This window comes from Cetorhinus maximus, chromosome 1 (assembly GCF_964194155.1).
Source record: "Cetorhinus maximus chromosome 1, sCetMax3.hap1.1, whole genome shotgun sequence".
Classification (NCBI taxonomy): Eukaryota; Metazoa; Chordata; class Chondrichthyes; order Lamniformes; family Cetorhinidae; genus Cetorhinus; species Cetorhinus maximus.
The window spans coordinates 97382171-97439259 of record NC_135879.1 but is presented as its reverse complement, the minus strand read 5'-3'; the positions used below and the strand labels follow the sequence as shown (position 1 = coordinate 97439259).

The 57089-nt window shown below is 45.1% G+C and overlaps 2 protein-coding genes across 2 annotated transcripts in view; both read left to right on the top strand.

Annotated features, from left to right (window-relative positions):
- LOC144681922 (uncharacterized) overlaps positions 1-8959 on the top strand; it is a 23172-nt gene extending 14213 nt beyond the window's left edge. The window contains exon 5 of the mRNA XM_078544088.1: positions 8066-8959. Within this exon, the coding sequence (XP_078400214.1) occupies positions 8066-8223 (158 nt within the window). The 3' untranslated portion in view covers positions 8224-8959. The remainder of the gene's footprint in view (positions 1-8065) is intronic.
- A 9069-nt stretch (positions 8960-18028) lies between these two features.
- On the top strand, positions 18029-56512 carry LOC144684767 (uncharacterized). Its single transcript, XM_078549410.1, has 6 exons — positions 18029-18146; positions 25992-26211; positions 43717-43852; positions 44035-44236; positions 50877-51044; positions 55882-56512. Exons 1-6 carry the CDS (start codon positions 18029-18031, stop codon positions 56037-56039), a joined length of 1002 nt encoding a protein of 333 aa, XP_078405536.1. The 3' UTR covers positions 56040-56512.
- Positions 56513-57089: the final 577 nt, after the last annotated feature.

Sequence of the window (57089 nt, the reverse complement as noted above, 5' to 3'; positions counted from 1 at the left end):
TTCACTTCCTCTCTCCTCACCGTCCAAGGGCCCAAACACTCCTTTCAAGTGAAGCAGCATTTCACTTGCATTTCCCCTAACTTAGTCTACTGCATTCGTTGCTCCCAATGCGGTCTCCTCTACATCGGAGAGACCAAACGCAAACTGGGCGACCGTTTTGCGGAACACCTGCGGTCTGTCCGCAAGAAAGACCCAAACCTCCCTGTCGCTTGCCATTTTAACACACCACCCTGTTCTCTTGCCCACATGTCTGTCCTTGGCTTGCTGCATTGTTCCAGTGAAGCCCAACGCAAACTGGAGGAACAGCACCTCATCTTCCGACTAGGCACTTTACAGCCTTCCGGGCTGAATATTGAATTCAACAACTTTAGATCTTAAACTGCCCCCATCCCCACCCCGTTTCTCCGCCACCCCCCCCCCTTTTTTTTTCTTTATATAGATTCTTCTTTCCCCACCTATTTCCATTATTTTTAAATCTAAAACTAAAACCTTGTTAGTTTGTCCACCCCACCCCCACTAGAGCTGTACTTTGAATATCCTGTCTTCCATTCTTAATTAGCACTTTTCTTAGTCAAATATCACCACCTTCAACACCTCTTTGACCCTTTTGTCTGTGACATCTTTTGATTCTCCACAATCACCACACCCTCAACGTCTCTCTCCCCCCCCTCACCGCGCGCGCGCGCGCGCCCCCCCCCCCCCCACCTTAAACCAGTTTATATTTCTCCCTTCTCCTAACTATGCTTCAGTTCTGCCGAAGGGCCATGAAGGCTCGAAACGTTAACTGATTTCTTCTCCGCCGATGCTGCCAGACCTGCTGAGTTTTTCCAGGTAATTCTGTTTTTGTTTTGGATTTCCAGCATCCGTAGTAGCTTTTAGCTTTTTGTTTGTATCAGTTTATAAGTTGAATCACTCGCCTATAGTTGGCAGAACCTGTTTTTTCACTGAGTTTTTTCTGTGAATTGCAAAACCTTTTAAAATATTCTTATTATTTAGCCTTGAAATTAATTTGAAGGCTGCTTCCAGAGCCAGTGGGATGGGGGGAGGGGTGGTGAGGCGGGGAGGGAGTGCTGGGGAGGTGGGGTAGTGGAAGGATGTAGGTGTGGAATTGCATTGGCGAGTACTGTGTACAGTTTTGGTCTCCTTAAGAAAAGATATAATTGCATTAGAAGTAGTTCACTGAAGGTTCACTTAACTGATTCCTGGGATGAAGGGCATGTAAATGTAGAAGCAGTTCAGAGAAGGTTTACTCGGCTAATACTAGGAATGGGCAGGTTGTCTTATGAGGAAAGGTTGGACAGTTAGGCTTGTATCCACTGGAATCTAGAAGAGTAAGAGGTGACTTGATCGAAACCTTTAAGATCCTGAGGGGTCTTGACGGGGTGGATGTGGAGAGAGTGTTTCTTCTTGCGGGAGTATCTAGAACTAGGGGTCACGGTTTAAAAATAAGGGGTGGCTCAACACAGAGATGAGGAGAATTCTTTTCTCTCAGAGGGTCGTGAGTCTTTGGAACTCTTTTCCTCAAAAGGCGGTGGAAGCAGTGTCTTTGAATATTCTTAAGGCAGAGCTAGATAGATTCTTGATTAACAAGGGGGTGAAAGGTTATCAGGGGTATACGGGAGGTTACAATCAGATCAGCGTGATTTTATTGAATGGCGGAGTAGGTTTGAAGGGCCGAGTGGCCTACTCCCGCTCCGAGTTCTTATGTCAGCTGTATTTAAGGAGTCAGTATACAGCCTTAGGAAATTGGAAGTGTTCATTATGGATGGTATTCATAGAGCAAGGTCAGTAGCCAGATTCAATGATGTATCACCGGTATGCTGCTGGGTGCATGTCAGTGCTGGAGAAATTCCACCAGCAATGTCTTCACTGCACCCTCCAGATTCAATGGGAGGACTGTTGAACAAATACTAGTGTCCTTCTTGAAGCTAGCCCCACAAGCATTCAGGCAAAACTCCTGCAAAATCAGCTTCACTTATTTGGACACTGTCCAGATGGCTGAAAACCGTCTCCCCTACAAGGTCTTGTTTTCTCAACTCTCAAATGGCCAGCACTCCAAGGGAGGACAAAAAAAAAAGATGCTTCAAAGACACTCTGAAACTCTCCTTGAAGCACACCAGCATTGACCTTAATGGCTGGGAGGAGCTTGCTACCAATCGTTCAAAATGGCAACAACGTGTCCATCGAGTTGCACCATGCTTATCATTTTAATGATAAGGCAGAGGGACAGCAGAGAAGGAAAGAAAAGGAAGAAAATCCCGCAACCCAGGTCCCACCACCTCATAGGCCGTCCTGCCCCATGTGCCGAAAGATCTGCAGATCAAGAATCAGCCTGCTCAATCACATGAAAACCCATGGCAGAAACTCGCAACCCTGAGTAGATGTTATCCGCGAATCGAGTGTCTGGAGCAGGAGGGACATAATTTTCCCCAGCAATGGAAAGAAGAGACCTTTGTCTCTCACCAAGAAAGCATGGTTGGTAGTGGCTGAGGAGATGAGCAACAGAAGCTTTGTGCCCAGATGATGACCTAACCTGGGAATGAAAAATGATTGCATTCTCTGATTCACCGGCATCCTGCGGTTAAAGCACCCCTTTCATTCTTGTCAAGCGTACTCCATGCATAAGCCAATATGTCAGTGAATGCCTGTTATCTTGGCTGCAGCAATAATGTCGTCACTCTGAGGCAGTCTGCTATTCATATCGTCTTTGGGTCATCAGACATGTACAGAGCACGGACATAGATGGCTGCTCCTCTCTACATGTCTCATGATCCCCTCCCCATCCGTCACCTGTGCACATGAGGACAGCAGGCCCACAATGAAACTCGTGGAGACACCAGAAACCTGACAGAGCAGATCATCGATGTTCCCAAGCAGTGGTTCTACTACTGGACCACTCAGAGGGAGCTCGACAGTACTTGGCAGAACTTGGCCCCAAGTTCCTGGGTCTGCTGTATCCTTGATAATCTCGGCATCATGAGGGCACAGCCACTGCCGTGGTCCCTTTGTTCTAGATGGGCTGTGCAAGAGCTTGCTCAGACATCCTTTCACCACCATGGGTTCACCAGTTCCCACTTTAGCAACCACATGGGACAGCCGATCTCAGCATCTCCTTGGCCAAGACCCTGCAATAAACAACAACCTTTCCATAGAATCTTTATCCAAAAACACATCATCTTATACAATCAGAAATTAACTATTCAACCTTGTGTATCCTCTTAGTGCCTGTTGTCCATTTCTCTCTGCCTGGTCTAATGTTCCAGCACAGTGCCACCCCAATGGCTGCAGCACGGCTGGTGGAAGGCTGCTGACTTTCATTGAGGGAGACTGCAGATGGCCTTGCAAGGATGCCCTTGAGCAGCTCTGGGCCTAGAAGGACTGATTTGGACATCGCCCTCTCAGCAAGGGCAGAAGCAGTCTGTGCTGATTGACTGACAGGCAACATAAAATGCACTGGTGAAGTGGCAGTGGTGGGAGTACGAATGCTGTCAACCTGAGAGAGGGTAACAGGTTCGTACACCATGGTGCCACTGTCATTCTCTGGGTTGATGCCTTGTCAGTCCTCATAATCTGCTGGAGCACAGGACCGCTGTGAGTGACCTCAAGCGCCTTTAAATACTGAGTTCTGTTTCCATATGGCAGCAGTCTGAGCCTGCATGGCAACAAGCATGGATCTCATTATCTCTGTCTCACCTTCCACTGCAGCATGAATGGCTCCTGTCTGCTTCACAGCTGTGCCTACAAGTGTTCTTTTGGGCTAGCCACTTCTTGCACCCTGGACAGAAGGGACTCTCAGCCCTGCACCTTGGACAGAAGGGACCTCAGCCCTGCACCCTGGACAGAAGGGACACTCAGCCCTGCACCCTGGACAGAAGGGACCTCAACCCTGCACCCTGGACAGAAGGGACTCTCAGCCCTGCACCCTGGACAGAAGGGTCTCTCAGCCCTGCACTCTGGACAGAAGGGACGCTCAGCCCTGCACTCTGGACAGAAGAGACTCTCAGCCCTGCACACTGGACAGAAGGGACTCTCAGCCCTGCACTCTGGACAGAAGGGACTCTCAGCCCTGCACTCTGGACAGAAGGGACGCTCAGCCCTGCACTCTGGACAGAAGGGACGCTCAGCCCTGCACTCTGGGCAGAAGGGACTCTCAGCCCTGCACTCTGGACAGAAGGGACGCTCAGCCCTGCACTCTGGACAGAAGGGACGCTCAGCCCTGCACTCTGGACAGAAGGGACACTCAGCCCTGCACTCTGGACAGAAGGGACACTCAGCCCTGCACTCTGGACAGAAGGGACGTTCAGCCCTGCACTCTGGACAGAAGGGTCTTTCAGCCCTGCACTCTGGACAGAAGGGACTCTCAGCCCTGCACTCTGGACAGAAGGGACTTTCAGCCCTGCACTCTGGACAGAAGGGACTCTCAGCCCTGCACTCTGGACAGAAGGGACTCTCAGCCCTGCACCCTGGACAGAAGGGACTCTCAGCCCTGCACTCTGAACAGAAGGGACTTTCAGCCCTGCACTCTGGACAGAAGGGACTCTCAGCTCTGCACCCTGGACAGAAGGGACGCTCAGCCCTGCACTCTGGACAGAAGGGACTTTCAGCCCTGCACTCTGGACAGAAGGGACTTTCAGCCCTGCACTCTGGACAGAAGGGACGCTCAGCCCTGCACTCTGGACAGAAGGGACTCTCAGACCTGCACATTGTCCTCTGCCACATTGGAGTCAGTCTCCACAAGAGGCTGTCTGGAATGCCTACCAATGCACTAATGATCTCAGTGTGTATCCTTATCACCACTTTCCTGTGTGCCACCCCATCAATGTCCTCATCTGAGTCCCTATGTGCCACCTTCCCTTTCAGTGAGCTGTCCCATCCTCTTGGCCTTACTGCAGCCACTTCTGCCCAGTGGCTCAATGGTGCAAGTCCTGATTCTACACTAGCCTCCCAAGTTGGTGCAGTGCCAGTTTCCGATCTGGTGGCTGCGAGTGTCAGATAGAGTGATGTTGCTGCTTCATCATTTGTGTGGTAGTGTTCTGTCTCTGCCTCCTGAGACTGTGGCTGGACAGGTGGCAGTTCATGGATTTTTGAAATCAAAAAATAAGAGTGGGAGTGTTGGGGTGGGGAGAAAAGCAAAAGGTCCATGATTACACTATCTGCAGCTTGCACTTCATGCCAGGTAGCTGGATATGGGTGAGGTGGGAGTTGAGAAGGGGTATAGGGCAGGAACATATCATTATCCCCCTTGTTCTCAGTGACACTGGGGTGCACATGAGTTTTTTGCAGTCAGATCCACGATGCGGAGAACCATCTCCTCCGTAGGGCCTAGGAGATGCTGGTATGCCTGTTCCCCACCTCTTCTGCACTGCTCCCTCCTATTGCAAGTCACCATGTCCTGCAAGAGAGAAGAAAGAATGATTTGATGGTGTTTCACTGTGTATAGGTGATATATGCCTGACACATACAGCGAAATAACTGGAGGTATGTGGAGGCAGAGGTAGAGATGGATGTGAGGCTGAAATCAGTGGAATGTGTGTGAGGGTGTGGTGGAGTATGTGAATGTTAGGCCTGAATCCTTGACTGCTAGGGATTGCTGATGAGTGAGTGATGGGTGGATGTGGTGCACTGAGAAGTGTAAGAGATCAGTGCTGTGGTGGGTAGAGGTGTCATGTGAAGACACGTTCACCAACCTTGAACACTTGCATGAGGTCATTGAAATTTTTACTGGCAGCACTGCCAGCTCGGTGCTAGATTCCTTACATTGAACTCCCTGGCCAGTGCCCCAATTGCCTTTGGAGGGCATTCCTTGGATGACCTTCTGGCCTCCTCTGGAAACAGAGCCTCTCTCCTCAGGTCAACCTCTTTGACTAAGGCCTCCAGTGCCATATCGGTGAACCTGGACACCCTCTCTCTCTGCCAATTTCCAATTGCAACAAGTTGTGGTCTTGCAGTCATCAGCAGCTTCCTTCCAGTTAGTTCAGCTTCCCTTTAAGGGTGGGATGCTAGCTGGAGCAAGTACCAGCCTTGCAGGCTGTTAGGCCCCCTGTTGAACATGCAGCCAGCCAGCAGCGTGGTTCACACTTGGCTACACACTGCAGTGGAGTTTGCGTGCTACCTGTATCAACAGGACCGGGTACAGTCAATTCATGGACTGACATCCCTTTACCTACAAAATAGGCACAGACAGATTTTTAGCCCCATTGATCTATTTCCTTTCAGCTCTGGTTTATGTGTTACTTGCCAGTGACTTGCTTTAGGTACATTGTAGTCTTAGGATGTCTCTAGCTTTAACAATGATGCTCATTTTTTTGCTATCGTGATGTTAAGTGGAATTAACTCAATATATGTTATTAAAAACTTGGACCAGAACTTGTAAAAGGCTATCATATGAAACTACCTGATAATATTACAGACTATTTTGAGTAATATACTGTCTCGCTGACATGAATAAATGCCACAAGAAGTAGGAGTGTGAATGCACTCAAAGTGTAGCATAAAGTTTCAAGGAGAAAAGGATGATGTTCAGAGGGGGCACTGATGTGAGAACTCCACTAAAAATGCTCCCAATTCTCACCTGTTGCTCCCACCTTTCAGCCGGTACCTGACCTGCTGCCTCGCTTTACAATGGCCACGTCTGCCACTGCACGCATTCAGGTGGAAGAGTCTTTGGTGGGCTTTCAGAACCCAGAGGATATCAATCAAATGCATATCAGCAGTCAGAGCAGGGATCTGAGCAGCTGCCTCTGCCGAAATCCAGGTGCAATGCTGGAAGTAGGTGCATTGGAGATGAGATACAGTCACACTCAAAAACTTTTAAACACCCCCACCTACCCAAACCCACCCATTCTTATTTAAAATTCCTTTCTTAGTTTAATTTTTAAAAAAAAATTTCATGGATTGTGGACATTGCTGGCTGGGCCAGCATTTATTGCCCAACCCTAATTGCCCTTGAGAAGGTGGTGGTGAGCTGCCTCCTTGAACCGCTGGAGTCCATGTGGTGTAGGCACATCCACACTGCTGTTAGGAAGGGAGTTCCAGATTTTGACCCAGCGACAGTGAAGAAACGGTGATATATTTCCAAATCAGGGTGGTGAGTGACTTGGGAACTTGCAGGTGGTGGTGTTCCCATGCGGCTGCTGCCCTTGTCCTTCTGGATGGTAGAAGTCATTGCTTTGGAAGGTGCTGTCCAAGGTGACTCGGTGAGTTGCTGCAGTGCATCTAGTATATGGTACACTCTGCTGCCACTGTGTTAGTGGTAGAAAGAGTGAATGTTTAAGTTGGTGGATGGGGTGCCAATCAAGCGGGCTACTTTGCCCTGATTGGTGTGTCAAGCTTGACTGTTGTGGGAGCTGCAGTCATCCAGGCAAGTGGGGAGTATTCCATGACACTCCTGACTTGTGCCTCATAGATGGTGGCCAGGCTTTGGGGAGTCAGGGGGTGAGTTACTCACCTCAGAATTCCCAGCTTCTGATGTCGTTGTCTTTTTCTGGCTGGTCCAGTTCTGTTTTTGGTCAATGGTAACCTCCAGGATGTTGATAGTGAGGGATTCAGTGATGGTAATTCCATTGAATGTCAAGGGGAGATGGTCGCTTGTTGGAGATTGCCTGGTACTTGTGTGGCACGAATGTTATTTGACAGCCCAAGCCTGAATATTGTCTAGGTCTTGCTGCATATTGGCACAGACTGCTTCAGTATCTGAAATGGTATCACAAATGGTACTAAACTTTGTGAAATCATCAGCAAACCTCCCCACTTCTGCCTGTGTTTTGGAGGAAAAGTCTTATGTTATCTCCTGCAAATACTGACAAGAATTAACATTAAAATAGTACATAGTATGTAGGTGTTAATTATTACAGCTAATCAATGGGTTTTTCTGCTACCTTTAATTATGTAGAAGAGACAGAACTATTTTAGGAACTTGTGGTTTTATTGTCTCCTCCTGATTCCCCAAGGTTACACAAATTAATTACTTAGTTTCCATTCCAGTGACACAATAGCTTTGAGCAACTTAAGACCATACATATCATCAACAACATTTCTTAATTATTTCTTCTTTAATTTTTTATAGATAAAGAATTATTAACTCATGAAGGGTACTTTGTACCTGATCCAGATGGAATTCCCATTACAAATTCAGTGGCTCGAGGAGATGTTGCTCGCTTTATGCTTTCACTCCTTGAAGATGATCCATGGATTAAGAAGGCAGTGGCCATGGCAACAAAATGAAACATAAATTCCTGCATTGGAGGGAGACTCTTCATTTTCTTTATTCCCAATTTCCTAGCCAAATTCTGTAAGTGGGTTTATATAAACAGAATAAGTGAAACTACAGGAACAGAAAAGCAAAGAGGTAGAGTAAGGAAGTAAAAAGAAATCCATAAATAACATAACCTGTAATAATACGTTACCAAGCGAGTTGCTGACAGGAATCAAAGGATTAACCCAAGAGATCATAACTCTATTTCTTTCAGCTCTTGTTTATGTATGTAAAGCTTTAGTTGCAAATAAGTTGTAGGATATCTTTCGGGTTAACAATCTATTGGGATGGTGAATGGGATTAATCAATGTATGTTATTCATAAACTATACTAGAATTTGAAAAGGCTCTGATATAAAACTACCTGATAATATTATAGGGCAGGATTTCTCTCTCTTGCTGGAGGCAAGGTTCAGCAGAAGCCACACTCTAAAGGAAAATAGGACAGCCTTTCAGCCACTCTGCAGAACCGTGTCTCCAAACCAACTGCGAAACTGCCAAAATCAGCTCTACTGGAATCACCCTAATTAATGGCTGCAACTTACCGCCATCTATGCCTCACAGACAAGCCAAGGACTGATTTGTATTTTTTTTAACTTTTATTTGGACTCTTAACTTCTCATTTCTGATCTGTATGTACATGTGTTGCATTTTTATTATTTTTCTCATATTTTAGCAACTAATAAACTTATTCTTTCTTTGACTCAAGGAAGCCTGGTTAAATTGGCGCCTTATAAAAAATAAATACATTTGGACTGGGATAAGGTATCCACGGGGGAAGGGATCCCTCTTAAATTAACCTTGCTGCAACCAGCTGAGGGGTTTGAATAAAAAGGGGAGCGAGCTCATTCCCCCTCACCCAGGATAACAAAATTGGGGTCCTGTTTGGGAAGTTAACAAATTAGAGGACCTCACTCGGGGATCAGTCTTAACAAATGCATGTTTTTTCAGTAGTACCCAAGTTATGCACTATCAAATGACTATTAGAACCATTCTGGTCTCCATCTGGTCTCCATTCTCCAGCAAGAGAGAAACACCATCTACCCTTGACATTCAAGAGGATTTCCATTGTCAAATCCTCCACCACCAACATCCTGGAGGTTACCATTGACCAGAAACTTGAACTGGATCAACCACATAAATATGGAACATATCCCAGGCTGCTAAGGGAAGCAAGGGAAGAAATAAGACAGGCACTGACAATCATTTTCCAATCCTTTCTGTCTACAAGCATGGTCCTGGAGGGATCCTAACAGTGTACTGATGTTCAAAAAAGGAGGAGAGGATAGCCCAAGTAATTATAGGCCAGTCAGCTAACCACGGTGGTGTGATTGCATTAGAGAGGGTAACAAAGGGATTTACGAGGATGTTGCCAAGAATGGAGAATTTTAGCTGTGAGGGAAGATTTAGATAGGCTGCGATTGTTTTTATTTGGAACAGAGGAGGTTGAGGGGAGATTTAATTGAGGTGCACAAAATTACGCACAGCCTAGATGAAGTGGATAGGAAGGACCTATTCCTCTCAACTGAGATCAATAACTAGGAGGAGTAGATTTAAAGTAATTTGGTGGAAGGATTAGAGAGGAGTTGAGAATTTTTTTCACACAGAAGGTTGTGGGGATCTGGAACTCATTGGCTGAAAGGGCAGTAGAAGCAGAAATCCTCATCACATTCAAAAAATCGTTCAATATGCATTTGAGTTGCTGTAACCTACCGAGCTACAGATCAAGAGCTGGGAAGTGGGATTACATTAGCTGGCACAAACAGAATGGACCAAATGGCTTCCTTCTGTGCCATAAACATTCCACGTTTCTATGTATGTTGCATCAAATTGTAGCAATATATTAATCAGTGTTGCTTTGTGATGTATCATAAGCTTTCATTACAATTTGAGCACTCACTTATATTGGAAATTCTATCAGATACTAAAAAAAAGTAAACAGGATTTGCATATTGAAATTTAGCTGTGATTTACTTCACAAGGTTAACGTTGTTGAGAGTGCAAACTACTCAGCACTGACGCTAATATTGACATATGGACCAGCACCTCCTGGGAGTCTAACTCAACTTCCTTCCAGAGTCACGTCAGGATAATGAATTGCAACATCAGCACAAAGACAAACTGTTTCAAGCCCACATACTGGAAGAGTGTGAATGCACTGTAATGTAGCATAAAATTTTCAAATAGTATATTATGCAGAATCATACAATTTACCTGGGTCCAAGGATTAACTGTGAACTTATCTCATTAACTGCACTATTAAACTGATACTGGAATTTGTACAGTCAACGTAACCTCAATAAAACATTCTTCCCGATTAAGGTGCAGTATGCAGTCTGGTGATAAAATTAATGATGTATTAGTATAATAAATTAGTATAATGCCTCTGCAGATCCTATGGCTTCATCACTTAAAAACAAGCAATGACATCTAGTTTTAAAATTAGTACGGCAAAACATTTGACTTTTATTCCTTACCTCATTGTATGAATTCTCCTTTGGCCAGATGGAATGATTTGCAAATTAATCATTTAAATTCATTAGTGGGAGCATACAAGGTAATGAACAATTTTTGTGCTGATTAAATATGCAGACTGCAGGAGCTGCTGCCTGAAGATATTCTTTCTCATGAGACTTTAGACAGAGGCCATGTTTGTCCCTTGGATGGATATAAAAGATCCTGTGGTACTATTTTGAAGAAGAGCTGGCGGGTTCTCCCTGGTGCCCTGGCCAATATTTAACCTTCAACCAATATTAGGTCAGGAAGTGGTACAGATCTGGTTTGTGGTCAGGGACAGGACAGTGTGACTGGAAGTCAGACAGGTAAGGGCATTGCAGGTGCAGTGCTGGAGGAGCATCAATCTTTGCCTTTATCCACCAGGTACCAGGCCTTTGCTGCCTGTTTTCTGGAGAAGTTCTGAACGTTATGTTGCCTGCTCAGTGCCAAGTTTAAAGACATCTCCTTGCAACTGGAAAAGAACTTGGAGTGGCAGGAGGAGGATCCAGTTGTCATGGTCCACTTATAAACCAACGACATAGGAAGAATGAGGTCCTGCTGAGGGTGTTTGCGGAGTCAAGGTCCAAATTAAAAAGCAGAGCTTCAAAAGTGATAATCACATTGCTACCTGACTCACACACCAATTGATATCGGAATAAGAAGGAGAATGAAAGAGTGTTGTGGAAGCCAAGGGTTTTGTTTCAAGGGTCACTGGTGTTAGTATGAGGGAAAGAGGGAGATGTTCTGCTGAGACAAGCCCCACTTAAACTAGTATCCTGGTGAATTGTATAACTAGGGCAATAGACAGGGCTTTAAACTAAGACATTGGTGGGGATGGGTTGGTTGCGAGGGGCTGAAGGGCATGGGTGCGACTGGTTTAATTGAGGGGAATTTATAAATCTAAAGAGTCAAGGCCATACAGCAGAATCCTGGGTAAGATGAGCAGATGAGGAAGAGAAAAAAATCTAATAGTAATTGTACATCAGTGATTAAGGTCAAATCAGGGAACAATGGTAAAAAGGTCAAATTAAAGACATTTATCTGAATGCACAAAACATTTGTAACAAGGTAGACAAATTAATAGTTTAAAAAGAGATAAATAGGTTTGATCTAATAGCCATTACAAAGATGTGATTACATGATGACCAAGGATGGAAACTAAATATCCAAAAAGACAGACCAATGGAAAAGGGGAGGCGGGAGATAGCTCTGATAATAAAGGCTGACATAAGGACTGTAGTGAAGATGGATATTGGCTCAGAACAGCAGGGGGTCAAATCAGTATGGGTACAGATAAGAAATAACAAAGGCCAGGAATGTTAGTTTATAGTCCCACTGAACAGTAGCTATACTGTTAGAATATTAATCAAGAAAGAAAAGGAGCTTGTAACTAAGTCAAAACAATAATTATGAGACAAATGAAGTTCAGAGGATGAGTTCCTGGAAAGCATTCAAGACAGCTTCCTAGATCAGTACTTTATGGAACCGACCAGGGAAGAGGTTACTTTAGATGTTGTTTTGTGGAAAGCAACAGGGTTAATCTCATTGTAAAGTATACTCTGTGAAAGAGTGACCATACTATGAAAGGTAGAATTTCACAATGAATTTGAGCGTGATCTAAGTCCGACACTAGAGTATTGAACTTAACTCCAGCTGATTTATAGATACAAAAACAGAAATACCTGGAAAAACTCAGCAGGTCTGGCAGCATCGGCGGAGAACAAAGTTGACGTTTCGAGTCCTCATGACCCTTCAACAGAACTAAGTAGAAATAGGAAAGAGGTGAAATAAGAGGTGAACTAGTGTCCTATACAAGTTCTGCATAACCTCCTTGCTCTTGTACTCTATGCCCCTATTAATAAAGCCTAGGTTACTGTATGCTTTATTAACTGCTCTCTCCACCTGTCCTGCCACAGTTAATGACTTATGCACATATACACCCAGGTCCATCTGCTCCTGCACACCCTCTGGAGTTGTACCCCTTACTTTATATTGTCTCTCCATGTTCTCCTTGCCAAAATGAATCGCCTCACACTTCTCTGCATTGAACTTCATCAGCCACCCATGTGCCCACTCCACCAACTTATCTATGTCCTTTTGAAGTTCTACACTGTCTTCCTCACAGTTTACAATGTTTCCAAGTTTTGTATCATCCGCAAACTTTGAAATTGTCCCCTGCATACCAAGATCTAGATCATTACTATATATCAGGAAAAGCAAGGGTCCCAATACCAACCCCTGGGAAACTCCACTACAAACCTTCCTCCAGCCTGAAAAATATCCATTAACCATTACCCTCTATTTCTTATTACTCAGCCAGTTTTGTATCCACGTTGCTACTGTCCCTTTTATTCCATGAGCTATAACTTTTCTCACAAGTCTATTGTGTGGCACTGTATCGAGTGCCTTTTGGGAGTCCAAGTACACCACGTCAACAGCATTACCCTCATCAACCCTCTCTGTTACCTCTTCAAATAAACTCCAGCAAGTTAGTTGAACACAATCTTCCCGTAAGAAATCCATGCTTGCTCTTCCTAATTATCACATATTTTTCCATATGACTATTAATTCTATCCCTATTAATTGTTTCTAGAAGCTTCCCCATCACTGAAGTTAAACTAACTGGCCTGTAATTGCTGGGATTATCCTTACAACCCTTTTTGAACAAGGGTGTAATGTTTGCAATTCTCCAGTCCTCTGGTACCTCCCCTGAGTCTAGGAAAGACTGAAAGATTATTGCCAGTGCCCCTGCAATTTCCACTGTCACTTCCTTCAATATCCTTGGATGCATCTCATCCAGTCCCAGTGCCATGTCATCTTTAAGTACCAACAGTTTATTCAATACCTCCTTCTTATCAATTTTGAACCCTTCTAGTGACAGATTTTCCATTGCCTGGGTAGCATCTGCCTCCTTGGTGAAGACAGATGCAAACTAATCACTTAACTCCTCAGTCATGTCCCCCGCCACCATGTGTAACTCCCATTTTTGACCCCTAATTGGCCCTTCTCCTCCTTTTACCACCCTTTTACTATTTATGTGCCGATAGAAGACTTTGAGGTTCTCCTTTATGTTGGCTGCCAGTCTTTTCTCATGATCCCTCTTCACTTCTCTTATTTGCTTCTTCACATCTGAACCTTCTGTATTCAGCTTGGTTCTCAACTGTATTTCCTACCTGACACTGTTATAAGCACACTTCTCCTTTATCTTAATTTGTATCGCCTTTGTCATCCAGGGAGCTCTGGATTTGTTTGCCCTACCTTAGTTTTTTGAGGGAACATACCTTGACTGTGCCCGAACCATATCTTCTTTGAAGGTAGTCCAACTACAGTTTTTTCCACCAACATTTGGTTCCAGTCTATCCGGCCCAGCTTCGTTCTTGCCCCATTGAAATTGGCTCTCCACCAGTTAATTATTCTTACTGCGGAGTGCACTTTGCCCTTTTCTACTGTTATCCTAAACCTCATGATACAATGATCACTGTCTCCTAAATGTTCCCCTACTGATACTTGATGTACTTGGCTCACCTCATTTCCACGAACCAGGTCTAGCAGTGCCTCCTTTCTTGTGGGACTGGACATGCACTGCTGTAGAAAATTCTCCTGAACACGCTCTAGAAACTCCTGTCCATCTCTGCCCTTTACACTGCCACTATCCCAGGCTATATTCAGGTAACTAAAGTCCCCCATTATACCTACTCTATAATGTCTGCACCTCTCTGTAATTTCCCTACAGATTTGTTCCTCTACATCCTTTCCATTAGTTGGTGGCCTATAGACTACACCGAGCAATGTAATGAAACCCTTCCTCAGCTCTAGCCAAATTGATTCTGTCCTTGAACGCTCTGGAACATCCTCTTTCTCTATCAGTGCAATGCTCTCCTTAACCAATACAACCACTCCTCCTCCTTTTCTTCCTGCCCTATATTTTCTGAACACCTTGTACCCAGGAATGTTTAACACCCAGTCCTGCCCTTCCTTGTGCCAGGTCTCTGTTATCATAACAACATCATAATTCCACATGGCAATTTGCACCTATAACTCACCAATCTTAATTAATATACTCCGAGCATTCACATACATGCAGTATAACCCTCATTTAGACTTGATTACTTTCTCCCTTACTCCGACTCCACCTATTAACTTACAATTCTCTAGTCTAGTGCTATCTGTCTCTTCCAGTATTTTGTGCGCCTTGGTATTACTCTCTAATATTCACCCCTGGTTCCCACACCCCTGCCAAGTTAGTTTAAAGCCCCTCCAAATGTGGCCTCTGTATGCCTGGTGGCGATGGCTGCAACACCACAATAGTGAGGTTGTGAAGGATGCAGCAGAATACCATGAACTTGAAGACACGCTCCAGTGTGTGTTGAAGGGTACTACCCCAAGCAGTTCAGGCAGTGAAACTGTTGTTTGAGAACACCGATGGTTTGCTCCATGACATTCCTGCTGGCAGCATAGCTCTCATGGAATGTCCATTGTCCTCATGTGATCACATGGCAGAGGGGAGTCATCAGCCATATGTAGGAATCCATCACAGTATCAGTAAGAGAGATCGCCACAGTCCTTGTGGAGACGAAGTCCCGCTTTTACATTGAGGATACTCTCCATCATGTTGTATGGCACTAGCACCGTGCTAAATGGGATAGATTTCAAACAGATCTAGCAACTGAAGATTGGGCATACATGAGGCACTGTGGGCCATCAGCAGCAGCAGAATTGTACTCAAGCACAATCTGTAACCTCATGGCTCGGCATATCCCCCACTCTACCATTACCATCAAGCCAGGGGATCAACCCTGGTTCAATGAAAAGTGCAGGAGGGCATGCCAGGAGCAGCACCAGGCATACCTAAAGATGAGCCAATCTGGTGAAGCTATAAAACAGGATTACTTGTGTGTTAAACAGTGTAAGCAGCAAGAGATAGACAGAGCTAAGCAATCCCACAACCAACAGATCAGATCTAAGCTCTACAGTCTTGCCACATCTAGCCGTGAATGGTGGTGCACAATTAAACAACTGACTGGAGGAGGAGGTGCCACAAATATCCCCATCCTCAATGATGGAGGAGCCAAGCACATTAGTGCAAAAAATAAGGCTGAAGCAGTTGCAACAATCTTCAGCTAAGAGTGCCCAGTAGATGATCCATCTCGGCCTCCTCCGGAGGTCCCCAGCATCACAGGTGCCAGTCCTCAGCCAATTCAATTCACTCCACGTGATATCAAGAAACGGCTGAAGGCACTGGATACTGCAAAGGCTATAGGCTCTGACAATATTCCGGCAATAGTACTGAAGACTTGTTCTCCAGAACTTGCCACACCCCTAGCCAAGCTATAACACTGGCATCTACATGGCAATGTGGAAATTTGCCCAGCTAAGTCCTGTACACAAAAAGCAGGACAAATCCAACTGGGCCAATTACAGCCCCATCAGTTTATTCTCGATCATCAGTAAAATAATGGAAGGGGCCATCAACAGTGCTATCAAGCGGCACTTGCTTAGCAATAACCTGCTCACTGATGCCCAGTTTGGGTTCCGCCAGGACCACTCAGCTCCTGACCTCATTGCAGCCTTGGTTCAAACATGGACATAAGAGCTGAACTCCCGAGATGAGAGTGACTGCCCTTGACATTAAGGCTGCATTTGACCAAGTGTGGCATCAAGGAGCCCCAGCAAAACTAGAGTCAATTGGTATCAAGGGGAAAATCTCCACTGGTTGGAATCGTACCTAACACAAAGGAAGATGGTTGTGGTTGTTGGAGGTCAGTTATCTCAGCTCCAGGACATCACTGCAAGAGTTCCTCAGGGTAGTGTCCTCAGCCCAACCATCTTCAGTTGCTTCATCAATGACTTTCCTTCCATCATAAGGTCAGCAGTGGGAATGTTTACTGATGATTGTATAATGTTCAGCACCACTCGTGGCTCCTCAGATACTGAAGCAGTCCATATCCATGCAGCAAGACCTGGACAATATCCAGGCTTGGGCTGACAAGTGACAAGTAACATTCGCGCGGCACAAGTGCCAGGCAATGACCATCTCCAACAAGACAGAATCTAACCATCGCCCCTTGTTGTTTAATGGCATTACCATCGCTGAATCCCCCACTATCAACATCCTGGGGGTTACCAATTGACCAGAAACTGAACTGGACTAGCCATACAAACACTGTGGCTACAAGTGCAGGTCAGGTGCTAGGAATCCTGTGACGAGTAACTCACCTCCTGACTCCCCAAAGCCTGTCTGCCATTTACAAGGCACAAGTCAGGAGTGTGATGGAATATTCCCTACTTGCCTGGATGAGTGCAGCTCCCACAGTGCTGAAGAAGCTGGACATCATCCAGGACAAAGCAGCCCGCTTGATTGGCACCCTTTCCACAAACATTCACTCCCTCCACCACCAAAGCGCAGTAGCAGCAGTGTGTACCATCTACAAGATGCACTGCAGGAATTCACCAAGTCTCCTTAGGCAGCACCTTCCAAACCCACAACCACTACCATCTAGAAGGACAAGGGCAGCAGATAGGTGGGAACACCACCACTTGAAAGTTCCCCTCCAAGCCACTCTCCTTCCTGATTTGGAAACATATCGCCGTTCCTTCACTGTCGCTGGGTCAAAATCTTGGAACTCCCTTCCTAACAGCGCTGTGGGTGTACCTACACCACATGGACTGCAGCGGTTCAAGAAGGCAGCTCACCACCACCTTCTCAGGTGCAACCAGGGATGGGCAATAAATGGTGGCCTAGCCAGCGAAGCCCGCATCCCATGAATGAATAAATAAAAAAAATGTTATTCCATGTCTCAGAGCAGCCAGTCTCTGGTTCTTTGTGGCGGCTGGAAGACAACAAGAATGTCAGACTGCCTCAGTATGAAGACATTGTGGATGCTGCCAGGATAGCGGGCATTCACCAACATAATGTATGTGCAAGTTTGCACAACAATTGTACATTAATGGAGTTGAAGCTGGGACCGCAGATCCATTTGTGTGCCGTCAATTGCTCCCTACACCATTGAGAGTCTTGCTACTCTGGCAAAACCATATGCTTGTTCATCCTGCTTCTCTCTGGTTAGAGAGAAAATTATCAATTCTTCTCTCCTCGTGTACAGTGCCTCTGTAACCTTCCGGATGCAGTAATGAATGGTGAACTAGGATATGTTTGCAATGTTGCCTGCCCCTGCCTGGAAGCATGTTTGTGTAGAAGTTGAGAGTGGTGGTGACCTTCGTGTGCATTGCAAAGTGCTATCCTTGTCTTGCTGCGAGGCTGTAGATCCTGTTGAAGGAGATGGCACAGTTCTGGGACTACTTCCTTGATGAATCTCAGGTGCTTCAAGCATTGCTTCAAGCTAAGGTGGAGGTCGGAGAAATATTGCCTAAAACCTTTGCTGTGAAGGCCTTCTGTGGTAAGCCCTCTTCCTCCTCCATTTGTCTCAAGCTTCTCATCTCTGCCATCCCAGCTGTATTTCCCATTGTGTTGCGGGCCCTGAGGCACTGCAGCTGTAGCACCCATAACTATTGCAGCCATTCTGTGGACAGGTCTCAAAACTAGCTAGCAAGAAACAGCAACACTCTTTTCCAAATCCAGTATCTCATCAGACCTCCTTGAAAGCACACCACAAACATAGCAAAAGCAACAGTGAAGCACTTCACTTGTAAATTGGATGACTGGTCCTTTAAATGTCAGGAAGCCCCTCATAAGCCTGTTATGATCCATGGCCCCCAAGTTGTTGGCAAGATCTGGTTAGGAACCAATAGCATTTTGTTCAAAGTAGACAAGGTTTGAAATTCAAGACACTTGCTCAGTGAATAAAGACACAAAATTCCATGGGTTTTGAGCAAACAAAAATAAACTTTACAAGATTAAAAAGATAAAACAATTTACAATATGTATCTTATACTCTAACATTCAGGGTATTTATGAGGTACATGTGAATTAAGAAGCAAACTGTGGTTGAACACACCACACTACACAATAAATGGCAGATGTGACCAGGGCAGAGTCCATGGATTTCTCAACAATGCACCCAGATGTCAGTAAACACTGTGAGTCAATCAATCTCATTGAAATTCTGATTCTCTCTCACAAGGAAATCCTGTCTTCACCTTCGAAGATCTAACCTGGGAATTCTCTCCAAAAGTTGCTGCAACTCGGACGGCATCAACGATGGCCCACTTCACAGGGTTTCAACCTCGTCCCCCGAGATTCTGATCCCCTGGATTCCCAAGTATACACTCAAACATAAACCCACAAGCACAACTTCAGCTCTTTGGTTGCACCAAGCAGAAGACTAATGCCCCAACGGTCCACAGCATGGAGTTACCACCTTTGGGCTGCCGCCTTGGATCTTCAGGGTTTCCCCTGAGCCCTCTTCAATAACCAGGGCTTATCTGAGCCCTCCTCACTTAAAGTCTACTACCCGCAGTCTTTTTCTGTTTGGAGCCTGTTTCTCTGCTCCTCTCTTTTTAGACTGAACTGGGACCTTTTCCTGTCCCTGTCCCTTGCCCTCTTGGGACCTGTCCCTGTCACCTCTACCTATTCCCTTCTTGGGGCACTTCACTTCTATGCAGCTCTGCTCCCGGACACCTGACTTGGGTTTTCACGCCCTTTTTCTTTCTGCACAGGTGTGTTGGGCAGGTCCTTGGCCTAAAATACTTAAAGATGCAGATTTGCTGAATGGCACATGTGCGGCCCACTCCCAGTCCGCGCATGCACGGGAAGTCCAAGATTTGCTGGGACTTTGAGTTCCCGACCTTCACTCTGAATACCAATGTGGGTCTAGTTTTTATACCAAGCTGAACCATGCTCAGCTCATAGAGTCATAGAGGTCTACAGCACAGAAAAGGGCTCTTTGGCCCATCGATTCTGCGCCAGTAAAACAAGTACCTAACTATTCTAATCCCATTTTCCAGCACTAGGCCCATAGCCTTGTATGCCATGGCATCGCAAGTGCATATCCAAATACTTCTTAAATGTTATGAGGGTATCTGCCTCTACCACCCTTTCTACAATTAATCTACAGTTGGAGAGGCAGGGATTGATCAAGGACAGTCAGCATGGTTTTGGAAGGGGAGGTCATGTCTGACCAATTTGATTGAATTTTTCGAAGAGGTGACCAGGTGTGTAGATGAGGGCAATGCATTTGACGTAGTCTACTTGGGCTTCAGCAAGGCTTTTGATAAGGTCCTGCATGGGCGACTGATAACAAAGGTAAGAGCCCATGGGATCTGAGGTAATTTAGCAAATTGGATCCAGAATTGGCTGAGTGGCAGGAAGCAGAGGGTGATTGTCGAGGGGTGTTTTTGTGAGTTCCAGATTCCCACCACTCTCTGGATGAAAAAATCCTTCTTCACATCCCCTCTAAACCTCCTGCCCCTTACCTTAAATCTATGCCCCCTGGTTATTGATCCCTCCACCAAGAGGAAAATTTCTTTCCCCTCTACCCTATCTATGCCTCTCATAATTTTATCATGTCCTCCATCAATCTCCTCTGCTCCAGGGAAAATAACCCCAGTCTATCTATCTCTCCTCATAACTAAAACTCTCCAGCCCAGGCAACATCCTGGTAAATCTCCTCTGCACTCTCTCTAGTGCAATCACATCCTTCCTATAATGTGGATTCCAGAACTGCACACAATATTCTAACTGTAGGCTAACCAGCATTTTATACAGTTTCAGCATAAATCCCTGCTCTTGTATTCTATGACTCAGCTAATAAAGGCAAGTATCCCATATGCCTTCTTAACCACCTTATCTACCTCTCCCGCTACCTTAAGGGACCGGTGGACAGACACACCAAGGTCCTTCTGATCCTTGGTTCTTCCTAGGTTCCTACGATTCATCGTGTATTCCCATGCCTTGTTTGTCCTGCCCAAGTGCATCACCTCACACTTATCTGGATTAAATTCCATTTGCCAATGAAGACCATCTGACCAGCCCATCTATATCCTCCTGCAATCTAAGGCTATCCTCCTCACTATTTACCACCCAACCAATTTGCGTGTCATCCGAGAACTTACTAATCAACCCTCCTACATTCAAGTCTAAATCGTTTATATATACCACAAACAGCAAGAGGCACTGGTCCCTGTGGAACCCAACTGGACACAGGCATCCAGTTACAAAAACACCCCTCAACCATCACCCTCTGCTTCCTGCTACTCAGCCAATTCTGGATCCAATTTGCCAAATTGCCTTGGATTCCATGGGCTCTTCCCTTTGTTATCAGTCTCCCATGCGGGACCTTATCAAAAGCCTTGCTGAAGCCCAAGTAGACTACGTCAAATGCATTGCCCTCATCTACACACCTGGTCACCTCTTCAAAAAATTCAATCAAATTGGTCAGGCATGACCTCCCCTTAACAAAACCATGCTGACTGTCCTTGATCAATCCCTGCCTCTCCAAGTGTAGATTAATTCTGTCCCTCAGAATTGCTTCCAATAGTTTCCCCATCACTGAGGTTAGACTGACTGGCCCGTAGTTCCCTGGTTTATCCCTTCCTCTCTTCTTGAATAATGATACCACATTAGATGTCCTCCAGTCCTTTGGCACCTCTCCTGTGGCCAGAGAGGTATTGAAAATTATTGCAATGCCCCTGCTATCTCCTCCCTTGCCTCACTCAACAGCCTGGGATATATTTCATCTGGGCCTGGAGTTTTACCTACTTTTAAGCCTGCCAGACCACTTAGAACTTCCTCCCTTTCTATGCTAATTTCTTTAATTATATCACAGTCCTTCTGCCTGATTTCCATACCCATGTTGTCCCTTTCACTTGTGAACACCGACACAAAGTATTCATTTAGAACCCTACCTACGTCATCCGGCTCCACACACAAATTACCACTATGGTCCTTAATGGGCCCTACTCTTTCCCTAGTTATCCTCTTACTCTTAATGTACTGTAAAATAACTTTGGATTTTCCTTTATTTTACCTGCCAATTTTTTTTAATGCCCCCTTTTTGGTCTCTTAATTTCCTTTTTAAGTTCCCCCCTACACATTCTATACTCCTCTAGGGCTTCCGCTGTTTTGAGCCCTCCGTATCTGCTATAAGCCTCCCTTTTTCTCCTTATCCAATCCTGCATATCCCTCGACATCCAGGATTCCCTGGATTTGTTGGTCCCACTCTTTGTCTTTACTGGAATATTTCGGCCCTGTACTCTCCCTATTTCCTTTTTGAATGAGTCCCACTGCTCTGACGCAGATTTACCTGAAAGTAACTGCTCCCAGTCCACTCTGGCCAAATCATATCTGATCTTATTAAAATCGACCTTCCCCCAATTTAGATTTCTGGCCCATCCTTGTCCTTTTCCATTACAACCTTGAATCTAGTGGAGTTATGATCACTATCTGCAAATGCTCCCCCATTGATACCTCTACCACTTGCCCGGCTTAATTCCCTAAAATTAAGTCCAGCACCTCTCTTGTAGGACCTTCTACATGCTGGCTTAAAAAGCTCTCCTGGATGCATTTCAAGAATTCTGCTCCCTCTAAACCTATCACACTATGACTAACCCATTTAATGTTGGGGAAGTTGAAATCCCCCACTATTATTACTCTATTACTTTTACACTTCTTTGAAATTTTCCTACATATCTGCTCTTCTATTTCTCTCTGACTGTTTGGGGGCCTATAGTACACTCCCAGCAATGTGATTGCTCCTTTTTTATTTTTCAGTTCTACCCATATGGCTTCATTTGAGGAGCTTTCGAAGATGTCATCCCTCCTTACTGCTGTAATTGATTCCTATAATATTGTGATACCCCCTCCTCTTTTACCTCCTTCTCTGACTCGCCTGAAGACCCTATATCCTGGAATATTGAGCTGCCAATCCTGCCCCTCTCTCAACCATGTCTCTGTGACAGCAATGAAATCATACTTCCATGTGTTAATTTGTGCCCTCAACTCATCTGCCTTATTTGTCAGACTCCTTGCATGAAAATAAATACCATCCAACCTTGCCAAAATCCCTTGTGCCTTAACTGACCTATAATTTCTGTGCCTTCCAGGCTCACTTGCTCTCTCTTCTAATTTTGGCTATGCATCTCCCTCTGCTGAACCTCCTCTGAGAATCCCATCCCCCTGCCAAGTTAGTTTAAACCCTCCGCAACAGCACTAGCAAACCTCCCCACAAGGATGTTGGTCCCATTCCAGTTCAGGTGCAACCCGTCCGCCTTGTACAGGTCCCACCGCCCCCCAGAAATGGTCCCAATGTCCCAGCTGTGAGTGGTTAGCACAGGCCCTGCACTGGGGCTGCATGGTCCAAGTTTCCAAAGCCTGAACAAAAGCAAAATATTTTGGATGCTGGAAATCTAAAATAAAAACAGAAGAAAATGGAAATGCTCGGCAGATCTTGCAGTACCTGTGGAGAGAGGAAAAACAGAGTTAGCGGGATGAATTTTCAGGCTCCCCCAAGATTGGGAATGGAGGTGGTGAAGGCCTCAAAATACTGGTACTAGCTGACATGTCAGCTTCAAAATGCAGTTCCCAGTGACAGCACTGTTCACCAGGACGAGGGGAGAGCAGGGCAGCAATCCTGTCTGCCTCCTCATTGAAGCCAATTAACAGTAATTAACCAGCTTGTTCAAGGTTTGTTAGAGAGGGAGGTTTGAATTTTGATGGGGACACAAAGGTTTTGCACGCTGTTGCAAACCGGCTAAAAGGAGGCAGGTACAGAGTGCGGAGCCAGTAATCGCTGCCCCAAGGAAACTCCCGGCTGTATAAGAGCATCAGTGGAGCAAAGAAGCTCAGCATTTGGTGAGGAGTTGCCCTGGTGCTGTGCAAGTTGCAGGGAGAGTGGGAACAGTGTTCAGACATTGAACAGGGTTGTTGCCTTCCACAACATAGTGGGGCCAGAAGAGCTGAGTTAAGGCATCATACCCTAATTAATCATCATACCCTTCAGGCAGTATCTACTGCTGAAGACGGAGTTATCTTAAGATGACCGAGATCCATGCCAGACTGCCTCTCTCCAGGCAGATGGTCACTGACATCTGTGCCCTTTCACTAAAAACCTTGCACCTCACAGCACTGGTTACCATGCATTTCCAGTAACCATGAAGGTCATTGTGACCTTGAATTTCTTAGTTTCTGACTCTGTCCAATCTCTGGATCTTAGCATCAGCTCACAAACAGCTGCTCACCATTGCCTTTCACAGGTCATTGGTGCCCTTTTAGCCAGAGCTGGACAGTACATTCATTTCGACAGACAGACACAGCCTCACAGGGACAGGGAGCAGTGGGTTTCACCTCCATCACTGCATTCATCCATGGTAAAGGGCATCATCAATTGCACCCAGGTAGCTAGCAGCCTATACAGTGAGATCCATCAACAGGAAGGGTTTCCATTCCATCAATATTCAACTGCTGTGCGGCCACAATAAGAGCTCCCTCTATGTGTGTGCTCACTTTCCTGGCAGTTGCCATGACTTCTTTATCCTCCGGCAGTCCATCGGGCTTCTGAAGATGCAATTCTAGCATCTGGACCGGTTGAGTGAATCTCCTCAATGCCCTCCTGAAAGGGTCTCTATCATTGTGGTGATCCTCCGTAACATGGCTCTCCAAGGAGGTGTGGTTCTTGAGGATGGTGTGGCCCATGAAGGAGGAAGCTCATTAAGGGAACAGAAGAAGGAGGGATTGGAGCTGGGAGGAGATGACCCTGAACAGAGGGCTGCCCCTGCTGCACATTGAGGTGGCTTAGCAGCTCAGAGTTCAAAGGTCCTATAAATGTAGGATCTCCTGGCCCAGGAACATTTCAACTGAGCCCCTCTCACCAAGGCTGAGGGGCCTGGCATGGAAGGGAGCCTGAGATACCTCCGCTAACACATGGATGGAAGGCACAGCCTAGAACATCTAATCATCTACTATCAATGGAGGAGCACATCCGCCAAGGGCAACAAGAGGCCCCAGAGAGAGGCCAACTCCCAATTAAGCGCCAAGGACAACAAAAGACCCCTGAGCAAGGGCAACAAAAGAGCCCAGAGAGAGGGCAACTCTGCCGAGGGCAATAAGAGACCCCGGAGAGAGGGCAGCTCCGCTGAGGGCAACAAGAAACCCCAAAGAGAGGAAATTTCCACTGAGGGCAATAAGAGACCCCAGAGAGAGAGCAACTCCCAAGAAAGTGGCAAGGGCAACAAAATACTGCAGAATGTGGGCAACAAAAGACCTGAGAGAGAAGGCAACAAAAAAAAAACCCAGAGGGGGGGCAAAGACCACAAAGGGAGGGCACAAAATGACCCCAGAGAGACGGCAGCAAAAGATCCCAGTGGGAGGGCAACAAGACACCCTGGAGCATGAGGTAACTCAAAGGAAGCAAAATATGCAAAAAGTAAATGAAGTTGTTCTGCAGGAAAATGTTCTCATTAGTTCTGACCTGGAAGATTTGAAGCACAAGATTCAAGCCAAGTATATACCTTTGAAAATGCACGATAAACTGAGGTCTTCAATGATCCAAGCTGCTCGAGATCTGAACAAACAAATTTTGGAGATGATACAAAGGTATCAGGAGGAAATAATGACCCTCAATTCCACAGCTGGCAAATCAAAGCAGGAGTTGGGAAAACTCAACCAGATGTACAGTCAGGCAAACAGCAGGCTGAGAAGGCACAAAAAGAAATTACGACTCTAAAAGGCTCCTTGAAGAATCAACATGTAGCCGTGGAAAAAATGAGGAGCTAAAAAGAACCTTGAATATTACTTCAGAAAAAGCTTGACTGGAACTATCAGTAGTAACGGAATTGAAGTCCAGAGTGAGCTGGCAAGAGGTCAACATGGAAATAAACAGTTGAAGGAACAACTGATTGTCCCTCAAGATCAAATGCAAAAGGAATGCGTAACCATTCAGCAACATGAAGAAATGAAGATTGTCTTAAACAGCAAAATGGAAGCACAGCAGAAGAAACTCATGGAGACTATGCTGAATTACAGGAAAACTCAAGATGAAGCAAGTGAGCTTTGCAAAGAAAAGGAAAACCTTCACATGTTACAAGAATCCCTCAGGACAAAATTTATTCCTCTGGAAAATTACGAAGGGAAGGAAATGAATTTAACATCACTCTGAACAAACTGAAGAACCAGTTGCCAGAGAAGACTCAGCAATGTTCTATGTTCAAGGAGAAAGTCAAAAGCTACAAGAAACAGACTGAAAAGCTGAAGAAGCAGTTGAATGGAAAAGAGGAAGCATTTAAAGGAAAAGCCATAGCACTTTCCAAGCTGCAATTGGATAATGAAGCCATGAATTGCGCAATTACAGAACTGAAACAAGTTAAGACTTCACCAGAAACCAAAATAAAGGACCAGGACAAAGTTCCATCACAGACAGAAAAAGAAAAGACAGAAATGAGATTGGAAAATGTAAATTCAATACTGATGCGCAAGGCACTAGAAGAAGAAAAAGCTGAGCTAAATGAAAAGATTCATAAGCTCGCAAAAGGATTGAAATTAAAACAGCAAACAAGTGTTTGGCTGAAATTGTGAAACAAGTGGAAATGAAGGTTCCATTTGTGAAAAGTATACATCCAGCAAGAACATGGCGGACAACACGGAAAAAGAAAATCCGAGTCCACTCTAGGAATGAATGGAGTGCACATTCCCCTTGGAAGGAACGGGACAAACCCACAGTGCCAGGAAGAAGCAGATGAGTTGTTAATAAAGAGAAATACAACTAGAAGGAGCGCAAAAAGCAAAAGGTGATAACCAAGTACCAGAAACACAAAGTATTACTACCATTCCTCTTGACACACCAAGATGTGGAAGAACTGTCAAGCCTCAAGACTGTCTGAATTTATAAAGTCAGAGACTTGTGATGGGCGAGCAGCGATAGCAAATAACAATTGTATCACAAATTGTTATACTCTGTTGGAAAAGTAAGTTTTCTTTGGCGCAGAAAGAGGGATGTTATATGTGCCTGCATGCCACTATAATGTAAAGGTGCTCGGCAGAGTAAGGGTTAATGTGAGACTGGAGAATAGCACTGTCCATGGTATGATGAGTAGAGTCACATTGTAATAGACTGAGAGAACTGTCTAGAAAGAACACTCTAGAACCAGCTTATATGGATGTAACAGCATCATGCATGACTGTAACCTTGAATCTGTAAATAGTTAAATGTTAACAATAAATGGTTCATATTTAAATATACAAATCTCAAGATCTCATCGTTGAGACATGATAGAGGACCTAATAGAAACTAAAGATTTTGATGTTGATGAAATGAATGACCTTGTCAAGTTTATTTATTACTCCAGGATTACACTTACTGTAGACGATGTGTAACCTCTTTATGCCACTTGCATTCTGCAGATAGAGCTTGTGGCTAAGGCTTGCTGTGAATACCTGGAAGCCCATTTACACCCATCAAACTGCTTAATGGTCTGGTTGTTTGCTGAGAGTCACAACTGAGTTGAATTGATGGGCATAGCTGATAAATACGCCTGCGAACATTTTGGATGAAAAGAGTGCTATGATGTGCTTTGGTGAAATATTTGCAAAGTCCTCACATTCTACTACTTCATTAAAATGTTCATGCGGTGATTTGAATGTGGAAAAAGAGAAGCAAGTATATAACGCTGCTATGAAGTGGCTGCACTCAAATCCACAACATCATACCAAGTGGTTGCCCAGGTGGTTGACACTAATTTATAGTTGGAGTTTGGAGAGAAGTCCTTTTGATACAGTTAAAGAGGCTTAGTTACTTATTTACAATGGGATGAAGAATCATTAATTGTTGATTAACATGCAAATAGGGTCAACGCGACAAATAGTAAACATTATTGATGCATTAGCTTTTAGTGCTGTAGTGTGAGGGTGGGGTAGAGGTTTGGGGGCTGGGCTTGGTCAGTCAGAAATAGCATTATTTGTAGAATGTTTCAAAGAGCAGAGACACTGATTGACAACATACCACACACAACTTTGACAAGCTTAAATCATTCACCAGCAAAAACTACGCTACGATTTATTTTTCATTAAGTGAGTATGTCGTGTTAAATTGTGTAATTGCGTTCCATGTTGAGAGTATTTTACTACTTGTAATATGTAAGGATTGTTGCATTTCTAGTTAGTTTGTAACTGATTTAGGAGTAAAACCAAGTAACAACATTAGTCGTGCATTCTTAATATTTTTTACCAGCATTGATAAAATGCACCGTCATGTTTTGTTAAATCAAAAAACTGCAACACTGAAGTTTGGAAACCAAAGGAAAAATACCGGAAAGTAGGTTAGACAGCAGCTGTGGCAAGAGTATTCTCCACAGCTGAAACCTTGACTTGTCTATTCTGGAGTATTACCAGCAGTTTCAGTTTTTGTTCTATATTTTGATAGTTGAATGCTGACTTGTATTTACCCACGTAAACATGGTTCCAACATCACTAACAGTTCCAAAGTAATTAATTGGTTATGAAGTATTTTGAGGCATCCTGAGGATGTGTAAAGCATAAGTTCTTCTTGCAGTGGGATAGTTCTGATTTAATGAGCAGAGATTAAACCTGACGTTCAGCATGAAGTTCCACAACTGCTAAATGCCGCCTATTGGAACAAATAGGCTTTGATATTTTGCATCCTACATTGTTATATGATCACATAGTTAATAAGCAACCAAAATGAATGTGAACTATTTTCGCACATTTTACTTAAAAATGATCAAGGTTTAAATTATTCATCAGCCTGCAAACACTTTTATGATAAAGGTTTTTGCCAAAATTTCTCCTCATGTTGCTAGTTGAGTATTCCTAATTGTAAGAGTCAGGGAGAAACATAAAATAATAAAATAGGCTTGGGGCGGAATTGTACCAGGTTTGCAATAAGTGCGGTAGCAGCTGGGTAAAATGATGTTTTACCTGCCAGCCGTAATAACGGCTTCTCACGCCGTATCTTCCCAAACCAACCGCATTAGTTATGCATTTCCGGGAACCACACTGTTTCCATGGCGGCGGGCTCTCATAAACCCTCCACACCATCACCTCACCGCCTCATTACGCTGGGCGGCATATTTAAAGTGCAGCCATGCGCACACCTCTCAGTGCTTCCAGCCCAGGGCTGCTGCAGGGAAGACATGGTCCCAAAAGGCAAAAAGACTGCAGCACCACCCCCCCTTCAGTGACGCATCCCTTGAGCATCTTTTGAACACCATGCAGGCCCACCATGATGTCCTCTACCCCTGCTCTGGCCACAGGAGGGGCAGATGCATCACCGATCCAGCACGGGAAGCCAGCACCAACATTCTGTAAAAGAGGTCAGCCACCCAGTGCCACTACAGGACGAATGGTCTCATCCATTCTGCCAGGGTAACTCACTCTTCTCATCACTCTCAACTCACACACTCACAAACCCATCACACATCCACATGGATCTCACACCTCAAGGGACAACACCACTGACTCTCACACACACCCTCACATCTCCATCAGGCTCATACCCTCTGGAGCTTGTGTCTTCATCCTGTCCATGTCTCTGCTCACCACACAAACATTCCAGGCAGTGCCATGTGTCCTGCTCACACTCTCTCCATCTGTTGTCATGCAGGGGAAGCCTGCTCACATCAGCAGGGAGAGGTCCCAGACCTGGGGTGGAGTGGCCCGTATTAGGTCCCTCACTCACTTTGAGGAGTGTGACATTGCGCTGACTGGTGAGGATGTGGACTGTGCCTGTGGTGATGGTTAGGTTGGCAGTGAACACCCTCGCGAGGATCCTGCACCACATCATCCCTCTCTCAATGCTTCTGTGAGTGCTCTCTCTCTCCTGCTTTTCACTCTGCTGCCATGCTCTACTTCGTCATCAGTGGTCCCTCGGAATCGAGGATGATGTCTGTCAGGCTTGGTGAGACTTCAGATGACTGAGAAGCCCAATTCTGGATCCACATGTTCTTCCGCAGTGGGGGCACGTTGTTGCACAGGTGAGTGGAAATTGCAGCCCTGGGTTGGCTTCCTTCTCCTTCCTCTGCCTCGCTGTCGAGTCGCTGAGCCTTAAAGTGGCTTGCGCCTTATCAGACCATGCACTACTTGTCTCTACTTTGGTTCACAGTGACCGACGCCCTCACCAGGCAGTCCCTCAGCTCCATCCACATCCTCACCTCCAGCTAAGAGGACACCTCCTCCATTGAAGAGCTGGAATAAGCAGCCTGAAAGACCCATCACAGCACTTACCCACACCCTGCACCAGCGCAGAGACACACACCTCGATGGGACCTAGATCTAGAGCAGGCTCAGGTTCACAATCTGGTGGTCACCGCACGGACACATGTCCATAGCAGCAGGAGGCAGGTTCGGGTGAGCACCCCGGCACTCGGAGGATTGCTGGGATCAGGCATCTGCGAGGTCCGAGTCAGATGATGAGCCACTAGATTTGGCCTTCCAACTCATCATGGAGAGTCAGCAGAAGGTGTGGGAACGTCACACAGAACTGTAGGAAGCGCTCAGCAGAGTGGCACGTGAATCGGAGAAGTCCGTCTGCCTGCTCCCTGGTGAAATGGTGTCCACATGTGCGTGTATGGAGGTCTCCATGGGGAGGATGGCAGATGCCATGGAGACCCTGGTCCAGCAGAACGTGGAAATGTGTGCAGACCTGCACTCCATCGCGGGAGCCAGGGGTGAGTCCTGCAGTGGCAACATGGGAGGGAAACAGGCACCTCGACATCCCTCCAGGTGTTCCTTTCCCTTAAGGATTCAGGCCAGGGTCCCTGGGCATCCGAAGGGAGAAGGAATGGCAGCTGGACACCTCTGGGTCATCCACTCAGGAATCTCAGAGGCTGTCCTCTCCCACCGAGTCCCCTTTGCCTGTGAGCCCCTCAACATCATCCTCTGTCACCGCAGAGGGAGCAGCTGGCCAACGAGTGATTCTGGAGGGAGAAGTGTGTATTTGGCAGGGCCATTCGGAGCCTCATGCAAGCGCTCTCCCATGCATGTGGATCTTTCACATATCACACTCACCTCAATGTCCTGAGCATTTTCAATGCTGCCTGCTGGGGTTCACTTTCAGTTGTTCATCTGAGCTGACCTGTGTCTCCGCCCATCCAATGATCACACTCTCATGCAGCACCCGATCTCGCCCACCATGACTCTCATTTCACTTTCGATTTGAACAGCATGGTCCGGATTTGGTTATTTTTGTGCATGCTCCCATATTTTCCCCTCCCCCAGTCACCCATTCCCTCTCCCCCATCACAGTTGAGCCCCTGGAATCACCTTCCACCTCCCCTCTGCGACCTACCAGCCACAACCTTTGTCCTTCAGGGATGTCCTGGTGAACGTGCACATTCCCCTCCTTCCCGAAAATCCCACCCCCACCCACATTCACCTCCCTGGCCTCCTCCTTCCTGCCCCCAGGGTCTGTGTCTGCCTCCGAGTCCCCACCAAGCACCCTCGCTGTCCATTCTACCGTGACCTTTGAACCGTCACCCTCCCACCCTACCGCCTCACTCTGCCCTCGGTCATTCTCACCATTTCCTCGTTCCAAGCCCACCCTCAGTTCGCTCCCCAGGAGGTAGTCATGGACCCATCAGACCCCTCCCTTGCACGTTCACCTGGATATCCCCCCCCCTCTGGACCCCTTCCCCTCTTGAAACCCCTCCCCACCTTGGAACACCTTCCCCCCTTAGAACCACTTCTCCCCTCCGGACTCCCGCCCCTTTGATCCTCCCCCGACCCTGGACTCCACCCTGCTTAGTGCTTCCACCTTACTGAGTCCTTCAGACACTCTTACTTCTTCTGCCACCCTTAGCCCTTCCCTCTTCCTGACTCCTTCCTCCACCCTTCTTCCTCCAGCCTAATTCAATCTCCTCTCCACACACCTTCCTCCCCCTGGACTCCTTCCCCTCTCCACATTCCTTCCCCCCTCTGAACTTATTCCCTTACACCCCCCTTACACCTATGCCTAAAGTTGCCGCCTTCTCCGCTATTGCCCCCTTCTCCCCCCATATTCACTCACCCCTCCCAATGTCCCTCCTGACACTTTTGTTGCCCCCTCTCAAACTGACTCCATCCTGACACCTTCATTCCCTCCCTCCCAATCTCACCCCATGCTGACACCTCTTCCTCTCCCAGTCAATCCTAGACCATCCTCTCCCACCCGCGGTACATTTTCCTCTCCCAAACACAGTTGGATCTTCCTCTCCACCCTCTTGACCATCCTCCGTTGTGAGACCCTCAACAGTGACTTTCCAACTTCCGTGAGCTGTATCGCAGCAGAGCCATGTCCATGAGAATCCACCCAGCATGCCCTGGACGTTCCTCCAGTGTGCCGTTGCTGTTGGGCTCCAGCATCTTCTGCTCCTTGGATGTCTGCGATGTGAGCTAGGCCCTGGCGGTAAGTCTTGACTTCTGCACGTCACGCTTGTTAATACGTGTTCTGCACCGGCGTTCTTTCCCGCCAACGTGGACGGACGATCCAGCAGGGCAGATGATCCTGGCGGGCTGACCTTATAATGATATGCAGGGTATTACAATAGGTCCCCAATGTCCGATAGTGGGGAATGCGGACCACCATCGATGGACTGAGTGGATGATCACAAGCTAGTTTCACAACGTCGTGAAACCGATTTCAGCCTTCTCACCATATTGTCTGCTCAAGCCACCCAACACGCCTGACACCAGCGGGCACGGAAAATTCCGCCTTTCGGGTGTAATTGCACTTCAATTTAGTCAAAGTTCAAAGCAGTTTTAACTTTACATCAATGCTAAAATGTAAATTGGTATTAAGGCACAAAGCTTTTCCAAAGTGAAGCTGTGACTCCAGGTTAAGGATGTGTTAATATTATAAGTCATTGGTCAGAATTTTCCGCCCACGTAGGTGTCAGGCATCAGGCATCATGGTGGGCATGAGCAGACAATATGGCGAGAAGGCCAAAAATCGGTTTTACACCATCATGAAACCAGTTTGTGATTGGCTGCTCCGCCCGTCACTGGCTTTCCCACTGTCCAACGTCAGGAACCTAATTCCAATGCATTTGCATCTTGTCATCTTGCCTGCCCACCAGGATCACCCCCCCATGTCAAATTTACTGCCCATGTTGGTGGGAAAACACGCCAGCCCAGAACACATCTGGATAAGTCTGACATGCAGAAGTCAGGAGTTACCGTTAGGGCCTTGCTCACATCATGGATATCCAAGGAACAGAAGATGCTGGAGCCCTACAGCCACTGGACCCTGGAGGAATGCATGCATCGCATGCTGGGTGGATTCTCACGAACATGTCTCCACTGCGAATCAGCTCACTGAAGGTGGGAGGTCTCCGTTGAATTCTGGGGTCTATTTCGGAAAATCACAGTCTTGGCCATGGGCTGCTATGGATGATCAGTGGGGGAGGAGAGAGAAGATCTGGCTGTAAGGGGGAGAGGAAGGTATACCAGGGGTTGGGTGGGAGAGGAAGGCCTAGCTTTGGCTAGGAGAGAAAGGTGTACCGGAGGGGGTGTTGGTTGAGGTTGGGAGGGCGGCATGAAGGTGTCGGGAGGGGGTTCGTGAGGTTGGGAAGAGGGGAACAAAAGTGTCGGGGAGGTGAGTTTGGAAGGAGATAAATAAATGTGTCGGGTTGTGAGGTTGGGAGGGGGGACAAGGGTGTCAGGGGGATGAGGTTGGGAGAGGAGAACAAAGTTGTCCGGGGGATGAGGTTGGGAGGGGGAGAACAAAGGTGTTGGGAGTGTGAGGTTGGGAGGGAGGTAGGGAGTATGGGGCAGGAGGGTGTAATGGGGGAGAATGCAGCAACTGCGGAGGTAAGTATAAGTGGGGAGTAACATGTGAGGGAAGGGGTTCGGAGGGGGGAAGGTTTTCGGAGGGGGGAAGGTGTTCGGAGGGGGAAGGAGTCCAGGGGTAGGAAGGAGTTCAGAGGGGGCAGGACTTCAGGGAGGGAGGAAGGAGTTCGGAGGGGGGAAGGAGTCCAGGGAGAGGAAGGAGTCCGGGCGGAGGAGGGAGTAAGAGTGGAGGGGGGAGTAAGGATGGAGGAGGGTGGAGGATGAAGTAAGGGGAGTATGTCCAGGTGAAAGTGCAAGGGAGGTGTCTGTGAGTCAATGACGGCCTCCTGGGGAGCGAAATTAGTGTGGGCATGGCAGGGGGGAATAGTGAGTCTGAGAGGGGGCAGAGTGAGCCTGAAGTGTGGGAGGCTGAGGGTGTGACAGTAGTGGTAGAAGGGACTGTGAGGGTGGTTGGTGAGGACTCGGAGGCAGACACAGACCCTGGGGGTGGGAAGGAGGAGGTTGGGGAGGTCAATGTGGATGGGAGTGGGATTCTCGGGAAGGTAGGGAACGTGCACGTTCACCTGGACATCCTGGAAAGAAAAGGGTTCTGGTTGCTAGGTGATGGTGGGGAGGTGGAAGGTGATGCCGGGGGGTCAACAGTGATGGGAGAAAGGACATGGGTAACTGGGGGAGGGGAAAGGACAGGTGAGCGGAGAAGAAACCTTACTACGACCATGTTTTTCAAATCGAAAGTGAGCGGAGCCTCGTGTTGCGAACAGGTGCTGCATGGGAGTGTGATCAGTGGGTGGGTAGAGATGCAGATCAGCTCAGATGGACAACTGAAAGTGAACCCCAGCAGGCAGCATTGAAAATGCTCAGGGCATTGAGATGAGTGTGATGGATGAAGGCTCTGTGTATGTGGGAGACGCTTCCATGAGGCTCTGAAAGGCCCTGTCTCACACACACACACACACACACACACACACTTCTCCCTCCAGAATCACTCATGGTCCAGCTGTGTGCAGCTGAACTGCTAGTGGGGAGGGGGTGTGGGGGAGTGGGGGAGCTGCAGTGGGAGGACTCGTGAAGCCTGTAAATGAAGCTGAAAGATACCATTACACATTATTCAGTGAAAGTGAACATATTTTCAGATTATAAAGTGACAAAATGTGTTCACCAGTGTAACCACTTGTGATCAAAAATTCTTTACTTTTCTAGGCCTAACACTTCTAGGTGCTGCCCTGACATCCGCAGCAGGGGTGGAGACAGCCTATGCAATGGTTGGTGCTGTTGGCTCTGATGACTTCAGCATGGGTCCTCTGGAGAGCCAAGGCCTTAAGGGCCCCGGTTTGCTTTGGCTGTCCTCCTGTGGGCCAGATGCTCCCTCTGCGGTGACAGAGGACGAGATTGAGGAGCTCGCAAGCAAAGGGGACTCGAAGGGAGAAGACAGCCCATAAGACTCCTGAGTGGATGACCCAGGGGTGTCCAACTGCTGCTCCTCCTCCTTTCGGGTGCCCGAGGGCCCCGGTCTGACTCCTTGAGGGGAAAAAGCACCTGGAGGGACGTGGAGATGCCCCATTTCCCTCTCATGTTGCCACTGCAGGAACTCACCCATGGCTACCGCGATGGAGTGCAGATCTGAAACATCTCGGTTTTCTGTTGGACCAGGGTCTCCATGGCATCCACCATCCTTGCCATGGAGACCTCCATACGTGCACATGTGTGCACCACTTCATCAGAGAGCAGGCAGACGGACTCATCCGACTCGCGTGCCACTCTGTTGAGGGCTTTCAACAGCCCTGTGCGATGTTCCCCCGCCTTCTGCTGACTCTCCACGATGAGTTGGAAAGCCTAATCCAGAGTTTCGTCATCTGACTCGGACCTCACAGATGCCTCTTCCCCAGCCTCCGAGTGTCAGGGAGCTCAGCTGAACTTGCCTCTTCCCGCTGTGGACTCATGTCCGTGCGGCGACCACCAGGTTGCGAACCTGAGCCTGTTCTAGATCTAGGTCCCACTGAGGTTTGTGTCTATTTCCCAGAATGCAGTGGTGGCTGGATCATTGAATTTATTCAAAGCTGAGTTAGGCAGATTTTTGATAGACAAGAGAGTCAAGGATTATGGGGGGCAGACAGGCAAGTGGAGTTGAGACCACAACCAGATCAACCGCGATCTTATTGAATGGCAGAACAGGCTCAAAATGCTGAATGGCCTTCTCCTGCTCCTAATCCCCATGCTCCTATATTCCTGGAACAGGTTGGCAACTGTGATCACTCTAAATACTTTTTAATAGAATAGAGCAATACAGGCCGAGATTAAAGCTGGGCTCTCCTTGCTTCATATGGTTTACTATCGCACCATGTGGCACATTTTAACCATAGAATATAGAATACACAATTAACGTGGGCTCTTTACATGGGAAGAAACATAGACTCTTATTTTTAAAGTTTTTTATTCTGTTAATGAAATCTTCCTGTCCTTATATTTTTGGTGAGGTAAAACACTAAATGCATTTTGATTATGACACAAACTGAATGAAATCTTAACTAAAAACAAAAAATGCTGGTAAAACTCAGCAGCTCTGGCAGCATGTGTGGAGAGAAAAACATAGTTAACGTTTTGAGTCTGTATGACTCTTCAGAGCTAAAAAGAAGCAGAAATCTGATGGATTTTATACTGTTTAAGAGAGAATGGAGCAGGTGAAGCTGGTTAGAAGATCAGGGATAGGTGGGAGCTCAGGAGAGAATGACAAAGGTGTCATGGACACAAGACAAAGTGGGTGTTAATGGTAATGGTAAAAACTAAAGAAGGTGCTGATAGTGGCATGAAGCTAAGAGCAGAATGTGTTAATAATCTTAGTCTTTAATGTTTCTTTTATTATGAAGTTCCCTTCTAGTTTGTGAAAACAGGATTGATGTCAAGCATAAATAATTAACCATAAATTAATAAACAGTTTCAGGATTATTACAGTCAGACAGCTAAAGAAAATCAAACTCTTACTTTGATTCATGATCCAGAGAAAATTAGTCAGCATTTGGACTGAATGTACATGAGTGTGTAAAATGTTAATCCGCTAAAGAACAAGGCCCATGATTTGTGTATATCATACCGGTGACAGCTATAGTGCGTGGCATGCTATTGACAATGGAACTTTGGCTTCTTCCAGTTACTGATAAAAGATTTTGTCCAGGAAAGAACATCAGCAAGGAAGTGTTGAAAGTTTAACTTTACTTTATCTAAATTGGAAAGGGGCACAATGATACCGTTGTAGTAATCTAAAAAGAAAATACTGCTGATACTGGAAATCTGAAGTAAGGACAGAAAGTGCTGGAAAAACTCAACAGATCAGGCCAGGTGACCAACTGTCCTGGGTATTACGGGACCATTCTGTATTTGAGCCATGTTGTCCCATGTCCTCGGTTTTTTGCTGCTAGGACGCTGTTTGTCACATATTTTTGATGTTTGGTTTTCGCACATGCTCAGTACGCACCTGTGTATGCGCACTGCGTTCCTGCCCCGGTGGCCCACTTTCACAGATTCTCCAACACCCCTGCTCCACCATTCCCCGTGTCAAAGTGTCTCTTAATTTTTTCCCCTACAGCTGGTCACCCTGGGTTAGGCAATGTCTGTGGAGAGTGAAACAAAGCTGACACGAGTTAACATTTCGAAGTGAATATGACTCTTCTTTGGAACCCATTGTAGTGTCTTTTTACAAACAATGCATGGATGGGAGTATATGATGAATGGTTGCATTCAATTAAAAAAGTTGTTTTAGGGATATATTACCAAAGTAATGTGTCTATTAAGTCTATTCCACAAAGTATGTTAATTGTACAGAACATTTGAAAATCCAGTTTTGATTAAAGAGAAAAATTAACTCACTGTATATCACAAAATATTTATCTAACCAATATTTGTGCTTTACCATCATTCAGCACTTACTGTGGGATCAAAGTTCCGCACAGGGTTTACAATTGCACTGTCAGATGGCCTCATGCAGATTAGGTGAGTCGTGCCTGTATAAGGCTATTGTGGTCTTCACTGACAGCCAGGTGAATGACTGAAGGCAACATGATCACACCTGGCTCCTCAAAGGAGGAGGAGGTGGATGCAGCTCCAGTCCTCTCTGCGACACTATGTTGTGCAAGTTATAGGAGGTCACTATGATTTGGGACACCCATGCTGGTGCACAATGAAGGGCGCTCCTAAGTTTGTCCAGATACATGAATTGCATTTTGAGCAACCCAATGGCTCTTTCAATGATCACCCTTGTGGTCAGGTGGCTCTTGTAAGTTTTCTCTGCATCAGTGGTCAGGCACCTCACAGGAGTCACCAATGAAGTCCTCAGAGGGTAACACCAGCCATTCTTGAAGGTACGAAAGCCTCTGGGAGATCTGACTGTCGCAGAATGAAGAAATTGTGGCAGCTTTCACGATGTTTGCGCAGACCGGGGAGGCGATGGCGTAATTGTATTGTCGCTGGACTAGTAATCCAAAGACCCAGAGTGATGCTCTGGGGACTCCAGGTTTGAATCCCACCACGACAGATGGTGGAACTTGCACTCAATAAAAATCTGGAATTAAAAGTCCAATGATGACCATGAAACCATTGTTAATTGTTGTAAAAGCTCATCTGGTTCACAAATGCCCTTTAGGGAAGGAAATCTGCTGTCCTTACCTGGTCTGGCCTACATGTGACTCCAAACCCACAGCAATGCGGTTGGCTCTTAAATGCCCTCTGAAATGGCCTAGCGAGCCAATCAGTTGTGTCAAACCACTACAAAGACACAAAAAAGGAATGAAACCGGACGGACCACCCAGCATCGACCTAGGCACTGGAAACAACAATGGCAACTGTAGCCCTCTCAACCCTGCAAAGTCCTCCTTATTAACGTCTAGGGGCTAGTGCCAAAATTTGGAGAGCTGTCTCACAGACCAGTCAAGCAACAGCCTGACATGGTCATCCTCATGGAATCATACCTTACAGACTGCACCATCACCATCCCTAGGCATGTTCTGCCCCACAGGCAGAATAGACCCAGCAGAGGTGGCGGCACAGGGAGGAGTTGCCCTGGGCGTCCTCAACATCGAATCTGGATCCCATGAAGTCTCAAGGCATCAGGTCAAACATGGGCAAGGAAACCTCCTGCTGATTACCACGCACTGCCCTCCTTCAGCTGATGAATCAGTGCTCCGCCATGTTGAACACCATTTGGAAGAAGCACTGAGGATGGCAAGGGCGCAGAATGTACTTTGGGTGGTAGACATGAAATCCCATCACCAAGAGTGGCTCGGTAGCACCACTACTGACTGAGCTAGCCATGTCCTAAAGAACATAGCTGCTAGACTGCGTCTGCAGCAGTAGGTGAGGGAACCAACAAGAGGGAAAAACATACTTTACCTCATCCTCATCAACCTACCTGCCGCAGATGCATTTGTCCATGACAATATCGGTGGGAGTGACCACCGCACAGTCCCTGTGGAGACAAAGCCCTGTCTTCACATTAGGATACCCTCCATCATGTTGTGTGGCACTACCACCGTGCTAAATGAGATAGATTTCGATCAGATCTAGCAACTGAAAACTGGGCATCCATGAGGCACTGTGGGCCATCAGCTGCAGCAGAATTGTGCTCGAACACAACCTGTAACCTCGTGGCCCGGCGTATCCCCCACTCTACCATTACCATAAAACCAGGGGATCGACCCTGGTTCAATGATGAGCGCAGGAGGGCATGCCAAGAGCAACACCAGGCATACCTAAAAATGAGGTGACAACCTGGTGAAGCTATAACACAGGACTACTTGTGTGCCAAACAGCATAAGCAGCAAGAGATAGACAGAGCTAAACAATCCCACAACCAACAGATCAGATCTAAGCTCTGAAGTCCTGCTACATCCATTTGTGAATGGTGGTGGATAATTAAACAACTCACTGGAGGAGAAGGCTCCACAAATATCCTCATTCTCAATGATGGGGGAGCCCAGCACATCAGTGCAAAAGACAAGGCTGAAGCATTTGCTGCAATCTTCAACCAGAAGTGCCGAGTGGATGATCTATCTCAGCCTCCTCCGGAGGTCCCCAGCATCACAGATGCCAGTCTTCAGCCAAGTCGATTCACTCCATGTGATATCAAGAAATGGCTGAAGGCACTGGATAGTGCAAAGGCTATGGACCCTGACAATATTCTGGCAATAGCACTGAAGACTTGTGCTTCATAGCTTGCCATGCCCCTAGCCAAACTACAACACTCTTGATCATCAGTAAAGTAATGGAAGGGGTCATCAACAGTCCTACCAAGCGGCACTTGCTTAGCAATAACCTGCTCACTAATGCCCAGTTTGGTTTCCACCAGGGCCACTCAGCTCCTGACCTCATTACAGCCTTGGCTCAAACATGGGCAAAAGAGCTGAACTCCTGAGGTGAGATGACAGTGACTGCCCTTGACATCAAGGCCGCATTTGACCGAGTGTGGCATCAAGGAGCCCTAGCAAAACTGCAGTCAATGGGAATCAGGGAGAAAACTCTCCACTGGTTGGAGTCATACCTAAAGGAAGTTGGTTGTGGTTGTTGGAGGTCAGTCATCTCAGCTCCAGGACATCACTGCAGGAGTTCCTCAGGATAGTGTCCTTGGCTCAACCATCTTCAGCTGCTTCATCAACATCCTTCCTTCCATCATAAGGTCAGAAGTGGGGATCGTTGATGATTGCACAATGTTCGTCACCATTTGCGACTCCTCAAATACTGAAACACTCCATGACCAAATGCAGCAAGACCTGGATAATATCCAGGCTTGGACTGACAAGTGGCAAGTAACATATGCGCTACACAAATGCCAGGCAATGACCATCTCCAACAAGAGAGAATCCAACCATCGCCCCTTGACATCCAGTGGCATTACCATCACTGAATCCCCCACTATCAACATCCTGGGGGGCTACCATTGACCAGAAACTGAACTGGACTAGCCATATACTGTGGCTACAAGAGCAGGTCAGAGGACAGGAATCCTGCGACAAGTAACTCACCTCCTGACTCCCCAAAGCCTGTCCACCATCTACAAGGCACAAGTCAGAATGTGATGGAATACTTCCCACTTGCCTGGATGAGTGCGTCTCCAACAGCGCTCAAGAAGCTTGACACCATCCAGGCCAAAGCAGCCCGCTTGGTTGGCACCACATACACAAACATTCACTCCCTCCACCACCGACGCACAGTAGCAGCAGTGTGTAACGTCTACAAGATGTACTTTAGGAATTCACCAGGCTCTTTCGGCAGCACTTTCCAAACCCACAACCACTACCATCTAGAAGGACAAGGGCAGCAGATAGATGGAACACCACCACCTGGAAGTTCCCCTGCAAGTCACTCACCATCCTGACTTGGAAATATCTCGCCGTCCCTTTACTGTTGCTGGGCCAAAATCCTGGAACTCCCTTCCTAACAGCACTGTGGGTGTACCTACACCACATGGACTGCAGCGGTTCAAGAAGGCAGCTCACCACCACCACCTTCTCAAGGGCAACTAGGGATGGGCAATAAATGCTGGCCCAGCCAGTGAAGCCCACATCCCGTGAATGAATAAAAATAGAAAACATTCCGGTGATCACACACAACCTGAACATTAATTGGTGAGCACTCCAGGCTGATCTGAAGGTGCCTTTATTGCCAGATGAGTGCAATCTATGTCTCCCTGCCCCAGTGGGAATCCAGCCACTGCTGCACACGTAAGAGTCTGCAATGGTTGAGTCGCCTCATCTTTGACAAAGTGGACATAAATGGCAGTCTTGGCAAACATTGCATCAGTAACATGACAGATACACTTGTGGGCAGCAGATTGTGAAATCCTGGTGATGTCACCAGTAGATCCTTGGAAGGAGCTGGAGGTGAAGAAATTCAGGTGACCTTGGCAATGACCACCTGGTCCACTTGGATGCAGATGGCAATAATTACTTGCTAAAAAAGCCTGATCCTCCTGAGGCACTGGTGCTCTGTCATGCCCAGGAAGCTGATATTCTGACTGTAGACCCTGTGCTGGGGGTATTGCCTCTTTTGAGCTGGAGTTCTGTGCCCATCCCCTCTGTCCTTTGGAGCAGCATGTGGCTGAAGAGAAGGCAGCTATTGTTGTTGGAGAGCTTGCTCCTCTTGTTCCTCATCAGAGAACCATGCTATAGCTGCTTAAGTTAATCTCATGCCACAGTGAAGGTTGAGAGCAGGGTTGGGTGGAAACCCAAAATGATCCCATCCGGGTTAAACCAGGATGTGAATGGGATCATTTTGGATTTCCACCCCAAAGCCACTTTTTGTGGCTTTAAACTCTTGCACACATCCAAACCCAGACCCACTTGGCAGTTACAATTTCACCCATCATGGAATCCAATCCTGTACTCATTCAGTATCATGAAATGCCCTTTCCAGCTCAGTCCTGAGGTAGGGATTAATGCCTTTTTCCTCTATTCTGATTGAAGCCAATTGTTAATGTTAATATTAATTAAACACAGAGCAGGGATTGAATCTTGGGTCTCCTAATCTGCACGGTTCCATATCACATCACTCTGTTTAGCTAGCAAAGGGAACCTGGAGGCTCTTTTTTTTTAAAGTAAAGCCCATACAAGTACATGTTTGACCAACCAGAGAAATATCATTTCATTGAAATAGGAAAAAACTGCAGTACTGTACATACAGCAGTGTCTCAAATCTGATTGTCCAAAAACCTGAATTTTTTTTTATTATGCACTTTGCATCAATTTTAATTGGAAAACATTTCAAAAATATCTTACCTGGACAAGCCGGCTAGGCTTAGTGTGATGCCTGACTAGTTATCCCCCTTCACCACTTGTGCACCGGTCTATTCCCACGCTCCGAGCGACCCTGCATCCCATATGACCCAACTTGATGGGAACTGCCCATGCCCTGAACCGCCTGACCCAAAATCCAGCAAGAACCAAAATCCGGCACAGTCTTGGTCCCGAGGTTGCCGGTTTTGAGACACAGAACCTATGTTATATTTTAGTCTTGCAATCCAAGTGATATTATAAGAAAGTTCTCTCATGCAGTGACATTTGGACAGGATAATGTGGCCTAATTTTAGAAGCACTCATTTAAATTGCAGCGTTTTACAAGAAGCAATGTAAAGGGTGTGGGGCCAATGCTGGGGTGGTATAATAGTAAAGGTTATGTCTGTTAAAGAAAATCCATTCATCAGACCGATTTGTCGTTGGATAGTGGAAAAAAGGCAAAAAGGAAGGAAATGAGAATCTGTTGAAATTAGCTTTGTGGTGCTATTAGAAAGGGGTTAAATAGGAACATTCTAGATTAATCATAATACAATGTATGCGCCAAAAATTGTTCTTTTCTGTGCCTATTTCTAATTCTACTTTAATTTCTTCAGTATTAGAATTTTTATATGATTTTGGAAAGTGAAGAGTGCAAAAGTCAACCACTCTTAAAGACCATTATTGTGTGGTGCTTGGAACTATAAACCATGGCAGCAAGCAACAACAAAATAAATAATGAATCCTTAATTACATTTGTTAACGTGAATGTTCAAAATTTACAGATAAGAAATAGGAGTTGGAGGAGGTTATTTGGCACTTCAAGCTTTCTTTTCCATTCAACAAGATCATGGCTGATCTTTTATATCAGCTCCACCTTCCCATATTATCCCAATATCCCTTAATTCCCTTAGTACCCAAAAATCTATCAACTACTTTCTTAAATATGCTCAATGACAGACCAACCGTCAACTTTGATTATCAACTATGTAGAAAAGCAAATTATAAAAAATTGCACTGTTGCTAATGGAGTTTCTGCTACAGAATTAAAGAACGTGACAACTAATAACTGGGGTTTGAGCAGAATTCTTAGGGAAATACTGTGAGAACCCCATTTCCCATACCGCTCACCTTTATGCCTCTGAGTTCTGGGTCAGAATGCCATTCACATTTTGGTGCTGTAGACCCACATTGGCAGGAATTGAGTTAAGACTGTGCAAACTCATTTCATTTAGAGTGCTTTCAGTTATCAGAAAGAGGCTTTGCATCTGTCAGTCTAGCTTGTTTTCAAAGCCAAAGTGCCAAAGTGAAGGCGCAGTCGGTGTATTAGAGCACTGCACCACCCAGCTCCTACATCACTTCTGACAATTTACATGTAGATTGTAGAGAAAATGTGAGTTCTTAATGTAAGTTGCGACAATATGGTAGAAACTTACAAGGAAATTATCATTCTATTTAAAATTATTCAACTTAAAATATTTATTACAGGTATGACCGCATGCTGATAATCTGCGTAACTTCGTGACTACTGCTTTTGGACTGAAGAAAGAAGCTCTTGATGCTTGGGGCCACTGGACAAACTGGCCAGTTTTTAGTGAGACAAGCACTAGAACAGGGCCATGTGGTGAGAGCTGCTGTAAGAACTCCCAGCAAGCTTACCATTCAACACGAGAGCCTGACGGTAATTACTGGCAACATAGAATTCTTTCCAGTACTCCAATGAAGCCCAGTTACCTAAAAATACAGATTTTCCAACAGAGAGAATTATATCACATCAAGAATTTTATTGAGTTTCCTATTTCTAATAAAGTTGACAGCTTACAACCCAACATAAACTGTCCCTTTCTTATGCCATTCTTGCAGGTGGTGAAAGCAAATATCTTCTCGGCCAACAACCTTTTGGGGCACTTTAATGAGCAGGATGCCATCATGTCCTGTCTTGAGTTCCCAATACGCTTATTTTCTGGAGTTACCAGCTCTGCAGAATCAATAAAAGCTATTGTTGCTGCTATGCGTCAGGCACAAGTAACTCGAATTATCACAATGTCATCCTGGTATACTAAACGTGAGTCCATCTTATTATTGTTATGATCCCTGTGGAGGCCACCAACTTTTTAGAAGGGATGAATTTCCCAAATGAACGAAAATAACTGAAGGACTTCACTTTCACTCTTTAAGACTTTTGTTGTAACAAACTAAAATCAATGCAATTGAAACATTAACTAACAGGCAAATGGTGCATCCATTTAAAAAAAGGTGAATATCTTTAACTTTACTCCACACTTCAGGTACACATGTACTGTCAAAGGGCATTCCAACAGCTTCTCCCAGTTCTCTGGCCAAGCTAAATCATTCTTCTCCACACCAAGTCAAACATTCCAGTGTCCATCACCAACCGTTCCATTCCCACTCTGTCTTCCAGATACGATTATCACCAGCAAGTGCAAGACACATCTTGACGATTTCCCCCCCACTTTTCTTCAGGGCACGTATGGCAGTCCTGAGAACCCAGAATTCCAGGGATTCCTGTACTGGACCCCTTTAAACCGTTTAGTCAGGCCTGGTAAAACTGGTAAAACTGTTTCTCTCCCACAGACTTTTACTTCTGCTCCCGACGCTTCCTATAGAACTGAGAAGAGCTGTTCCTGGGAGAGTTCCAATTCTCTTCTGCTTGCTTGTCAGTACAGCTCTTTGTTCTGTGAGCTTCTGTGAAAGGTGCTACAGGCTGCATACTGCAATGGGTTTCTATTTGAGTTTCTCTCTCTTTTCTCAACTCCTATTCCCATGGCAACCTGAAGTCACGTGAGCACTTCTCCAAAAGGAATTCACCACCCTCCTTTAAAAAAGACCTGTTTTACTTTGAGTTAAAGGGACAATTTAAAACATACAGTAATCATCTTGCAAAGTTCAGTGCTCATGACACAATGTTCATATTTATAAGGAAAACTTACCTGTCAGAATGTAACTACAATGTTACTGATCGTGAGATGTCATGAATATAATGCAACAGGTTTCCTTATAAATATGGGTGTAGGAATTTACAATGAAAATATAAAAATAACAACAACGTATGACTTGAAAGCAAAGACCTCCACGTCCTGGGAACTGGACTAGCCATATAAATACTGTAGCTACAACAGCAGGTCAGAGGCTAGGAATCCTGTGATGGGTAACTCATCTCCTGACTCCCCCAAAGTCTGTCCACCATGTATAAGGCACAAGTCAGGAGTGTAATGGAATACACCCCACTTGCCTAGATGAGCACAGCTCCCACAACACTCAAGAAGCTTGACACCATCCAGGACAAAGCAGCCCACTTGATTGGCATCATGTCCACAAACATTCACTCCCTCCACCACCAACATACAGTAGCAGCAGCATGTACCATCCACAAGATGCACTGCAGAAACTTACCAAGGCTCCTTAGACAGCACCTTCCAAACCCACGACCAATACCATCTTGAAGGACAAGGGCAGCAGACACATGGGAACATCACCACTTGGAAGCTACCCTCCAAGCCACTCACCATTCTGATTTAGAAATATATCACCGCTCCTTCACTGTCACTGGGTCAAAATCCTGAAATTCCCTTCCTAACAGCACTAGGGGTGTACCTACACCACATGGACTGCAGCGGTTCAAAAAAGCAGCTCACCACCACTTTCTCAAGGGCAATTAGGGGTGGGCAATAAATGCTGGCCTAGCCAGCAACACCCAAATCCCGTAAATGAATATTAAAAAGAATTTAAAATTTGTGCGGGGGTGGTATGGTTAATACAGAGGAAAACCATGACAAAATACATGAAGGCATTAATTGACTTGCAGAATGTTGTGATCAATTAGCAAATGAATTTCAGCATAGATAAGTGTGAGGTGGTATATTTTGGTAGGAAGAATAAAGACGCCACATGATCCTTGTATTAGAAGTGTCCAATCAGGTTAAAGGAACAAAGGGATCTAGGGGTACAGAAACAAAAATCAAAAAAAGTAGCAACACAGGTTACTATAACCATAAATAAAGCAAATCAAACATTGATGTTCATTTCTAGAGGGAAATAATTTAAAAGCAGAGATATTATTGTCAAACTTGCATAGAACATTGGTCAGAAGACATTTAGGGGGCAGTCCTAATCTCCATATTATAAAAACAACGTAGAGAAACTTGAGAAGGTGCAAATAAGATTTACAAGGTTGATACTAGAGCTAAGAAGATGTATTTATTAGGAAAGGCTGAATATGCTGGAGTTCCTTTCTCTAAAATAGAAGTCTTTATAATTATGAAGCAATTTGATAAGGTAGCTGTGGAGATGTTTCCATTTGAGGGAGACCAAAAGTAGATGACATGAATAAAACATAGTCATCAACAAATCCAATAGGGAATTCAGGGGAAAAGTCTTCACCCAAAGGGTGGCAAGGATGGAACTCGCTACCACAAAGAATAGATGAGGCGAATGGCACAGACACATTTAGGAGAAGCTGGATAAGTACTTGAGTGGGAAAGAAATTGAAAGAAATGATAAGAAGGTTTGAGGAAGAATTGTTGGAGGAGGCCCATATGGAGCATAAACGTCAACATAGACCAGTTGCACTGAATGATTCTTTTGGTACTGTAGACTATGTACAAGTTTGTATAACATTTTGCCTTAAAGGAGGTGATGTTCATTTCAGGCAGAGATCAGATGGATGGGGCCCACTTGATGCCACCATCAGGAGATCCGTGGACATACGGCACCTCAATGTATCTCATTGTCTTTACAACCAGAAGAGAGAAAAGGAAAGAAAATCAAAGGGAAAAAAGTCCAATATTGCTATTCAATAATGTTTTGATCAATTCTTACATTTCCATCAGCATTATTAGTTTTACCCATTTATAACATTTTTTAAAGAGCAGATTATTTTCCTAGCTCTTGGACCACACTCCTTGGGTGTCATTTGAAGTCATAATACCACCCATTACTCAAAGTATCTTTTGAAAAGTGTCCACCTTCAGGAGTGAAAGGCATTTTTTAAGCAGGAACATTTCAACCACTGTGTGAATTCTATATATAAAAAGAAAATCTACAAATACTGCAAAACTGAAAGAAAAACAGTAAACTCTAGATCTAAAAAGCAGGTTGCCCGATGTTTGAAAGAGAAAGATTGGTTAACATTGCATGAAAACTGTTCTGATGAAGATTCCAAGATCAACATTGACTTTTTTTCTTTCTGATGTTACGACTCAGTATTTTTAGCGTTTTCTGTCGTAGACATTTTGTTGCAGTAAGAGGCCTCTGTTAAATTCCTCACCTGTTTGCTGCATCACAGCCGCGACTACACTTCAAAATAAAAGTGCTTCATTGCTTTTAATATGCTTTGGGACACCCAGACGTCATGAAAAGTGCCATAATAAGTGATCATTTTTCTTTCCTTTTACCTACTCTGATCCCATTTCCCTGTTCTTTCTTCATAACCTTCAATATCTTTCTTCTTCGAGAATTTATGGAACTCCCTCCAGTGTTATGATTGACTTGACTTCAATTCTATTTGGTGATAATTCATGTCATACCTTACTTACAATTTGGGCAAAAACATTTTTCTAGCCTCCTGTCAGCTTCTTGTCATAAGCTTGAGTTTATAGATCCTAACTCTTATTTTTTTGTTTAGATACATGGAGAGTGGCTACTGATCAAAGTCGCAGAAGTCAGCTGATGAACTTTTAACAAAAGAATAAAACATTTATTAAACAAGAAAAGATGAACTATATTACAGTACTCCTTCACTCACAACTATACCTTTACAGATATATACAGATTTGTAAGGATAACACAAGTTACAAAAGCTATCTTATACTCAAATCTCCACTCTAATTGCATAGTCCATGTAAATCTATGGCATCCTGTTGTCAGACACACCACACTCTGAAACCAAGTGACAGGTGTCACTCCAGACAGATGCTATGGATCTCTCCTTAACTCCCCCAGATGCTTGTCACACCATGAGCCAACCAGCCACACTGAACTCCGTCTTTCACAGGAGGGTTTCCAACCTCCACTCTCCAAGGACTCACTTTGGAATCTTCTCCCAAACCGATGCTTTCTCTCAGGCGCCTTCCACAAGGTCCACCCCCAGCGTTTCGAACTCTCCTTCCAATGCCCTTCTCCCCAGGTCACCACATGCGTTCAAGCTTTCCTCCATGCACTCTCTCCCACTAACGCAGCTGTCAACAGTACACCACTGCTTTTCATGCCCATAACAAAGAGTTACAGACCTTCAGTTGTCTCTTTGGAGTTTCTGACTTTTTTTCCAAGCCTTTATCTCTTTAAACTTGAAGCTTGGAGCCTTTCTCTGCTCCTCACTCTCTTAACTTCACCGAATAGGATCTTTTCCAGGTTGTTGTCCTTCCTTTGACCAGAAGGTCTTCTTGGGACTTTCTCCCTTATAGGTTGCTTCTGCTTGGCAGCTGTCTTCAAACTGAACTCAAAACTGTTTTTTTGTGTGTGTGTGTGTGGGTGGTGCCTGCCTCTCTGGACCCCTGTTGCTAGGCAACAGCACAGTTTTTTCTACTTTTGTGTTTGCTTAACTTCTCTTTAGGAGTTGTAAAACTCATTAGAAATGCAGGTGTCTTTTAAAGTGAAACTAAAACTCAACTTGACCTTTTCTTAACACACAAATACAGAAATACAAATCAAATTTAAACTTTAAAGTTAAAACTCATTTCTAATACCCACAAATACAAATATAACTTACTTAAACTATCTCTACTTCCTAACACTACCAATTTACAGACCAGTGGAAATATTTGGTTTTATTATTTATCCTCTAAAACTCTTTGAATTTTGAACATTTCCATTTGAACCCCATTATCCTTCTCAGCTTCGATAAATTTGTAATGCATTATGTCATATATTCTATAGAGCTATGACTTTTGGGTATTTTCTGCTCCTGAGAGGATACTTCTAGATAAAATTAGCCATTACATATATGGTGCCACCTTCAAAATTGCACTGTCCAGTTCTATAGGTAATTTACTACAAAACCAACATTTTCCCATGATTTAATAAATTAGTGGAACACAAGTGCTCTGAAATATGCTCTGAGCATATGATTATAAATGAAGCGCTTCATGTTATTAGACCCAGTTCCAAAGGGTCATATTGGACTCGAAACGTGAACTCTGTTTCTCTCTGTACAGATGCTGCCAGGCCTGCTGAGATTTTCCATCATTTCCTGTTTTTATTTCAGATTTCCAGCATCTGCAGTATTTTTTTTTTATTATATGTTATTAGACTAGTTGTTTTCAAATTAAAGTTATCCTTTATAAATATACAAAAGAACATCTATAATTAAGAGTGTATGTAAGAATTGATTTGTTAACAGAGCTTTTCTAACTTCTCATACCTGGGTAACCAGCATCGTTTTGATGTCTTGCAGTCACATTCCTGAGACACAGTGTTGTGAAAGAGACTGTTGGGTGAATTTTGATGCTCAGAAAGGGTGGGTTTGGGTCAGGTGAGATGTGAAAACAAAAACTACCTGAACCTACCCATTTTTGGTTTTAACAGAGGCTGGACAGCAGGGTAATGAAGTTGTGTGCCTTAAATTTTATCTGTTTTCCTAGTTTAACCCTGACCAGCTGGATTTCCTGGGGTTCAGGAAACCCAGCAGCAAAAGGTGAGCATTGCTGTATACAAGAGTGCCTTTCCAGCATTGCGGTGGGCCAGGAAGTGAAGGATTGATTCCTCCTGGCCCCAAGGCTAACCAGCTTCCCCACCCTCGCAGGATCAGTGACCCCCACCATCAAAGATTCTGACCCATCCCTCATGGTATCACTGCCACAACAGCAGGCCTTTTCTACCTGCTCTGGTTTGTGACTTCCTCCAGAGCGTTCCCAACTCAAGAAGGAGCCAAGACTGTCAATGAGGCTAGCTACTAGCCAGGGAAAGCTGGAAAAGCTCCACAGCTTGTGGACCATAATTCTTTACTGAATCCACACCAGCATAGAGCAGAGACTGTATCTTTCCTTAGTTTTTTTGAGCCAAGGTATTTGAATGTTGATCAGGCAGTGTCTATTTTATGCTGGGTTGGCTGCATCTTGCCAATCTCTCTTGTTTTGAAATTACTTTTCTGGAATTCTAGATTGACGTTTTCAAGATAATAAGGGGAACAGAAGCCAGGATTTTCTGGTGGCAATCATCGTGGATGTGACGGAAAATTTGCACGACCAGCCAAAGGTCCGTTGACTTTGGGCAGGAATTTCCGGTCCTGGGGTGGGTGGGATCGGAAAATCCTGGCCAGAGCGTACAGAGAAACTATTTCTGTTGGTTGGGGAGTCTAGGACAAGGAGGTGTAGTTTAAAAATTACAGCTAAGCCTTTAGGAGTGAAATCATAGACATTTCTTCACAAAAGGGATGATAGAAGTTTGGAACATACTTCTGCAAATGACAAATGATGTTCAATCAATTGTGAATTTTAATTCTGAGATTGATAGATTATTGTGAACCAAAGGAATTAAGAGATTTGAGACAAACACAAGTATATGGTGTTGGGTCAGAGTTCAACCATGATCTTGTTGATTGGTAGAACAGGTTTGGGGAGCTAAATGGCCTCCTCCTGTTCCTTTGTTCATAAAGGAGTATGTTTAAAGTGGCAACTATGCCCTTCAGGGAGATTATGTCAAGGAAATATTGCAGTCCTTTTAGAATAAAAGCATTGTATTTTTTAAAGCTCAAACTTCTCACCAGGATTCTTGGGTGCTGCGGTGGTTCTTCCTTCTCGTGATCCATAAAGCATTGATCAACATGCACGAGATAGAAAATTATTTAAGCAAAGAATGTCAGGACCTCAACTGGACTGTAGTGAGACCACCAGGGCTTCTGAATGCACCTAAAACAGGTTAAAATTGTTTTTTTCAATTCTACCAATTTGCCCATTAGGAGCAATAACAAGATTTAAAATGTGACCTTCTGTGCCTTTTACAGCACAGAAATTGCAGTATAGTGAAACAGAAGGTGATGGAATTACACAGATGGAGAGGAATCTGAAGCTGCTAGCTAGGATATAAGTGGGTGGGCAGGCAGTCATTCGGTGTAATATGTGAGGATATGCCTGCGTGTCACTGTGAAATGCGATTGCAACCAAACCACCTGGTGGGATGCTGACTGGATCAGGTCAGCCACTCGATTTTCCCAATTATTCTATCGATTGAAGTCCCTGCAAACTAAAATGGAATGGGGTGTAACATGGGTGACAAATCCAATTTCATCATTTTCACACCAGGTGAGGTGGGTTAAAATTGCCCCCTAGGTCCAGAGACTGAAGTGTTGGGGTATTGTTCCATAGGTAAGGATCAACAGCGAGGTGCTTGATTCTGCTTCGTGAAAATTGCCTTGATCTGAGAGGCTTGGAATTGGCACTGTCCCAGAAGAGGGATAATGGTGAGAGGAGCATGGAAATGGTTAACTCCAATGAAAGTGCTGCCAATTCTCATCTGTTGCCCCCCCACCTCCCTCACTTCAGCCAGTACCCGATATGTTGCCATGTATCATGATGGCCAAGTCTGCCTCTGCACAGGTACAAGCAGAGCTGTCTTTGGTGGGGCCCTCAGGCGCTCCTAAGAGTGTTGGCAAGAGCATCTCAGCTCTCAGAGCACAGATGTCGGCAGCTGTCTCTACCCCTGCTGAGGCCACAAAGGGTGCAGCATCTGGAGCTAGGCACATCAAGGCTGAGATGCAGTTGTGATCAGAAAATCCTTTACACAGTTACTCACCTGAATCTACTGTTATGGGGATGTGCTTTCTTTTTAAAAAAAAAAGATATAGGGCAGGATTTTTACCTCGTCAGGCGGATGCAGTGGGCGGGCCCAGGAGTGGCCACGAAACTGACTGCCGATTGGGCTCCAACTGTGATTTCACACTGGCTGGCCAATTAACAGCTAGTCAGCATGAATCATGTGCTGAAACACTCGGTGCTGCCAGGGTGGTGGCGGGGGGAGGGCGAGCGCAGAAGTCAACGCATGCGCAGGTGCACTCAGTGAAAGCTCCCTGAAGGCACAGAGCTGCCATAGGGAGCTGAAGCTTTCCAACATTAAAAATAAAGATTTTAAAAGTAAGGTAACCATGTTCCCTCTTATGACTCTGTCACATGAGCAGGGACGTGTTAAAAATGATATTTTAAAAATTTTTAATTTTAATTTTAATTAACATCGGAAACCTCATCCCACCCATGGATGAGGTTTCCTCAAAAATCGAAAGGCCGCTTGGCCTTTTTGCCCGCTCACCATTCGTAAGGCTGGATGGGCAGGGAAAAATTCACTTTAATTCATTTATTAGTGGGCTTAGCAGCCCTCTTAATTGTGGGCGGGCGTGCTGCCAATTCCAACATGCGCCTGGTGACCAAAATATTGCTCAAGTGCACGATGATGTCGGGACACTCGCCCAACGTCATTGCGCACTATTTCACGCTCGTGCATGTCGGGCACACGCCCGCACACCAGGCTGAAAATTGAGCCCATAATTTCTAATTCTTCTTTTCTTGGCCTGGATTTAAGAAACAATAAACTGTAATCCTATTAAGACCATGGAGGACAGCCAGCCAGCTACAATATACAAACCTGCATTCCACGAAGTGGGATGAAAAAGAACCAACACTCAAGTCCCCTGGGGAGTGTGAAAGGCCCCATCTCAGGTTGGCTTTTACACTATCCTGAAACTTTTCAAAAGTTTCTGAAATGAGACATCAAAATGTAATTACCTGTTCTAAAAACAATGATGACAGCAGACATGGATTAATCAAATTCCTCTGGAATACACAGCCAGCAGGACTTTCAGAATTGTTCACCATGCCAGAGAGATAACAGATCAGAGATCAGAATGCTATAATGAAAGGCTGAAAAGAAGTTGCCTCCCTCTCTCTCAAAAGTATTTAAAAAATTCATTCATGGGCTGTGGGTGTCGCTGGCAAGGCCAGCATTTATTGTCCGTCCCTAATTGCCCTTGAGAAGGTGATGGTGAGATGCCTTCTTGAACCGCTGCAGTCCATGTGGTGTAGGTACGCCCACAATGCTGTTAGGGAGGGAGTTCCAGGATTTTGACCCAGTGACAGTGAAGGAATGGCAGTATATTTCCAATTCAGGATGGTGAGTGGCTTGGAGGGGAACTTCCACGTAGTGATGTTCCCATCAGTCTGCTGCCCTTGTCCTTCTAGATGGTAGTGGTTGTGGGTTTGGAAGGTGCTGTCTAAGGAGGCTTGGTGAATTCCTGCAGTGCATCTTGTAGATGGTACATACTGCTGCCACTGTGCATCAGTGGTGGAGGGAGTGAATGTTTGTGGATGTGGTGCCAACCAAGCGGGACTGCTTTGTCCTAGATAGTGTCCAGCTTCTTGAGTGTTGTGGGAACTGCACTCATCCAAGCAAGTGGGGTGTATTCCATCACACTCCTGCCTTGTGTATTGAAGATGGTGGACAGGCTTTGGGGAGTCAGGAGATGAGTTACTTGCCACAGGATTCCTAGCCTCTGACCTGCTCTTGTAGCCACCATATTTATATGGCTAGTCCAGTTCAGATTCTGGTCAATGATAACCCCCTGGATGTTGTTAGCGGGGAATTCAGTGATGGTAATGCCATTGAATATCAAGGGGTGATGGTTAGATTCTCTCTTGTTGGAGATGGTCATTGCGTGGCACTTGTGTGGCATGAATGTACTAGCCACCTGTCAGCCCAAGCCTGGATATTGTCCAGGGCTTACTGAAGTTGGACATGGATTGCTTCAGTACCTGAGGAGCTGTGAACAGTGCTGATCATTGTGCAATCATCAGTGAACATCCCTACTTCTGACCTTATGATGGAAGGAAGGTCATTGATGAAGCAGCTGAAGATGGTTGGGCCTAGGACACTACCCTGAGGAGCTCCTGCAGTGATGTCCTGGAGCTGAGATTACTGACCTCCAACAATTACAACCATCCTCTTTTATGCTAGGCATGGCTCCAACCAGCAAAGAGTTTCCCCCTGATTCCCATTAACTTCAGTTTTGCTAGGGCTCCTTGATGCCACATTCGGTCAAATGCTGCCTTGATGTCAAAGGCAGTCACTCTCACCTCACCTCGGGAGTTCAGCTCTTTTGTCCATGTTTGAACCAAGGCTGTAATGAGGTCAGGTGCTGAGTGGCCCTGGCAGAACCCAAACGGAGCATCAGTGAGAAGGTTATTGCTAAGCAAGTGCTGCTTCATAGCACTGTTGATGACCCCTTCCATCACTTTACTGATGATCGAGAGTAGACTGAAGGGGCAGTATTGGCCAGGTTGGATTTGTCCTGCTTTTTGTGTACAGGACGTACCTGGGCAATTTTCCACATTGCCGAGTAGATGTCAGTGTTGTAGTTGTATTGGACCAGCTTGGCTAGGGGGGCAGTAAGTTCTGAAGCACAAGTCTTCAGTACTATTGCCAGAATATTGTCAAGCCTCATAACCTTTGCAGGATCCAGTGCCTTCAGCCGTTTCTTGATATCATGTGGAGTGAATCGAATTGGCTGAAGACTGGCATCTGTGATGCTGGGGACCTCTGGAGGAGGCCAAGATGGATCATCCACTTGGCACTTCTGGCTGAAGATTGTAGAAAATGCTTCAGCCTTGTCTTTTGCACTGATGTGCTGGGCCCCCCCATCATTGAGGATGGGGATATTTTTGGAGCCTCCTCCTCCAGTGAGTTGTTTAATTGTCCACCACCATTCACGACTGGATGTGGCAGGACTGCAGAGCATCGGGATTTGCAAAGTAACCATCCTGAGAAGAGAAATCTACTGCAAATCAAGATCTTTTGGGAAAATAATGTGGAAATCTGCTCCATACAACTACACGCAGAAAGGCAATTGAATAAAATGGCTGCAATGATATAAAAGCAAAATACTGCAGATGTTGGAAATATGAAATAAAAACAGAAAATGCTGGAAAAACTCAGCAGGTCTGACAGCATCTGTGGAGAGAGAAACAGAGCTAATGTTTTGAGTCAGCACGACCCTTCTTCAAAAGACTGCAACAGAAGCATTGCATCGATACGAGCCAAAGAACCAAATACGCCTTTCTCTTTTCTCCTTCTCAACTGTAAAAAATCTTTAAGCCTACCCTTTTGTTCTACCAGCTGTAGTAGTGCATGTGTGGGCCCAGGGAACATGTGTGACATATGAATGGTGGTTGCAATTTATCTAAGTTTTTTTAAATTCAGGAAATAGATTCAATAAACTTATCTTGTTCTTTGCTTAAACTCAGAAAACCTGTCTCCCTAACTCTTTATAATCTGAAAGCGCAAATTGTAGGATTCCTGCAGCATTGGCAAAAGAACATCCTCTCTAAATTCATGAGTCAGTCAGTCTTGGAGTGGTAGAATAGGAGAGTCATTTTTACCACTCCCCACATGGTCGTAACACCTCTCATTATTGAGCAATTTAAGTTCTTCCTTTGTTTAAATTTCTTCTGGGAAAAACTGACAAACATTACTCTTAATTAACTGTTAATATTTACAGCTAACCCATGGGAATTTTTGAGCTGCCTTTAATAATGTGCAAAAATTAAAAATGAATATTTTAGGCATTTGTGGTTTTATTGCTTCCTTTTAATTCCTCATGTTAATACACATTGATGACCTGATTTCCATTCCAATGATACAATGCTTACGAGTGACTTAAGATCATGCATGTTATCACCAGCTCTTAATTATTTCTTCTTTAATTTTCTGTAGATAAAGAATTATTAATTCATGAAGGGTACTATGTTCCAGATCCGGATGAAATTCCTGTTGCAAACTCAGTCGCACCAGGAGATGCTGCTCGCTTTATGCTTTCACTCCTTAAAGGTGATCCATGGATTAAGAAGGCAGTGGCCATGGCAACAAAATGAAAGATAAATTCTTGCACTGGAGTGGGAGACTCTTCATTTTCATTATTCCCAATTTCCTAGCCAAATGCTGTAAGTGGGTCTATATAAACAGAATCAGTGAAACTACAAGAACAGACGAGCAATGATATAGAATAAGGAAGTAAAAACAAAGGCATAAATAATAATAGGAATGTTACCAAATGAGTTACAAGAAATTAAAGGACTAACCCAAGAGATCATTGCTCTATTTCCTTTTAGCTCTTGTTTAATATATGTAAAGCTTTAGGCGCACTGCAGTTAAAGGGTGTATCTAGGGTTAACAATGATATATTAAAAAAATAGTTGACATTCATTTTTCCTTTGGGATGTTAAATGTAATTATTTCAATACTGTATATGTTATTAATGAACTGTAATAGAGCTTGAAAGGGCTATGATATAAAACTACTTGCTAATATGACAAACTGTTTTGAGTAATATCCTGCATTAATGACATGAATTAAATTAGATTGAAAACTATCTAAATCCAGGAAAATGGATTAATTCATGAGCATTTTAACAAGATGTTACCCTAATGGTGGCATAACTAAAGGTAGGAATTCTCTGTGGCAGAATGTAAAAATGATATCAAAATCAAAGTGTTTTCTATAAACCTGGAACTGATTTCATGTACTGCACAGCCTATATTAACAAAAATATTTACTAATAATTCACAATAAATGGTAAGTATTAATCCATGTAATGTGGAATTTACTTGTATGTTAATTTGCAAAAATAAAGTGTTCTATGCATCTAGTTTGGAGGCTGCTTCAAATGTGCCTTATATCCATTATATTTGATTGCTAAGATATAAATATTTATGTAATAATTATGGGCAGAATTTTCTGTGCCCGCTGGCATCGGGCGTGTTTGACGGTTTAAGAGGACAATATGGCGAGAAGGCCAAAAATCGGTTTCACAATATCATGAAACCAGTTTGCAGTTGCCCACCCTACCTGTCGGGAACCTCATTGTAATACATCTGCATATCATTATAAGCCCAGCCTGCCATAATCACAACCTCCCCACCCGA

What these genes read in the sequence shown, in the direction of transcription:
- LOC144684767 (XM_078549410.1), top strand. Translation starts at nt 18,029, where the DNA reads ATGGCACAGTTCTGGGACTACTTCCTTGATGAATCTCAGGTGCTTCAA. An exon ending in ACAAGTGTTTGGCTGAAATT is followed by an intron (nt 26,212 to 43,716) that starts GTGAAACAAGTG and finishes TTTGGACTGAAG; the next exon opens with AAAGAAGCTCTTGATGCTTG. An exon ending in TTCAACACGAGAGCCTGACG is followed by an intron (nt 43,853 to 44,034) that starts GTAATTACTGGC and finishes CCATTCTTGCAG; the next exon opens with GTGGTGAAAGCAAATATCTT.